The 71,574-nt window shown below is 44.1% G+C and overlaps 4 protein-coding genes across 8 annotated transcripts; 2 read left to right on the top strand and 2 right to left on the bottom strand.

Moving 5' to 3' along the window:
* Window positions 1–18,607: 18,607 nt before the first annotated feature.
* Window positions 18,608–28,809, bottom strand: slc26a2 (solute carrier family 26 member 2). 4 transcript variants are annotated; one of them, XM_060063198.1, is made up of 5 exons: window positions 28,587–28,809; window positions 26,592–27,132; window positions 25,798–26,088; window positions 24,829–25,277; window positions 18,608–23,121 (listed from the first exon to the last, which is right to left on the bottom strand). In XM_060063198.1, exons 2-5 carry the CDS (start codon window positions 26,964–26,966, stop codon window positions 22,221–22,223), a joined length of 2,016 nt encoding a protein of 671 aa, XP_059919181.1. In that variant the 5' UTR covers window positions 26,967–27,132; window positions 28,587–28,809; the 3' UTR covers window positions 18,608–22,220. The 4 variants fall into 4 exon arrangements, with proteins under 4 accessions (XP_059919181.1, XP_059919178.1, XP_059919177.1 ...); XM_060063195.1 differs by having other exon boundaries at window positions 26,592–27,210; window positions 28,615–28,803; XM_060063194.1 differs by having other exon boundaries at window positions 26,592–27,210; window positions 28,587–28,798.
* A 545-nt stretch (window positions 28,810–29,354) lies between these two features.
* pde6a (phosphodiesterase 6A, cGMP-specific, rod, alpha) lies at window positions 29,355–62,179 on the top strand. The gene is made up of 24 exons (XM_060063193.1): window positions 29,355–29,424; window positions 31,266–31,596; window positions 32,701–32,842; window positions 35,803–35,955; window positions 37,287–37,376; window positions 39,066–39,206; window positions 39,896–39,970; window positions 40,073–40,137; window positions 42,344–42,410; window positions 43,724–43,771; window positions 45,278–45,427; window positions 46,705–46,848; window positions 47,553–47,618; window positions 47,987–48,133; window positions 48,673–48,780; window positions 49,369–49,478; window positions 50,447–50,534; window positions 51,192–51,292; window positions 52,311–52,418; window positions 52,555–52,618; window positions 55,773–55,847; window positions 57,912–57,995; window positions 59,587–59,755; window positions 60,358–62,179. The coding sequence occupies exons 2-24, from the start codon at window positions 31,268–31,270 to the stop codon at window positions 60,402–60,404; spliced, it is 2,571 nt and encodes an 856-aa protein (XP_059919176.1). The 5' UTR covers window positions 29,355–29,424; window positions 31,266–31,267; the 3' UTR covers window positions 60,405–62,179.
* A 4,659-nt stretch (window positions 62,180–66,838) lies between these two features.
* Window positions 66,839–68,361, top strand: LOC132466156 (putative nuclease HARBI1). The gene is given in 5 exon segments (XM_060063216.1): window positions 66,839–67,054; window positions 67,056–67,396; window positions 67,478–67,590; window positions 67,671–67,782; window positions 67,893–68,361. Coding segments are annotated over 5 exon segments (942 nt in total). The 5' UTR covers window positions 66,839–67,004; the 3' UTR covers window positions 68,219–68,361.
* On the bottom strand, window positions 68,315–70,136 carry LOC132466157 (uncharacterized). 2 transcript variants are annotated; one of them, XM_060063218.1, is made up of 8 exons: window positions 69,721–70,136; window positions 69,557–69,627; window positions 69,246–69,422; window positions 68,938–68,993; window positions 68,798–68,860; window positions 68,645–68,707; window positions 68,424–68,555; window positions 68,315–68,340 (listed from the first exon to the last, which is right to left on the bottom strand). In XM_060063218.1, the coding sequence occupies exons 1-8, from the start codon at window positions 69,819–69,821 to the stop codon at window positions 68,320–68,322; spliced, it is 684 nt and encodes a 227-aa protein (XP_059919201.1). In that variant the 5' UTR covers window positions 69,822–70,136; the 3' UTR covers window positions 68,315–68,319. The 2 variants fall into 2 exon arrangements, with proteins under 2 accessions (XP_059919201.1, XP_059919200.1); XM_060063217.1 differs by having other exon boundaries at window positions 68,315–68,555.
* Window positions 70,137–71,574: the final 1,438 nt, after the last annotated feature.

The raw sequence follows: 71,574 nt of genomic DNA, 5'->3' as shown, positions 1-71,574 counted from the left end.
TGGGGGGAATTCACTTGAACTAAGTCATTTCATTTAACATAATGTAGGATACCCATCTCCGTTCAGTAGGACGCCCTCTTCACTTCTCCAGAAATAAACGTATCCCGTGCTGACTCGTATGCTGCGATCTTTATAGCTCCATGGCTGGCACGGGGTGGGTACCAGTGTAATTTGAGAAATGCATCCCTGCCGGTGATTTTCATTGGATTAGGAAATTATGGGCGGGACTATTTTGTCCCGCTCACGGACGCTCTGTCATCTACGGATACGAATACTTTTGCTACACATTTACCACCTAGGGGTGTTGCAAAACAACCTGCAAAAAACCCCACAGCTGAGACTTGCAGGAGCAGATTCGAGCAGTTGTAAAATGGTTTTGTGCTCGCTCATTAAAATGCTGAATTAACATAGCGTTCACAAATGTGCAATTTCTGATGCATTTGTTCAAATTTGGGTTTACGAATGCACACCTTTTGGGCATGTTCTCAGATTATGAAACACGGGTGTGCGAATGTGTTTTGCACCAACTGCGCTGCAATAATTGTAGCAAAAGGATTTGTGCACCTGTAACACAGATTAGCGTACTCGTAGACCCTATTTTGTGTTTACAATGGTATAAAAAATATTTAGATTTTTTTTACGACTACAAATGTACTGTTACACATTTGTGACTTTAGAGTACACATGCAAAATAAATATATACGACTTCAAATTTACTGTGACTTTAGTGTACGCATTCAAATTCTGCAGTTACAGGTGCTAAAGACTTTTGCTACAATAATACCTTCATACCTCTCTGCCCTATCCCTCTGTCGCTCTCTTCTGACCATGTCTCGTCTGAGATCTGCTCTAATTCTGAGCAGCGAGGCAAGGTTCTGTTACGTCACCGCCTGGAGACCCTCCCATTCTCCGTGTGACTCCAGCTCCTTGTACTTTCGAAAGACCAGAATAAAGCCAACTGACGACAATTTAGATAGTTTGATATATCTCCCCTTATTTTAACCCATTTGGATTTTGAGAAGAGACACAAAACATTGATTATTCCAGAAGACATTGGAGAATAACCGTTACAAAATACAAGATAACAATTTTAAATATGATTGGAAAACTCAAAAGTGGCAAGAGAGCCGATTACATTTTTTAAAGTTTCATTTTGAGATTAATTAGAGAGATTTCATACACAGTCAATATATTTCATAAACTATTATGGTGTTTAGGAGTTTGTGTCTGTCTGTCTGTCTGTCTGTGTCTGGAAAGAACACATTTGAAAATGGAATGAGATGGAAAAGGCAGCGAGGGTAGACATAATTAACCTCGACGCACCATATGGTTTGTTGCACAGAACCATCTGGGCAAGCCGTCCTTGGAAACTGTTTGGATAGGGACAGGCACTTAATAAAAAAATACCTGGCAGTTGATTGGAGGAACCATCTTTCCGTCATGTAGATTACGGGGTTCCTCATAGGATGCTGATTGGACCGCAAAGCATAACTCTGTTATAATTCTGGCAAGACGGATTCTTGCGGGATCGTAATCTCACGAATACAGCTGCCTCGCAAAGTTAAGTCATAATGTCATAGTAAAATAGATAAGTACAACAAAAATGGAAACGTATGATTTGAAAACTGAAAGAGAGATAAAGGTAAGTCATCCGTCTTTAATAAAGTACAAAATTCAATATAACATAAAAATTATCTATCCTTTTCAATATGCAGTATAAAGTATATTTTGTTGGGTTCACGGAGGACACTCGTTCAGAGATTAAACAATACGTATAGAGAAAGAGAGCGAGAGAGAAAGGGAGCGAGGGAGAGCGAGAGAGCGAGAGAGCGAGAGAGAGAGCGAGTGAGCGATGGAGAGAGTGCGACAGCGCTGAAAGTAGCCAAGAAGGAACCTGGTTGAAAGATCAGAAGGAAATTGAGACCGTAAGAGAAGTGGGGAGGAAAAACAGAAAATCAATGCCAGGCAGAATCAGAGTGACGGAGGGACCAAAAATACTATAAAACACTACACAGCGAGACATCGAAACAAAATGGTCTTGTTGATGTTTTTTGTTCTACCTCGCCACTGAAAAGGCAATTACCCGTCAGGCTCTGAAGGCTTATACAAGAATGCTCCCCCAGTTCTCCCCCTCTGTCTACCTCTCAGTGCAGGGACTACAGACAGGCCAAGCAGCAGACCATCATGATTCATTCATTCATTCATCATTTCAATAAGTTGATCTGGTACATCCCCCCACCCCAACCCTCAACATACACACCAGAAGTTAAACACACACACCGTTTTTCAAGTTTAGTGAGGCCATATGAAGATAAATAAGGCACGATGTCAGTGTTTAGGTATGCATTTGTGAATAGATTACTTATTGATGATGTATTTGACCACTGCTGCAGCAAGTAATAATATGTATTTATTTCATATACGTCCATAACAGACTGAGCAGTAGGACAGTATTAAGCACCTCATTGATTCTTTGTAGCTGATAACGTGCAGAAAATGGCTTCGCGGTTGTAGCTGGTTAACAACAAGATAAAGACCATGATCTGGTAGCCCTGGGTAGGAATCAGGATGTTGGTGTGGTTTATAATAATGAAATACACAAACATTGACGCAACCATGGCAGCCTAAACCCGCTCTCTCAGCAGGAAGGATTGGAGCAACACAAATCATCTCAAGAAAGTAAAAATACATCATTGCCTCCAGTGGCGGGGTAATGAAATTCACTAAATTAGCTTTCTGATTAGTTCCCACTGAGCTTGAATATCTCGTTTTACAGATTTGGTTGCCTTTGACTTTCTGTGGTTGCTCTTTTGTTCTAATCTGGTGGTGGTAAGCTTATAATATACAATTATATCATAATAAATCAATGAATTAAGAAAAGATATAAACCTAACCCTGTATTTAGTTTAAGTCTCACACCCTAACCCCTCTTAAGGACAAAGACAGTCGTTCATGGTGAGGAATACCGAAGACTCATTTAGAAGGAACACACAAGATCGAAAGATGTACAAGCACTCACACCAAACACAGCACAAGCACATCATGAATCACTTGGTTTCCTTAGAACAAAAAAAACCCAGATATAGTCAATAAAATGTGAAATTCATGGTTCTGAATCCCCTCTGGCTCTGTGATGGAGGGAGGGGTGTGTAGACGAGGGACAGCCCTCCACATCGAGGGAGAACGAGGGAGAACGAGGGAGAGAGAGGGAGAGAGAGAGAACGAGGGAGAGAGAGGAAGATAGAGGGAGATAGAGGGAGATAGAGGGAGAGAGAGCGGAGAGAGAGCGGAGACGAGGACACGGCACAATGCCCAATTCCTTCCATTCCTCTCTGGTTATTTGGGTTTCCGTCCGGTCAGTTTGTGGGCTAAGGGTTAAGGAGCACTGTCAAACTCCATTTAAACATGGCCTGTGATTCCGCTGGCTAACTGGGATAAAAAAAAACAACACATAAATGCAATGTGAGTTGACTGGAAGAGAGCTCTGTTTCTATGATGGCCGCTGCTCTGGCCTGCATCCCAGCCTGCATCCCAGCCTGTTGCTCTCTGCAGGAGTACAATAAACCTTAATGAAGGGCTAATTTATGATAGTAGACTTTGTTTCCATGTCGTCTTTATCATTCTCTTCTACGTATCTGCACACAGCGTGCCGCTTAAAATGTTGCACATGGTGGTTTAGGAATGATTCCTGGTAAATCAGTGTGTGTGTGTGTGTGTGTGTGTGTGTGTGTGTGTGTGTGTGTGTGTGTGTGTGAAAAACGACAGGGAGAAAGAAACCAGCCAGCCAACAGCACATTAACAGTCAGTGCACAGATGCTTCCAAGGTAAGACGGACAATCGGGGACAACAAACAATCAATATGTGAGCAGCGACAAAAGGGGGGGTTTTAGATATCTATTCTACAAAGCGTATCGAGCTGGTAGCGTCCCCCATCGGGGTGCCACGCATGAGGGACATCCGGTGAGAGCGGGAGAGACGAGTGCTGCCGGTGCAGAGGCACCCAAACCACCATCATTAAGGATTTATTTGATGTGGGCGGCTACAGGGAGCCAGACGGACACAAACAAATGCAAACAGCAAACGAATGGACTGTGAACTTGATTGATGCATCATAGTCCTCTCGCCTGGTCTCGCTGCGTGTGTTTTTAGGGAATTTCCAACCTCTTCTCCTCTCCTCTCCCCTCATCTTTTCCTCTGACCTCTCGGCTCAATGCACCCCCTCTGCCGTCCTCCCTCCCTCTTATTGTCGATCCTGTCCTCTCCTTCTCAACCTCCCCTTCCTCTCCATTGCGTTGATAATTACAAAGCATGAGTATAAATAAATAAATACTTGCATTTTTCTCTGCTATGAATATGCACACACACACACACACACACACACAAAAACACACAGACCTGCATGCACACACACACAGTCATATTAACATACAGACACACACAGTCATAACATAGACACACACATACATACATAACCTAACGCAGAGTCATTTGATTGTCCCAGTAAATCACTTTGCTGTGATTAGAAGGCTGATTCACACAGCATTTATAGGCATGCACATAACACATTATCTTTTCACCAATTCGATTTAAATGTTCCATTTTGACTCTACAATACTTTATCAGAGATTAATTGCGCTCTCAGCCTTGCAAGGTGATATAAGTTGTTGCAATGTATTTGTAAGGGTTTACTTTCTGTCGCTCGGCTCCAATTAACAAAGGATTACTGTGTGGATGTCTACGGGCTAACTGTTTATCCAGCTACCTGGATGACCGCAGGCTAACATCTAATCCAAACGGCTGAAAGTCGTCTTATTTTTCAAGGCTGGATGTTTCGACAACTCAGGCTGTGGTTTTCTGGAAAACCATAAATTTAGGTATATTGGCATTCTGCCATCAGACCACATTCCTCCTCCAAAACAACTCACCATGGCAATACGCATCGTTGCCCGTTAGGTATTCTGTTCTTCAGCTCATTGTATTCAAGCGTTCAGATACCATTTGTTTATGATTGACACATCTGAAAAAAGTTACAGAAGAGTACAGAAAGTGAGTACAGATGCAAAGATAGAGGAAGACACTGAAAAGAGAAAGGATGAGTCCTTGTAGAGAAATCACAGCAGAGGTAAATTAGTTGAGCAGATGACAGACTAAATAGACTAAATATAGATGCTCTCGTATATGAGCCTGAGCTGCCCACCTAAATTAAACCAATAATCACTGATCAAACCTCCATTCAAACTCCATCAGGCCATGGACACAATATCCAATCATTTTGATTATATTTTTATCCCACAATTACAGCACTGAAGGTGGGGTGAAAACCTCTTCAACCTCCGACAGGAAGTGGAAATCCATACTGAGGTTTTCCCAGGTTTCAACCAGTCCTGATCGGGTATTGGAATACAAATGAACTAAACTCTTAAAATATTCTTTGGTTGATAAATTAACATAATATTTATTGATCCCTGAGGAAATTTGTCTTTAACAATTTACCCATAATAATGGAGAAGCAGGGTAGTAAGCTGTTCTGTGATATATATATTCTGCCATATTTGACAGACACCCATGGATGTTGGCAGAAACCAAAATGAGAAAACACAGCATAGCTTTATAAAATGAGAAACAGTCAAAGTGATGAAACACAATACATGTTTAACCTTCTCTGTAGTTGTCCAGTCTTTCTTTTGGACGACAAATAATTTGACCTTTTTTATCAGGCATATGAGCAACTGTACTTTCAACAAGGATTTCATCTTTGATCTTCTTATCCTTTCAGGAGTCTCTGATCTACATACCTTTTCCTTACCCAGGCATCTGTCCGGCGCAGAAGTTGGGGAGAAGAAGAGGAGGAGGATGATATCAGGGTGCGTGGTGTATGTGTATGTGTGTGTGTGCGTGCGTGCGTGTGTGAAGGAATGGCCTATAATACAAACACTCACTGTTGTAAACACAAATACCCAATCAATTGCACATATATAAACACACACCACCACAGCACCCTGCGTTAACTTCTCCATGCACTGCAATGTGCATTTAATACGAAACACACTTAATCTCTAGGGCCCGGCAGTAGCCTAAATTAAGTCATAAATCTTCTCCCAAAACGTTCCCAATGTAGCATTACATTAAATCATCCTGTTATCACACTGAACGTCATCCTGCCTATCTGACTCAACTGTCAGACGATTTATAATGGTATGGTCGTTTTGTCAATCAGTTGCCCACGGAGGGGTAGGTTTAGGCAAGCTGAAACCCGCATCAATCAAACTTCCGTGCTCTGTGTAGTTAAATAAGGGATTAATTCATCCCTCTCTGAAATCCAAGATTTGAGAAACTTTAGCTCTATGTTATGGAACAGAAGTAAATATTGATAAACTAGGGTGGCACAATGTTAGCCTTTATCCTTGGGGGGGGGGGGGGGGGAAGAGAGAGAGACTTTATCCTTGGGGGGGGGGGGAAGAGAGAGAGAGAGAGAGAGAGAGAGAGAGAGAGAGAGAGAGAGAGAGAGAGAGAGAGAGAGAGAGAGAGAGAGAGAGAGAGAGAGAGAGAGAGATGCATGTTTATTGAATCTCAGATCAGAAATAATCACTCAATTGACGTGCATCCGCATGCAGTGGATGGACTGACGGAAATATGGATGGATGGAAAACCCATTGATGGAGAGAAGGATGCAGTGGATGGATGGTATATGAGGGGATGAGTGGAAAGAACAATTGACGGAGAGAGTGGTACTGGGCTTCTGGGATGGATGGATGATGAATGCGGGAAATAAACTGGGATAGATCGATGGATGAAATATACATGGTAAAGTAAAGATGACTTTCAGTCATCGATAGACAACGGCATAAGCACACATCACACTACAAGACGAATGTTGTATGAATTATATAAGGAGGGCAGAATCGTGAATCTGTCATCATTTTCTCTCCGAGTGGACCCAAGCCCTGGCCCTCAGGCACTGAACAATACAAATGAGCGATGTTGATCAATGAGTATTGAAGCGGGGTCAGCACACAGGGCAGACCCATTGATCCCGAGTCACATGATCTGTGTCTGTTCATACTGGTGGACAACTGGTAGATACACATGACCCCTAACTAACCCTGAACACGTTGGTACTACAGGCTAAATGCCATTTTATTGTCTTTTGCCCGTAACCTGACATGAGGGATTTTCACCCACTCACTGACTTAGTTGTGATAGTAACAATTCCACCTTCATATAGAACCTCTGTGTCTTCTTTGATCCGCCAAAGAAGCTGGCCCAGCTTGCCCAATCAGAGCAATGCTGTCTTTTGTGAACTCAATGCATAATTCATCCGTTGTCGTATGAATTATATTTTTACTCCCCGTTTAACAGTCAACCCACCTTTGCTCATCTGCATATGGTCCAAACACAGCTGCCCCGCTCTGAACACTCACACTGACTGCCAGTTTAGAATCTTTTTTAAATTAAATTAGCTGGCTCCTACTTAAATACTAAATCTTTTATAACCACATTTGGTATGTGAGGGCACTCCGATTATTTGGTCTTTTCTCCTATCTGTCACTCAGTCCAGACTGGTGACCAGGGGAGATAGACCCGTACTATCGGTCTGGTACGTTATGTTGCCCAATTTCACTATATCCGGATACAATTAGCTCTTGAGAAACTCCTGTCATGCAGCACTTGCATTTCTTGAGTGCGTCCAGAATAGATTATATGCTTCACCTAATCTCTGCTTTGTTTTGGGATTTTAATTCAGCATCCGACAGCCAAACTGCCAGAAGGCATCCTTTATCAATATTTCCAAACCGACCATCTGCTTCGTCATGGAACCTGCCACCAAAATTGACTTAGACACATGGTTTCTACATTAGAAGGTTAAGTACCATCAGAAACATAGGAAACATGATTGTGTTTCAGCTGTCCAGACCAATGCAAAAATTCATGGCAAGCTCACCACTTCGAACAAAAGGTTTGGCTTTTGGACGTACATATCTAAGACAGTATGCACATATCAGTACTAGCCAATCAGGTTCTTCCAACCCATGGATGACAGTAAGGAAATAAAATGTAAAACAAGAAAACATTTAGCTCTGAAAGCTGCCCAAATTGACATGAAAATGAAATGAATGTATCCTCAATTAATTTGTATTTAGCAAAAATGGTGAATAAAATGTGTTGCCTGTTCTTCTAATATACAACAAATCACACATGAGCCAAATTTTCTTTAGGCACCCAGCAGATAAATGTGCCGAAATAAAAGGAAAGCATATTGTCACGACCCCACTGGTATATATGGAAAACGGATCTCTGTCTAGGCGGGAGTCGAGACACGTATAAGGGGTAGCCAACCACAGCTGGCAGACGACGAGCTTCCGGCCACGTGAGCAGTGACTCACCTGGGTTCCTCCTGGCAAGCTCTGGTCCTTCTCTCTCTGGTAGGGGGGATAGCCCAAGCGTTTGGGGTGAACGGTAGCCGTCTCGTTCAGTTATTGTTTTGACATATAACACAGACAAACAAAGACGACAAAGGGGCGGTCCCGTTCCCCGTAGGAATCCTTAATTCCGGCGTGGTCCTGGTATGTGGGTGAACGGGCTTTACAAAGTCTTACGGTTTCAGAGTGTAACCACTGTCTATGCTGGGCACCATGCTGTCTGTCCAGACACCATCTGGCTTCTGTGTCGCCATCTTGGATCCCTCAGGTGACCCTAATCAAGGGAGCCACTCCCACAGTTACCATGACCACCAGTTACCCACCAGCCTAACATTACCCAACAGTAGGACTGTGACAATATGAATAAATAAAGATAGAAATATAACCAATGTTAAGGAACGTTAATGAGCTGTAAGTGAATTAACTGCTTCTTGCTTCAGATGAAAGCCTCTGCCTAATGAGCAATAAGTAAATATTGAGTTTCTGGAACAATTTTTCAGCTAGAAAATTGTCAAATTAAACCCTGTATTTTAAATGGCTCGTAAACCCACTCATTTAACATGTTTGGGGACTTTAATTAAGAATGCAGCTTCACTTTCTTTTTTTTTTCTTCTAAAGTTGTTTGGATGAAGCAATATTATTATTAATTAATTAATTGAGGAGACCCTTTTGACAAGGCCACAGAAGTGAGGATAAGGAGTGGGCATCTAAAGGATGCCCACAGGTTAGGCTGTGGATATAACTAGGGGATTGAACGTCTAATCCCCTAAATCTAAATCACTAAGCACTAGACTATCATTGTCAGCCCCCGATTTAGGAAGGTAGATGGCTGTCTGGGCGCCAGTGCTAAGGTTTATAGGTGGCCACCATCGGTTGGTGCCTAATGGGAGCCTTGTGACTGATTTTCTCCTCCGATAGATTTCCTCCTAAAAAAAAACTCCCCCCTGTGTGTTGTTCTTGAGAGCTCCCTTGTTGGACTTCTGTTAGCGAGATGGATTCGCTTCAACCTTTTCCCTGTTTTCAACCTCCTCTCTCTTTTCACCTTCCGTCTGTTGCCGCCTTGAGTTCTATTCAACTCATTCAACCCTTTTCTCCAGTTTTGTAGGCAGTTTTCAGATTTAATGGTGGGTACTTTGGCCAATTTTATGCCATTACAGCTCTTTAGATTTAAAGCTTTCATTTACTTGATTTGATTTTCTGTGTGGGTGGATGTTTTAGCCCCCGACTCTCTCTGACAAACATGACAATTATGGGACGTGATATAATAGCGTTATCATAGGAGCTAAATATTTAGGTCAGAGCTGGAGCGCTGATGAGAGACGGCCATGTTGTAACAGATGAAGCCCCTGCACTCGCTCCTTATTGCGACGGCAAACATTTCTCTGGTATCCCCTGTCACCCATGTTTAGCATGTCTGATAGCTTTGGCACGATCTCCTCAACATACACCTTTTCCCCTTCTGCTCAGAGTTGTTCCAGATTCCATCCAGGGGCAGTAGATTACGGGTTTATAGAAAACTAGCCTCAAGACATATACTTTTATCAAGCCCTACCGACCTGCCCTTAAATCCGAGTGCCGTTCTCAGTGGCAGCGGTGTTGACTAGTTCTTGTATGTGTCAAGTATAAACTTTAGAGCTCTAGTTGAAGCACAATGACCAGAACTACCAGTATGTCTGGGAATGTCCAAGGTTCAAGCTCGGTGTTCCTAATCCCGACATATATGTAAAACATTAAAATGTCCCGGGTTTTTCAACATCCACTTCCAATTGAAATAATACTTATGTTGCACAATTTTTTACCCGACCTATTCTTAACACATAAACAATACTCTACAGGTCATAATAAGAGATAGTCAGTAAGATCTCCAGTAGCCTTAGTCTTTTGTTTGTGCAGTAGCCGGCAGCGAAAATGCTGTGAGTTCTGCACACACTGCAAGAGTATATGCAAGAGAGAAGTGTGTGCAGAAGGGTGAACTTGTGTGTGTGTGCTAATGTGTGGGACACTACCGGGTACCAGCTTGGGGGTTTGGAGAATGTGGTCAATTTGCAGGGCAAAGGGTTCGGAGAAGGTTATTCGATCGTGTTCAGCAGGCAGCCGGTACATCTCTGTGTCCGGGGGGACATATTGCAACGTCTTCCAACCAGCTGGAGTAAGACGGCATGGCAGACTGAGTCAACGGCCCATCGCTAACCGAATGTATTGCAAAAACTTGACACAAAGCACATCCCCTATCAGCATTATTAACTTCAACAAAGCTTTGCCAAACAGCCAACGGCGGTTGAAGTGACTTTTTTATTCAACTTTACTCGATTTCTGATCCCCAACCCTGAGCGTGTGTATTACTCACAGGAATATAATAAGGTGTCCTCCTGTCACCAAAGGAGAACAAAGGAGATTGCAAATAAGATTTGCCTGGCATAAGCGGATATAAAATTGATGTTGTACACCAATACCCTGGTTGAGGGCTAGGAAATGTGTGCCGTAGCCAGCAGGAGCTAGTGTAGGGGACACGCACCAACGCCACCGCTGGACGCCATTCCCTCATGCTCAGCAACACACACACACACACACACACACACACACACACACACACACACACACACACACACACACACCATTAACCTTGGACAGCAATAGCAGCTCGCAAAGGGCGATGTGTTGGTTGCGTGCGTGAGTCACGGCTCACAGAACAAAGTAAGGTGTTAGAAGTTGCTAGATGGATAATAACGAACGACTAATGATGGAAAGTTGGTGACCTTTATGCAAATGGTGCAGCGCGTTCTGACGATTGATTGGACGAACAACATGTGTTCTGGTTGTTTTAAAACACCCACAAGCGGGCTCGGTAGGGGGTGTTTGTGACTGTGTAATGATAATATCATTTAAGAATTCAACTCGGCATGAAAACAGAGAAGAGGAACAGACACAAGGAGAATTGGAGCACAACTGTTACTCTCAAAAAAGTAAAGGCGCCAAAGAAAAGCATCATTGCGATAAAACATCTACTTTTTCTATCACTCACCTCGCACTCATCTCTTTCATCCCTATCTTTTACTTTTTCATTTCTACTTCCCTTTCTTATATGTCATATATCTCACCTATCTCCACCTCCTCCCTTGTCTGATGTCTTTTGTCTCATACCATTCCCCTTCCAACGGGGAAGGAGAAGATACGGTGGCATATGCTTGACTTCCAGGACGTATTCCCAGACGATGTCATCGTCTACGATCCCATCCAGTGGCCAAGTATCAAGCGATATGGATTCTTCATCGATTAATAATTTGTGTGTAGTTAATTACCCTGTAAAACTTTTTTTTTTAATTACAGGCGCGACCTGCATAGAGATTTTTAACTCTTCTTCTTGGTTACTATGGAAACATGGAGGTGCAACATGGCGGCCTCCATGGAAGAGGACCCAATCTCTATTTAGATATAAAGTGTTCATTCTGGGCAAAGAATACCCAACTATTCTTATTTTCTTTTGACTATACACTGAAACATAACATACTTATTAATATTATATCCAAATTATCCCAAGTCCATTCTGCTAGATACCAATCAAATTCAACACACTATTCCTTTAATCCCCACCAAAATGTCACACAACTGAAACCAGCCCAAGCCCGGTCTGAACCAGTGAGGCTGGGATCGTCGGGAAGGCCAGTTCAACGTTCTTCAGAGACTGCCTCTGCCAGCTGTCCATCAGACCGCAGACAGCACATCATTTAAACGGCTTTAATTAAACTCCGGCCCGGGTGGCCATGAAAAGAGAGAGTGAGAGACCGATTGACGGACAGTCCCAGTGGAATTCGTCTCCGTAATGGCGCTCTCTCCATAATGGCGTCCATGTGTGGTCAAAGGCAATCGAGAGAAGCTGTCACGGTTCCTTTATGTAACGAGAGCAGGCAATGTCTGTCTGTCTGTCTGTCTGTCAGTCTGTCAGTCTGTCAGTCTGTCAGTCTGTCTGTCTGTCTGTCTGTCTGTCTGTCTGTCTGTCTGTCTGTCTGTCTGTCTGTCTGTCTGTCTGTCAGTCTGTCAGTCTGTCAGTCTGTCTGTCTGTCTAAGTATTACTGCTGCTGATGTTGACACTTCTACTTAGCTCAACTGCCTTGGTTTGTATTGATTTTAATAACAAATTGGTCAAAATCCTGAACATTCCGGTCAACAACAGATGAGGAAGGACCTGAGCGTGAGGAACAAGGCTCTAGTGCAATACAGACAGCACCTAATTTGGGGCATAAGACTGGAGGGGAGGACTAACTTGAATCAATTAACTTCCTTGTAATGTCGCTGCCCTTGGTAATATTTTACCGGTTTAAGGTTAGGTCGTATGTGGGCAGCTGGGAACCTTTTCTGTAAAGAAATGCCATTAATAGGTCGTAGCTGACAGGTGAATTGCTGCGATGACGTTCTGAACGAGAGAGCATTATTAAGTGCATGGTCATTTGGAGGTATGAGCGGGATTCACATAATTGGCTCTCGGTGAAAAGGTGTTGAGCAACGCCTACGTAATGGTGCCTCACCATAATGCGACAATGCTAAACATATCTTAATTGTTTTCATTGTTTTTCTCTTTCTTTATATCTGAACGGAGGGAGACATATTGCTTTGTGATGATGGCCTATCGTCCATAATAGATCCCAGACAACTTTTTTTTCTGGTTCTCTTTATAGTGTGTATTTATATTGAGGCAATTCTATTTGGTTCATTCAACAGCTGTTTACGCAGAATTGGCTGGCTGAGCATAAAAAGTTTTCCTGAGTGGCCTAACAAGTTCATCTGGATGATAGTCAACTAGAATGTGAAGTTCCTTACCATGGTATTGTAACAAATATTGCTCTTTGTGGCTGTCATTGTTTCGTTTTTATAGATACACAAACAGTTCTGCCTATTTTGGGCTTTTAGAAGTTTCCATGGTAACGCAAAAGAGTATGCTGTTGCTGTAGACTACGTCAGAAGGAAAGCAATATACTGAAGTTGATACTGCAAGTTGTTACCGGGTCATCAAGGTTTGTGTCCTCATTACATTCAACGCACAAAACTAAAGAGAAAATAAACTACTTGCTTGCACAATTAACAAAAGGCAATATAACATTCAAATAAATCAACTGAGCATGTGACAGGTGCACCTACCTCAGGGTAATTTAACAGCGGACTGGGAAAGAACACTGGGGTTCGCCCCCCAAGTCTGTAAGGGGTTACGTTCTTCACGCAAAACAAATACCCATAATGAACAACTAAGAATGGTTCCACTTCTGTTGCAATACAAATGCAATTAGAAAAACAATAGGCTTCAGAAGAAATGCAAGAGGAATAATTATATGCAACACCATTGCATGTCAAGTGGGCTACCATATAAGGCCTCATGCCCAAACAGGCTAAGGACCTTTCCATGCTACAATACAAACTAATCCCCTCCTATGCTCAAGATGCTACGTGCCCTTATATTCTACTACCATAACATGCTATCTAACACACATATATTATGTGTGCAAGAAAGGATGCTTGCAACTGAGCTTCTGAGGCATCAAAGGCCATACCCGACGCCTACATATCCACAGGCAGTGTTGGTTTGTGGTGAGCTAGCTAAGTAGCTATGACTCGTCATAGCGCACCACATGGGTGACCTTGGTGGACACGACCAAAACATTGGCAAACATGATTATAGACATTATTGCAAAAGAGGGAGATCCACCTCAAATGAGTCCACTTCTCAAACTATGTAAGCATCTTAATGAATAGTCAAGTGAGAGTAGTTGAACAGAGATTTACTATACTATACTTAACTACAATACATCCATGTGTTTTCCTCATTTTTTAAAGACAGTTTTATTTAACAATTTAGCTTATTTGTCGCAAAGATAATAATAATGGGAAATTTAGTGAATTGGTGATAAAGTTTGTGCCATTCCAAGACATTTATCAACAGGAGTCTGAGGTTTAAATATTATTGAAATGTTCATAAAATGTATGGTCCGAGGCTGCCCATGCATCTTCTATGGAAATTTGAGAGGACAGATGAAGAAAAGACTCACATAAACCCCCCCGAAATCTCTTAACTTTAATTTTACTTTTGGTTTCTCTACATGTGACTATGCACTCTTTATCCATCTTATTAAAGCAGGTATGTTCTATGAATCATTCCAGCAGGGATGATAAAAAGGTTTTAAAGTGCACCGAGAGAGACATCGTCTGCCAGACTCCTTTCTGTCAAACACCTGCCCACACAAGCCCGTAGTCATGACTATTTGACCCCAGAATTGAGGCATGCTCAGAAGTTTGCGCGGTCCTCGTAACAAAAAAAGCCTTCTTTGTTTTATTAAGTCAACCGGCTAATCCTGTGAATCTGTTGCCACTAAGTGAACAAGCAGGCAGAGTTCACTCTTGGGAAATAGGGAGGATTCATTATTATGATTCATCATCATTATTTCACTTGTTATTCAACTCAACCTTTTTCATTTTCCTTCTTTCTCAACCGTGAAGACCCAGTATGGTCTCTCTATCCCCTTTTTATGACCCTCCTTCTTTTATTTCCACTTTTCTCTTCTCCTTTCCCCTCTGCTCTCATATTCTCCTCTTCTCTCCATCTCTCTTTCCTCCACTCCTCTTGGCTTCTCTAATTTTCTCTCTCATTGCTCCTTTATTTCCATCCTTTTCTCCTCTCCTTCCTCCTCCATCTTCAGCGTTCCTTTTTATTTGTTTAGATTAGTTTATTTAGATCACACCATGGAAACACATCGAAAACACTAGTTAAGGGATGCCTGGAATGCACCTTTTTTATTTATGTTTTATTGAAGTAGGATTGTGTGTGGTGGTGGCTGGTTTAAGCTGTCCACATTGATTACTCAAAAAAAAAAAAGAAAAGACAGATTTTGGAAATCCAGATGCTCCTACAGCAGGCTGGCTTGTATTGGGTCGGTACTGAGAGAACTAGACGGTCCTATAGCTTGGCAGGCACTTGGTCAGTACTGGGGGATCCAGACACTCACACTAGCAGGGGACAAAGGGGTTGACATGAGCTGTTGCTGATGGATATGGGGGCTGAGATGATCCAGGCTGACAGGTGCTTATTACTGCCCACAGGAGTGTGGGAGAGGGACCTTTCCTGCTGGGTGTTCATTAAACAGAGGTTGCTCTGATTCACCAGGGCACACGCACACACACACACACACACGCACACGCACACACACACACACAGTGCAGAACAACTCAAACAAACCCACCACCAATAACGCACATTCCCGGACATGTTCCTGAACATCATTATAAACAATAGTTATGTAGTATAGCATGTTCTGATGTGCGCAGTAGGAGACCAAATCTATCTATATTGCGTGTGTGTGTGTGTGTGTGTGTGTGTGTGTGTGTGTGTGTGTGTGTGTGTGTGTGTGTGTGTGTGTGTGTGTGTGTGTGTGTGTGTGTGTGTGTGTGTGCGTGCGCACACACTTGTTGGACTGCTGTACTGCCCCTCCCTCCTACCATCTGTTTGGCCCAGTAGAGAGTGTCCACTCCAGCCCCCTGCAGGGACCCTCCAGACTCACACAGTGAATACCAAGCGGCTTACTGTGAACCTCCAATGTGTCCAACCTCTATGAATAGCTTCAGTAATATCTAATGATGTTAATAACTGTAGAGGACTTAGAGGCCCTTCACTGATGGACAAACAGATTGATCCATCGACAGTGGAAGCACCTGGACTAAAGGCAGGCGTACCTTAAGACAACACAGGTATATGCACCACTGTCACGCTCATCTCTTTACTTGACCCAAAGTCAAATTAAAATCAAAGTTATACTCCCCTTTAGAAGAAGAAATATATATTGCACTCTATTCAGCCTTCTTATCAAGTTTAACGATAAAGGCACTTCATATATAATATGTTAGTACAAGTATCTAAAGTAAAAGTGCTGATCCGTCAGAAAAACCTAACATCCTTTATTCATACTTTTTAGGGTATGGTATCCATTGATGATTCACCCGGGGCTGTCTTGCCTTACTGTCGCCTTCAATCTGTGACGATGAACTGAAATTTCCTTCCAGTAAAACTCTCACTGAGTTTTCAAGATAAATTAAGTCAAAGTCTGAATACTTGTTTTGTAAAGAACTGCATTTAAAAAGTTCATTACAAACCCCTCTTTATTGCACTTGCTTTGAAGATAAATGGGAGACTTCTAGAACTGGATGAAATCCCTGTTTTTTGTTCTTTTTTTCTCCTTTTGCTTATAATTAAATGTATTAATCTCTCTCCTTCTCTTGCTCTCCCCATATCGTACATATTGCTGATATCCATTTGCTCCTACTTTGCGAAAAAAGTCAAAGTAGGACTTTTTTCACAAAGTTTTCTTTAAACAAGTCCCTGTAATCCCTGGAGAGAGAGAGAGAGAGAGAGAGAGAGAGAGAGAGAGAGAGAGAGAGAGAGAGAGAGAGAGAGAGAGAGAGAGAGAGAGAGAGGAAGGAGAGAGAGAGAGAGAATGAGAGAGAGAGAGAGAGAGAGAGAGAGAGAGAGAGAGAGAGAGAGAGAGAGAGAGGAAGGAGAGAGAGAGAGAATGAGAGAGAGAGAGAGAGAGAGAGAGAGAGAGAGAGAGAGAGAGAGAGAGAGAGAGAGAGAGAGAGAGAGAGAGAAGGAGAGAGAGAATGAGAGAGAGAGAGAGAGAGAGAGAGAGAGAGAGAGAGAGAGAGAGAGAGAGAGAGAGAGAGAGAGAGAGAGAGAGAGGAAGGAGAGAGAGAGAGAGAGAGAGAGAGAGAGAGAGAGAGAGAGAGAGAGAGAGAGAGAGAGAGAGAGACTGGAGCCCTGACAATTACCGGTAATGGCTCCCGTGATTGACGTGTGCCATTTGTTTCTCTCTCTCATCCACCATTATCTCGCTCTCTATTATCTCTCCCCCCCCTATCTCTCTCTCTGTCTCTTATCTCCGTCTGTAAATTCAAAGGGCTTTAATGGCAAGGGAAACATACGTTTAGGATCTCAGCCTCAGGGATAGGATCTCATAACTCAGACATAATTCCAGATTAGGTGTGCAATTAATATTCCATTTGCAGCAGCCCTATTAACCACACTCCCACAACTCTACCGTTGTGACAGCTTGGAGGGGCGGGTCTTAAACTCATATCCTCCACGGACTCTTTACCCAAGAGGAATAGAGTGGCGAAGTCACGCTTCACCCTGTAGAGCCCATGGGACCTGTGAGATCGAAAAATATGAATGGGTTTCAATGGAGAGAAAGTAATTATTCTCTGGTCCCAGTCTTTATATGCCCTGGCTTAAACATATGTTGTTTGTGGATTTAAATGATAATTTTTCATGCAAAGAAAGCTAAAAAAAATTCGCGAAGAAGTTTCATAATGTTAGGTGTTGTGTGTCATGTGGAGAGTTTCAGTTATGCCGATGGGGAGATTGTCGGTCTACGCCAGTCGCTGGGAGCGTGACGTCACATACGAGACGCGTAGTCTTTCTCATTGTGTTTTCTCTACAGCCTTTAACTGAACAATTGCGCAATAAACGGTAAAACTCTTGACATGAAAAATTATCATTTAAATCCACAAACAACATATGTGTAATCCGGGGCATATAAAGACTGGGACCAGGAGATAATTACTTTCTCTCCATTGAAACCCATTCATATGTTTCGATCTCATAGGTCCCATGGGCTGATCTGCATCTGGCAATTTTCTTCTCGGTCTATAACAGCTAATTAACATGTTCAATTAAGACAGGTGTAGGTTTTACAATTTACTTTTACGTTGCGACGTCCCGTCAACGACATGTCGAGTTCCTTTATGTTTAAATGATATTTCTGAATATTAAAATAACATCCGTAACCTCCGTATTTCAATGTTAAAATTGGGATGGGAAAATAACTGAAGGTTAATGGGGTTAAAATTACTCATGAATACATAATTTAGTTCTAACATAATTACATAAACGAAGTCTCTTCAGACTAATCATAATTTCTTAAGGAGTCTGTTACGGTGGAATTGTTGGAACACAGCCGTTGTTTGGGTCCCCCGCTAGTGCTCAAATCCTAGTGGGCATCGCCCCCTGGTGGTCATAGAATGTCACAGCCTGTACGCACGCACGCACGCACGCACGCACGCACACATACACCCGTAAAGCTATTACCAAAAATGTGTACGGTCGAGTGGTTAGAATGACCACTCGTGAAACAAACAATGCAGGAAACGTAATATTTAAGTAAATATATTTATTTGCAGATTGATCACTTCAAAGACAGATCCATATACACCACAAATACACACCCACATACATCAACACAAATAATGTCTGGTAGGACTATTTGACAACAGCTTATCAAGTTCCTCCAACACTTAAGATTATTAAATCCCATAGTTGATTGATTGCAAAATACATAATTCTGAGTAAAAAATGAATCAATACCAAAAAAGTACTAAATATAATTCCATAAAAAGATGAACAAACTGCAATTAACTATTGCAGATAGATTTTATGTTTACAAAATGGATGCGGCAGTCTAGTGTTAAAAGAGTTTGCTCTTCAGCCTGTGAATATTATTTTTTGTCTTAGCGCCATCTAAAAACGTGACACTAGGTAACTTGTGGTGGTGAAAACAAACAAAGAATACAAACAGCCAATGACACGTTCCGAACTGCACATATAACACATCCTAGATATGGATTCCAGCATTCACCGTCTGACTCTATGACTTTTAAAAAATAAAACATAGGAAAGGGTATTCCCTGATTAAATAATTACACTTAGAATTAAAAGTACAGTATTATGATTCTGCTTGCTTTGCATTAAATATTGCAGAGAAACACATACAGTGTGTGTGTGTGTGTGTGTGTGCGTGTGTGTGTGTGTGCATTAGTAATATTCAATCCGATCCAGTTTGTTATTTCATGACCTCTTTGTGATTTGACCCGAGCACCAAAAGACCAAACTCACTACCACTGTAAGGCCACTCCCTGTTTAGTGTTATCAGCTGTCAGTTATGGATGGTTTTTGATCAAACACACTCACACAGCATGTAATGTTTAACTTCACCTCAAACACTCATGTGTTTGGACAACCCACATGGACTTTGCGTTTCCATTCCATTTAAGTCGGACTGTACACACAAAGCCAACAATAGACAAAAAACACACTCACTTTAAAGCACTTGTACTTTGAAGCTGACTTGTTGATCCAATCAACTACACCTGAAGAGTACTTGCAGATTTAGACCGAGATCAGAATGTCTATAAATTAAAAGGCTATAAAGGAGACAACACACATTCACATGTACACACGCAGAAACACAAAAACACTCAAAAACACTTGTTTCTGGTTTCTGGTCGGTGAACCTTGGATATGCTCTACCAGGTCCAGGGGCCAGCCATCTTGGACCCGACATCAAAGACTGTTCCAGAAAGGATGATGATCAAAGGGCTGATTATGGTCCCGTGTTCACGCAACGCAAGGGGGTTAAGGGGGACCCCTTACGTCCTTCAAAACCCTCATCGAGTCCACCGCAAGGGCCAGACATGCGCCTCCCAAAAAACGTATCCTTCTGTCAAGGCGACCCAGCAGCAAAGGCTGTGATTGGTCCGCTTTCTAAACCCAGGCGCAGAACCATAAGGTTCACGACTGCATCGAAGCGTCTGCGTGGTCATTGCGTTGCGTGAACGTGGAACCATAATCAGCAAGTATGGACAGACTACAGGTCTGCATTGCCTTGTGGTACGTGTCTGCTTTGTACAATTCTAAAAGAATCGTTGAAAAAAAATACAAAACAGCAAAACAGAAAAAAGCTTGGTTTCTCACTCTAAAAGAGAGCATCCAATTATGTTTTTGGATAATAAACAACAGACTTTTGGTTGATAAAAGTGTTTACAATATATAATTACATAACAAAAGATTGTCCGAGCTTCAGTTTCTTGTTGCATGGATTTGGTATGCACATAAAACATATATTATTAAGTATTTAGCCAAACTGATTGAATTAAATAACTGGGCAAAGTACTGTCAAATAAAAGCAAAAAAGCTAAGATGATTAAAGCTACTCTACATACATTGAGATAATCAAGCAGAAAGCTGCCCCCTGAGGAATCATTTTCCCTCTCCTTCTGTCCTATGCCCATAGACATTTTAACTTCAGACCTGACCTTATAACTTAAGAGTTGACCATTTTAACTGTATATTCGACTGATTGAACTTAACAACTAAACTTCATTCAAAAGGCAAACGTATTCAGTAACATTTACAATTGTAAAGAGAATGTAACAAGGAAATACATTTAAATCAAGCTTAACCCGAATGAAAGAACAACTTCCATTTAGTTTGACTAGCGTGAAAGTGAGAGGAGGTAAAGGCACTAGTAGCAGAAGTGTGCTGCTAATTAATCTCATGTAGCTTGTACTGCTAATTTATCTCATGTAGCAATGAGTTCACAGAGACACCTCCTCACCCTAACGCATAGAGGGAGACGGGCTGTGTGGCTAGCTTTTGCAGCAGTACAGTCAAGTACAATAAAAGGCATATCAGTAACATTGTCACCCAGAGCAAACAGTATTAAGTAAACAAACTTGTGCTTGATTGAACCATGATGGCGACAGATTACCAGACCTCAGTAACAAGGGCCAAGGGCCTCACCCCAGATCTAGTCCTAGACACATAATCTGAAGATACCCTGACAGTTACAATACATTAATGAAACATATTTTTACCATAATTGAATTGCAGTTAATTCAGATAGAGCACTGCACTAGGTTGCACCAGCTATGCATTAGTTTGTTACAAATTAGCATCTTAAAATGTAGTTTTTGCACCTATTGCCACTACCAACTGCACCGACTGCCACAATTTACACTGATATTTAATAACTACTAACAACTTGTTTGTGTGGTGCAACCGATTTTGATTACCATTGTGTAAACCCAGACAAATCCGGCCGAAACCGGTTAAGAAGTAGCTAGGGATTAGGGCATCTTGACCACGGAACCCAGAACCATTTGACTGGGGAAAAATAACCCCTAATCCACTTGACTGTACCCCTCTGTGATCATGTAAAGCTTGGACTGACTGCAAGGGATTATGGGACAAAGCCAGGAAGCCCAGGTACAGAATGATGCTACATAGATGCCTTCCACCAAATTGCATAAAATATGTATTGGAGAGAATTCCTCCATTAAAGCTATATAGTCTAGCAGCATTCCCGTAAACGCAGAAGGAAAGAAACATTTGTAAGTCCCAAGCCGTGCAAGAACGTTAGTAGATATATCTCTCTCTCTCTCTCTCTCTCTCTCCATATATATATATATATATATAAATCTCTATAATCTGATTGGATTTTGCATTCTTCATTTTCTTCTGAGTAGGAAACATTTACAAAAAATATATTTAATGGCAGGGGTTTGGACAGACATACCCGGCATTAAAGCGTCAAACCTTTTAACCGCTCGGCCAACATAATAAGCAGCCATTTGGCTCCACGGTCATTACGTTCTTAAAGCTTCCCCATTGAGGTGCACCGTGCGAAGTGCAGCGCTGCAAAAACAGCATGATTTGGTTTCTGATTCATTCCTTGAATGATAAATGCTTCAAGTACCATTGGAGGGGGGTGGCATCTGATCTACGTTTTACGGTTACGTACTGGGGTCAGTTTGACCTGCCTCATGACGACGGCAGGAAAGGTACAGGGGGTTAACTTACAGCTGCCCATCTTCAAGGCACTTACTAAAAAAACTAGGCTGAGTCTTGGACATACTTGGCCAAAGCGGCGTCTATGTCTGGGAGACATAAGGCCCCTCAGAATGAAGGAGGCCGCTCCTCCAGAAGCTCTGCTAACAGTAGGTGTCACACTTATCTTCACCGCCGTTGGAGACATTCTGGGCGTAGCGGACGGCGTCCCCGATGGAGAAGAACACGGGCTCCTCTCGGTCCGTGTTCCGGGGGCTGTAGCCTCCTCTCGCCAGCGTGTCCAGGACCGAGGCGCTGCATCGGGCCAGCAGCAGTCGGACCCCGAGGTCCTGGTAATCCGTACGTACCTCCTTGAGGGCGTCGACGCCGGCGGTGTCCAGGAAGAGCACGGCGCTGCAGTCCAGAACCACGCTGTGGACGCCCCCGGCCGCCGCCGCCGTCTCCTCCTTTCGCTTCCCCGCGGGCATCAAGACCTTCGTCACGCCGGCGTCCGGCTCCCCCGCTCCCTCTTCACCCACGGCTCCGTTCTCCGCGTCGTCGGACCTCCGCAGGGCGGCGACGTCCGCGGCCGCCGCCGCCGCCGCCGCCTCTCCCGGGTTGCCCCCGTCCTTCTTCTTCTTCTTCTCCAGCTTGCGGCGGCGAGCCTTCTCCTCGACGGGGTCGAGGCCGGTGGCGCGGAACAGGCTGCTCTTGAAGAGGCTCTGGTTGGCGTAGTAGACGGGCGCCTGGTACCGGAACACCGCCACCCCGCCGGGGGGCGCCCGCAGACCCTCGTACGCCAGCGGGTCCTCGTACAGCTCGCGGCCCGACGGCGAGCGGCCCAGGGCGACCGCCTGCGCCCGCTGGGTGCGCCCCAGCACGCAGAACGCCGACACCAGCACGCCGACCGCCAGGCCCAGCTCGGTGTTGACCAGCGCCGAGGTCGCCATGGTGATGAGCCAGACGCACGCGTCGATGCGGTTGGCGAGCCACATGCGCGGGACGTCGGCGAACTTGCGCAGGGCGCCGCGGAGGTTGACCACGATGATGACGGCCAGGACGCACCTGGAGGGGGGGGAGGGGGGGGGACGACGACGACGACAAACAGCTGATGAGGGAAATGCTAAAAGCAAAACATCTGGATGAGGATACTCATGAAACTCTGGGGAAACGAGTTGTTATACTATGGGTTTAGCTTGTAGTTTATATGTGTGTTTTTTTAAACGTCTTTAGGATGAGACTTTAAATGCCTATCTCGACATTCAGATGGACTCCTTTGATCTTGAGTCCAATGCAAACTCTCTTATTCTTATTAGATTTTTTAGTGTTAATATCCATTAAAAAGATTAAATTATATTATTAATTATTATTATTATAAATATTATAACAGAATATAAGGATATCTCTGTGGCGTAGTGGATGTATTTTAATAACCATATGGTTAAAGTGTCTGTATAGGTGTCTTAAATATAAACTTTAAGATTGAGTTTGTAAGTGAAATATGAGAATTAGAAGACCTAGTTTTGCTCGAAGACTGGTAACACATGGAGCAAGAGGTGACAGTTGGTGGAGGGGCTAGCCATAACGCATGGCAGTGTTAGTGTGCAAGTCTGTCCTTGAAAATCTGTTTCCCTGGAACACAAGAATAAAGGTCGAGAGTCTAGTAATTGGAAGACCATATCAGTCCATCATACACCTCTCTTATGGCTTCAGAAACTTTTTGGTACCAATATGAGTGAAATTTGTAAAATTGCTGAAAAATCGTTGTTCTGCCGATTCTTCCTAAGTAAACATTTAAACAAGAGAACTTTGGTCTTTGTGATAAGACATTGTTGCGTAACAGACTGGTACAATACAATTGTTTTGACAAATTTTATCATAATGGACGTTTTCGTGAAGCCAGGAGAAACGGTTATGACAGTTTAATGAACCAGATCGGTATGGTCCCTTAAATAGCAAACCTGGGCTGGGTTGTCTTGTAAAATGTATCAAATACAAATGTCCCACAGTGTCTGAGAACCAGTGCCAAGCAAATAGCTTTCACCTTAGCAAGATTAGCATTTGACTTAATGAAGCCAATTAATGAGGCTAAGCTATGCCCGTTTACGATTTCCCTTAATGAAGCCAAGCTTCATTAACATTTAACTTAAATGGATCAACGTTTGACATCATTTTGAGTGTTACAGTGATATCCAATACAAATTGTAATCATCTAGGGCCTAGACTAATGTCTGCTCTACACCACATACTGCAATGTCAAGTGTCTTAAATTTGCATCTGTGTGTGTGTGTGTGTGTGTGTGTGTGTGTGTGTGTGTGTGTGTGTGTGTGTGTGTGTGTGTGTGTGTGTGTGTGTGTGTGTGTGTGTGTGTGTGTGTGTGTGTGTGTGTGTGTGTGTGTGTGTGCGTGTGTGTCTAAATAGCTGCAAAGCCATTAGTTGACATTCTTCCAAAAGGCTCAGCAGGTTCTGGGCTATAATTAAGCGTGGCTTTAATTAGAACTAAGCTATAGCTACGGCAAGCTATAGTTACGGCAAGCTTTAGCTTATCACTGCTAAACGCAGTCTTGTTGCTTAGCTAGCGATACAAATAATACCTTAACAATCATGAGTTTCACCTCACAAATCACAAAGTCTATCACGTGATCCCTCCTACCCACAGAAACTCCCGACGTGTATACACTAAGGGTGTGTTTGTGTGTGTATGTGTGTGTGTGTGTGTGTGTATCCAGGCCTGAGTGTGTGTGTCCGTGCGTGTGTATTTGCGCGCGTTACTTCTGCAGGGAGTAGAAGAACGGTGCGATGAACAGCAGCACCAGCAGCAGCACGAGGGCGGTGACCAGCCCGGAGACCTGGCTCTGGCAGCCCGTGGACTCCTTCACCAGCGTCTTGGTGAGCGCGGCGCTGGTGGTGAAGCAGCGGAAGAAGGAGGGCAGGACGTTGCAGAAGCCGATGGCGTACATCTCCTGGTTGGCGTCCACCGCGTAGCCGTGCTTCTTGGCGAACATCTCCGACAGCGACACGGTGATGGCGAAGCCCACCACGGCGATGGAGAAGGCGTCGAGCGCCACGCTGGGGATGAGCGACCAGTCCGGGAGCTGCGGCGGCAGGAAGCCCGTGGGGATGGCGCCGGCCACGCCCGAGCCGTACTCGGCGTGGAAGCGGCCGAAGTGCGAGGCGAGCGTGGCGAGGATGACCACAAAGAGCTCGAAGGGGATGGGCGCCTGGGTAGGGGGGGGGGGGGAGAGGCTGACGGTTACCCCAGAGCCAATCAGCTCTTTGGTTTACGTACCAGGTTTCTCGTCATACTCTGAGCGCAGACCTAGCTTGGTATGGTACACCTAGCTCGAGTTCACCATACCATTTCACATTAAGACCACCCTTAACTCTTAATCTGACGTGAAGATTAGAAAGGCAGAAGATAACTCATACACCCTAACCCTAAGATTAGAAAGCACCTGCCTTGAGCTGCCCCTGACCCTAACATCTGAGCCCCTACCCTAAACTAAGCCCTAACATCTGATCACCCCATCCTTGACCTAACCCCATACCCCTGAGATCTAACCCCTATCTTAACAAACCAATAATCCAAACCCTAAAATCTGAAGCCCCCTACCTTGACCTAGCCCCTAACCCTAACCCTAACATCTGAAGCCCCCTACCTTGAGCTTAACCCCCTAAACCTAACATCTGAAGCCCCCTAACTTGACCTAACCCCTAACCCTAACACCTGAACCCCCCTACCTTGAGCTTGGCCTTGAAGCGGTCGTTGAGCTCCTTGGACGGCACCAGCACCAGCAGACAGACCAGACTGGTGACCAGGTCGCACACGTTGGTGTCTGCCAGGTTGGTGAGCAGGGCGTACCAGGTCTTGATGAGGGTGAACCAGCCCTGCGGCCGCGGGATCCTCAGCCCCAGCAGGTACTTGAGCTGGGAGGTGAGGATGGTGAGGGAGGCCCCCGTGGCGAAGCCGCTCAGCAGGGAGTCGGACAGGTAGACGGACACGAAGCCCACCTGGAGGAGACCCATCAGCAGCTTGGAGGGAGGGAGGGGCGACACAGAGAGGGATGGATAAGGAAAGGTCACGCATATAGATGGTATGTAGTTAGCTTTGTCCATGCATCATTATCCAATGCTCAGTCACTGTGGCTGCAGAGTGTAGCGTGTAGAGTGTCAGGGGTTGGACGCCTAAATGAAAGGTAATGTTTTGATCACCAGCGGATAGGCAGAAGCTAAACTGTGAGAATCCTTGAGCATGACTGCCCTACCTGCTTCTTTGCATAGTAGTGCACTTTGCACTACTGTACAAAGTGGACATAGTAGTTCACTTTGCAAAGTAGTCTCTGCTTAAAAAACTAAAAAGAAAACTTTGTTCCTATGATCATATTCACAACTTCACATCACAGTTGTACTACCGACTACCAGAAATATTAATACCGGAATTAACTACTCTAATTGTTTTACCTAATCCTTCCCCAAATTTAAACTATGACTCAACAGATGAAAGGTCTGGTTTCCACATGCCCCTGAGATCTTACCTGGTAGACCCCAGCAGTGAAGGTAACCGTGGCACCCACCACGATGGCGTAGCAGCTTTTATCACATGCTCGCCCCAGGCTGCTATTCCCCTGAGCAACCAGCAGGGCGGCACTGGTGTTGTAACCACCACCGGCGACTAGGACAGTATCAGATGGGTATCCGGCCGCAGCCAGTTCCCTTTCCACGACCTGGCCGACCAGCAGACACAGGACCCCGAATATCCCCACCGAGATGTGCCGGGACGTACCCAGAAACGCATAGATGATGGCGGAGAAGAAGGAGGTGTAGAGGCCGTATATGGGTTCCTGCCCGGCCAATAGGGAGTAGGCTATGGACTGGGGGACCAATAGGATACCAACGATCACCCCCGACATGACGTCGCCCAGTATCCAGTCTCGGAGTTGGTAACGAGGCAGCCATTTTAGGATGGGGAAGAACCCGAGGAGTTTGGCCCGGGCTTTGTCCTTGGTGCACGAGCAGTGGCCGCGGATCTGGCGCGTTGCAGAGGTTCTCCAAGACACCTCCTCGTCTTTCTTGATCCTGTGCAGAACGAGAGGGTGGTGAGGATCCTCTGTGCCCGACGGTTCTTCGTCCAGAGTCATGGTCCGAGCCCTATACCTGGGGGCCATATTCATTACAAATTAGGTTCGACGCAAAATTATATGATAATATTGAATATTGAATATTGAAATATTTGTAAACTGCACTGGTATGGACCTTTTTGGACGCACAGAATTAAAGAAAATCTAGGCTTTTAAATAAGCCACACTTGATGTAAGGCTAAACCACTTTTGTTTTTTTTTAAAGAACTGTTTGCTAGAAACAAACTCACGGGTGAATGAATAATTCAGAATCTGTACAATTTAGAACACTGAAAGATTCAAAGAACTACTTCCCCAACCCGTTTAAATATTTGAACATTAAGGCTCAAAGATTACAATGAAAGGTGACATACAGCAAATACATGATATAAATGATCTGAGTTTGTGTGTGAGTGTGTTTGGGCGTGTGTAAGCATTTCTTACAAATGCTGGTATTTGGAAGAAATGCAGAACTTGGTGGGGGGGGGGGGGGGGGGAGAGAGAGGTTAAATGCACTTAAAATGACTCTTTTGTGGTTTTGTGTTGACCTTCCTGTGGCCCTTCCACAGACTCATACAGACAGGGGAATGAGACAGAGATAGATTGACAGAGACAGCGCAAGGGAGAGGGAGTGAAAAAGTATACATGGGCAACACGACTTAGTGCCACTTTGTGAGCTGGGGTCTAGCTATCAAATTTGCTGCCATGGCACCTTTTTAGAGATTACACTTGTCCATGTTAGTCATGCGTCTTCCAATACACATTGGGTTCTAGAAGTTACGTTTACGACACCTAATTATCATTATTACCATTATTATTAGTGGTATTATAAGCATCACAGCAACAAAATTACACAAGTTATATTATTATGACTTTCATACAGACCTTATCACTGAGGCAAATTGAAAAGTGTTTGATAAATTACTTTGAAATGAGCCAAAACATTGATCGCGAGTGTATATTTCTGTTTTTTTCACCACGTGAGGTTCATTTAAACACGTCTTTATTTAAAGCTCAAAAGTGATAGCCAGCATAAATACTAAATAAGGATATGCTAGATAACCTATACAGAGACTGAACCATCTAGGTTCAAGAAATACAGAACAAACTAGTTTTCCGAGTCAAAAAGTGCCTTGGTAATGCACTAATCCATTACTACTGGTAATGGTATGGAAACGTGTATAGGGTACGACAGATCCCCCCTTTTCAACCATGATTATATAGTAAAATAGGCTAGCATAAGTATATTTTCTAGGTGAATGGAAAGATCCCAGTGAGTCTCAAGAGACTGACTCTTGAAGGACTGAATGGGAGCCTTTGTAAACAAGTTGTCAACGTGTACCAAATGAGAGCAGGGCGAACAACTGTGAACTACTTAAATTAAAAAATAAACAAAATTATTAAGCAGTTTACCTTGTCCGAAGTTTTCAAATGTACTCACCCGAGCACTTACAGAAGTTTTAGCAGCAGTTAATCGTTGGAAACTCCTTTAAATTCCGCCTCGGATCTCTCTGGTCCTAATGTGTGCGTAACGACGCGTGACGCAAAGACACGCCTCCGTCATACGTGCCAACCCATGTATTACAACCAGATTATAACCGTACATAATAACTGGAAAACAACAAAAAATGCACATTCTTTGCAGTCATACATATTTAAACCTCATAAAATGTAAAGATGGTTTGAAAATAGAGATTGCAGCCTAACACCAGCAGGAACAAATTGACGTCAGTGTGTGATTTAGGACTTGGTTGTAGTAACTTGGATAAATCGCCAGAGGGCGCAGTAGGTGATCGTCCGTTGCTAGTGGGAAACTTCACGGGGGGTAAAACCACAACAGCCATATCCCTTACCCTGCTATTATAGCATTGGTAACTTAATTATACCCCGCGGCTGAGGGATGCTCTGTGTGGGAACGAGAGCTAATATGTGTTGTTTCAAGCAGAGATGGTGGAATACATTACACAGGAGTCTTCTAAATAACAAAACAAAATACACACGAGAATGAGAAGGAAAAGATAGAATGAGACGTATAGATAGATGAGGAGGGACGTGGACTGAGAGAGTGAATCCATGTGTTAATGCCATACCTGCATGAGTGAGTTGGCCTATAGCGGGCTAATCTCGTTTGTAATTGGATGCAAGCTTATGTCCACACAGGGACCTCTCTCTAATCCATATTCTCTCTCTCAGACACCCCCAAATCTTCTCACACACAGCAGGGATTACAAGACACAGCACACACCTGCAGGTAGGTCTGCACATTGAAGTATCTAATATCTATACATTCAGACTGTTAGACATGATGTAGGCCTACTTTCAAACTGAACTAAAATATTTGGATTCGATTTGGAAGTAAGGACAAGCCACTATAAAAGCAAAGCTATACAGTTTCTAAGCTGCAGGGTCAGGTTGAAACAGGTTTGTTTTGTTCTTTTATTTGGTTCGTGTTTTCCGTCCAGTCATGGTGGATGGGACGGCAACATTAGCAAAGTTGTAATTAAATATGAGGAAGTAGTAATGGTGAGTAGTGGTGGTCACAGCCACATCATCACTTGATAACCCAGGGTTATAGTGATGTTTCATATATTTGTGTATATAAATATTATTAGTAGGGGTCCTACGAAAAATGTGTAAACTCTATTGTATCCATTAGTATTATCATGTTCCTGACTTTTTGACTCCAAAAGTTATACAAATTGGCACCGAACCCGTAAAATGATAAGGCATCAAAAGATAGGCTAGAATTACACATAAGTTGCGCTGTAACAAGGCCTGGAAGTTCAGCATTTCAACAGGCTGCCATTGTCACTAGGAAGGTGCAATTTTCATGAAACTTGTTATGCATGCAACTTTTAAATTGCAACCCATACGGTCAGACCATTTGGGCATACAGCAATGGCTACAACTTGACCAAACACCCACACCCAACTGGTAAAAGCTGCAAGCTAGGCACACATGTACCAGGTGACTGAGACTATATGATGATGCATTCATAGCAATAAGGCCAAAAACGGCAGAGATATATATTTTGAAGTGAAATAGATGCATATCGCCGATGTTTAAAGAGCTCCATCATTGCGTCAAAGACACGTAGGCTGGCTATATGGCTGCAAAGAGTATATTCCATAGTTTAACACTGCCAAATTTCAAGTCTGTAGGTGGAAATAGAAATTTGATACATTTGTTTGAATCGGGGCCTCTCTCCAACGCAGGCTGGGCCTTAAAGCAGTACACACGTAATTTTGCAAATGTCAGTTTTGACAGTGGGCTTTGACACAGTATGCTTTAGAAACATAGTTGGTGATTGTTTTGATATGTTAACTTCCGGTAAACCAGTTTTGAAGGCATACCAATGCCAAATTTCCATACCGACCAAGCTCACCCCGAACGGAAGACTTCTATTTCACAAAATATACTCACATTTTCTAGTGGTATTGCGTCGGACACATGACCATGGGGTTGCTGGTTCAAATCCAACCAAAATCAACCAACCATTCTGTGAGACATGCCATGACATCAAATATGTTTGTGAGTCACTCAGATAAGTAATATTATCAACAAAATAATAGGTCTGCACATCCCCAATCTACAAGAACTAAACATCAAAGCCGTCACATGTATCACTCGTGCAATATCATAGGACATTACTCACCCACTCCAGTGCTACTTCTCACTCCTACCCTCCGGTCGAGGTGTAGAAGAATAAGATCCAGAAGCCTAATCCCCTCAGCCATCCCATTACTCAACAAAGCAAAACCCAACAGATAAAGTATATAACAATGTATGTAACAACGTATGGATTCCCCTGTACCCCAACCCCAACATTTGTCATCAATGTCAAATGTATAAATGTCTTTTATGTATGTTCTTTATGTGCCTATGACGAGAAATTAAGATGAGAAATGACGGAAGGAAACTGAAAAGAATTTCCCCAAGGGGACAACTAATGAAGTAAACTAAAACTAAAATGTTTACCATCAAGTATGCATTAGGCCCCCACCCTACTCGTCATACAGTAGGACCACGTCAGGGTTGCTTGCAAATATTAATTTTTTCATTTGTATTTGTTTCATACTTTCTTCTGCTCAGTCATGGTGGACGCGGCAAAGGCAGAGAAGTTTCTGGACGCCAACCCGGACTTTGCCAAACAGTACTACGACCAAAACTTCCGACCCAAGGTCATCTCCAACCTGCTGGACGGCGGTCGCCGCGTGGCGGTCGACCAGCAGCAGTACCACGCGCTCAGCACGGTGGAGGAGAGCGAGATCATGTTCGACCTGATGCGCGACATCCAGGACAACATCCAGATGGAGAAGTCTGTGTTCAACCTGATGAAACACCTTTGCTTCATGATGAGGGCCGACCGCATGAGTCTCTTCATGTACCGCCAACGGAACGGAGTCGCTGAGCTCGCCACACGGTAGAACCTCTGGAACACTTCAGGATGTTTAGAGACCCACCTCTTCGTTAAGCTCTGAAGTGTAGAGCATGAACAATCAGAGCCTGAATAATCTGGGTGATGGATGGTGACAGAGAATGTTCCGTCTTGAATATGCACGGCGTTCTAATGTCCTTCATCGTTGTTTAACAGGCTCATAGAAGGTTATTCATACTCTAAACGGCTAAAAGATAAGACAGAACAAGCACAGACTGCTTCTTCTTGATCCAAAATGTTGAGCTTTCAGCTTCTTCTTTCTCTAAACTTTCAGGATGTTAAGAAATGCTCTGAGCTTGTTATTTCCTCACCATACAGTTTAGTGTGACAGAAGATTCCATGAGCACCTTCAGTTTGAATACTTTCAGATGTTCACAGCAGGAAGCATGCTTGATATTGTTCTGTGGCTGAGCATTTCCTGTTGATCGGTATGAAACATTCAGAGCATGGAGGGGCACCCTTAGCTCGTTAGGTCTTGAACGCTTCAGGATGTTTAGACTCTAAAAATCCTAAAGTGCTTTAAAGTGCTCGTGCTGAAACCTAAATTTAGAGCATGAGCATAAAACATTTAGATCGGTCTTGATGGGAATATTGAAAGCTAGTCAGAATATTCAACCTTGTTTGGACCATGTAGAACCTCCATGCAAACATGTACATCTCTCTCACAAATACACATGTAGTCCCACACACACACACACACACACACACACACACACACACACACACACACACACACACACACTTTTTGTCTTTCTCCCTCTCACTCCTGTCACTAGGTTTCTCTCTCTATTGCTCTCCTTCCCTTCAAGTTTTCTCTATCTGTCTATATCTGGTACACATGTTTAAGGTCACCATGTGATACAAATATACATCAATTATTAAGTATAAAACACGTAAAAAGGTCAAACGTAAAATTAATCCAGTCAGTGCAAGATTAAGATTAGTCAAGCGCATCCACTAAACTCGACCAACACGTTTTCCAACGCCAATAACTTTACGGTGTAGCATCTCCTATATCAGTGGTTCAACTCATGTCACCATGATAACTGAGTCCTAATCTGAAGGTACTCCATGACTCTGTGCTGGCAGGTTGTTCAATGTGGGCAAGGACTCCACCCTGGAGGAGTGTCTGGTGCAGCCCGACAGCGAGATCGTCTACCCCCTGGACATCGGCATCGTGGGCCATGTCGCCACCACCAAGAAGATGACCAACATCCCAGACGTTACCCAGGTACGCACCACTGTGTGTGTGTGTGTGTGTGTGTGTGTGTGTGTGTGTGTGTGTGTGTGTGTGTGTGTGTGTGTGTGTGTGTGTGTGTGTGTGTGTGTGTGTGTGTGTTTCTGCACGTGTGTGTGTGTGTGTGTGTATGTGTGTGAGTGTGTGTGTGTTTGTGTTTCTGCACGTTTGTGTGTGTGTGTGTGTGTGTGTGTGTGTGTGTGTGTGTGTGTGTGTGTGTGTGTGCGTGCACTTTAAAGAGCTTTAGTAGCCTACTTTCTAGTATAAGTATGAATAAACAAGTAGGCCTACTGTATATATTAAGTACTGTGTACCAGTGCTAGCATTAATAATGTAGGCCCATGCAGTGATCGTCACTGTAGAAAATCTACTTAATCTATTATATGTATCTAGCCTGTATTAATAATGTATTGGTTTTACAGTACATTGCAGTATCAAGTAGCCTTTGATATTAGCCTATTCGGTAGTATAAGTACTTACATTTAAGAACATTTGGGTAATCCCCTGGATCAGCTGTGTGGTGTCAATACTTTAATAAATGATATACTAATGTAATCTGTGGACCGGGCGGGCTAGGCAGACGGTGTGCGGCCACCAGGAGGCAACATCGGACCAAAGATTGTAGCCTTCTCGGAGCAATCTCATTATCCCTAAATACCTTTGACATTTAGGAATTAAACGTGTCCACATCATACACCGCACATCTGTCATGCTCCGCGGGGTGTTCCCGTGAAGCGTTATAATTATGATTATGACCGCGTTCATGTTCATACTGGAGTATTTTACTGCAGGAGTGAGGATGGGTTTAGAAACGGTTCGGCATTTATTTCATCGCTTTGTTTTTGTGAGATTAGTCAACCACGAGCCACTGAAACAGAGTGCACAAACAAAAGAGTTCAGGATTAGAACACATATCATTCTGAAAGTCTAGTGCGAACTAATAAAAGCAGAAAGGGGGATGTGTCTTCTGGAAATGTCCAGTCTGCAGCAATGAGCAGGCTATCGTTCTTTATAATTGGTTGCCTTTATGATGCTTATGCAGTAAGTATAACTGTCACCAGTGCTGCACACACACACGCACCGAACAGAACGACCCACTATAAAGGCTACCATCATCAGTCAGCCGTGCTTGTGTGTGTGTGTGCGTGATTCTGCTGTCGCTGGGAGTTCGTGGGATTTGGGGATTACGCCATAGTGAGATTATTTCCTTTAGAATCACGCCTTTATAAATCGATGACGATGCCGATGATGAAGATGATGACATTGTGTATATGTTAATGAAACAGTCGGGGTGAGTCCTATAAAAGAGCAAGAGAAAGATAGAGCGAGAGGAATGTAACAAGAGAGAGGTAAAGATAGCCTAATAAAAAATGCAGGTAGAATGAAGTGGAGAGTGGCAAAAAGTGCTAGAAAGAAAGAGCAAGAGAGCGAGAAAGATAGCTATAGACAGAGCTAAAGAGAGTATAAAGGAATAGATTGACAGAGATACACAGGTAAGGAGAGAGGTAAAGATAAACAAATACGTAAACAGGTAGAGAGACAAACAGGTAAAGATAGTTAAAAAATATATAGCGAAATAAAAAACGGTAATAGGAGGGATATTATACATATAAAGAGATTAATTGATAGAGAAAAAGAAAGCAATGGATAAAAACACATAAACAGAGGTACAGAGTTACAATAAGAGAGCGAAACAGTTAAATAAGAAGAAATGAAGAGAGAGACAGAGAGATGGACCGAGTAAAAGAGGGAGAGATACATAGAGGTATAAATAATAAGGGATATATAAATACCATAATAAAAGATGAAGATACAGCCTATATATATATATAAAAATACATAATAAGAGATGAAGAGAGAGATACACAGTATTTACACATATATATATACATATATAATGAAGATGCAGACAGAGAGAGATATAACAAGTGATTAAGACAGTGAGCTATAAATGAGAGGAAGAGAGATGCATACATATAATAAGAGATTAACAAATAATAATAGAGGAAGAGGGAGATATGTTTAATAAAAGATGAGGAGAGCTATATAACAAGAGCTGAAGAGAGCGATAGAGGAATGAAGAGAGAGAAATACCAAGAGAGATACATAAGAATTCAGGAGAGAGAGATACATAATAAGAGCTGAGGAGAGGGAGAGATATGATCATAGATGAAGAGAGAGAGAGATACATCAAATAAGAGATGAAGAGAGAGGGAGATGTGTATTGTTATTCCCTTCTGGGGGCAGGGCAGATGAAGCTGCTTAATCCACTCTGAATTAGAGCGATGCTGGATTACCTACAGAGGTCACACCAAAACCATTCCTAGCGACTCAGCAAAACCATGCTGTCCTTATCGGGTACGCAACCGCAAGGCTAGTATCCCTAGTAGTCTATGGCCATGCCACACCCCCCCCCCCCCCCCCTCCCCGCCCCACCTACGCACGGTCACAGACAAGATGTGCACGATACAGACATGGCAGCGCTAAGCCCTGTACTGCTATGGCCAGATAGAGGATAAAGATTAGTTTGTCTTGTTTACTTGTTTAGACACAGGACGAATAGCAATTTCAGGACTCCTTCGTGATGTATATTTATGTTGACATTTGTGTATTTGTACATGGATGTGTATATATATATTAACATTTAAGTATATATTTAGGTGTGTACAATTGTGAAGTGTATATGAATGTGTACGTGTCATGTGTGTGTACATGTGTGTGTGTGTGTGGGGGGGGGGGGCTATATGTAGACTATGCTTTCACCCACACAACTACAGAATCAAACACCTTTATGTGTGATTCTTTGCACAGCCACTATTCCCGCATCACCTACACATCAGCAGAAGAAACAAAGATAAACACAATGTCGTCCCACTCACGGAACCACTAATGTCTGTGTTCCCTTTACAAGTATCGCCGTATGTTTCTCACATCTGTCTCCTCCTCCTCTTCAGAATCCCCACTACAGTGAGTTTGTGGATACACTGACAGAGTACCAGACACGCAACCTGCTGGCCATCCCAATCATGAACGGTAAAGACATGGTGGCCGTCATGATGGCTGTCAATAAGCTGGACGGCCCGCACTTCGACGCCAAGGACGAAGAGGTGATGTCATCCCTCAGGCACAACCTGGCGTCACTTTGCTTCTCTTTCGGTTCACGCTAGAGTCGAGCGATCAATCCCTATCTAAGTGGTTTCATTTTATTTTCAGGGTTAGGGTGAGACCCTGAGGTGATTCCTTATGTCTCGTCCGGTTTAGTTCATTTTAGTTGGTTGAGTTCAATATAATGAAGCAGCTGCTTCTGATTCTATTTGATATAGAAATTATAATAATCCATTGCATTTATACAGCACTTTTCAAAGCACTTTACATAGTGCGCGTTGGGGATACCACAACTCATTAAGTGCTATTAGCTTCAACAGCAACAATAATGCATTTTCCTCTTCTTGCTCCTCAGTGACTAATAGTTGTTTAAAAGGTTTTTAATAGTTAATTGATAATAATTGCCAGAAGCTTAAGTTCATTGCCAGTGGGTGTTGAGTTGATGTGTCTCAGCTGAAGTCCTACAGAGGTTCCTTCCCACAGTGATGTCGAGCAGGAAATGAAAGGTGAACAGGCAGGCTGCACTTGGAGAATAGATAAGAGGTAGCTGTAATCGGGGATGCTGTCTCAACATACTGCTACCTACTCTGCTCAGAAATCCCTCCACTTTGTTTCTTATTTTCCTTTTAATATTTAAAATATGTTTAACATGTCCCCGTAATGTTTTACTGAGTCCTCTTCATTCAAGACACTAGCCTGCATTTTCTCCCATCTCTGGCATTCCCCAAGTATTTTCAAGCTATTTGTTTTGAAGTCCAGGTTTTTCCCACAAATTTTCCTCAACACACTACGGTGTTAGTTCACAAAAAGATGAAAAAACTATTTTTTGACCCAAATACTAATTGAACAACAAGAAAGATTGCACATGTTTTACCCAAATACTTATTGACAACAAGATAGTGGAGACGAGATTCAGTGTGTGGGATAACCATTATTTAGATATTCTCCTGTCCCCCTTGTCTGAGTGTTGGTCATGCAGTGGCGAACACAGATCTCACAGCTACACAGATAGACAAAAGGCAATGTTTCCTTTCCCTAAACATAGATAAACATCTATAAAAGTTTGTATGCTCTGTATTGGCATTGACAGTATCAGTAAAGTGTGCTAAACCATCCTTCGTTGTCGTGTTGAATAATATAACACATGCACACAACATTCAACAACATGAGACAGAAACAAATCTGATTTAGACCAATTACTATTCAAATACCAAGCGAAACCTAAACTTAAATTAAGGCATTAACCAGTGTTGTGGACGTTCTTCACTATAGTGTGCATTTTGGATGAATCGACTTTGAAGTCATGTTAGACCTGTATCTCTTCCTCCTCCAGACCTTGAACAAGTACCTGAACTTTGCTAACCTGGTCCTCAGAGTGTTTCATCTCAGCTACCTGCACAACTGTGAGACCAGGAGAGGCCAGGTGAGGCTGCCTCTCGCCCTCTCTGCCCCCTTGTTTTTGTTTTTATTTCTATGACTGTCCTGTCCTGTACTTGTCCTGTCCTGCACCCAAATTGATATTGTATCACCATCATTCTCATACCAAAATGTAGTATAACTACGTTGGTTCCCAGTGTATAACTTCAGAGTTTTACCACAACAGCTCTACGTTTTTTCGGCCTATTCTTTCTAGAGGCTGGCGTCCACGTCATGTGACTGTAAACTTGCAGTCTGCAAAAACAAACACGGAGGAGCAAATGATCAGTGGTAAACTAATCAGGGCATTAGGGTCTGCTGAAAATAAATAAATTCGGGGGCTCCAGCCCCTAAAAGAAAGGCTCACACAGCATCATCAAATGCTCAATTGAAACTCATTGGAAACACAAGTTAGAAATGAATCTAGACTGAAGAAATAAAGAGATAGAAACTTGGCCATTAGACCTTCAACCAGGGGGCATCTTGGGGTCGCTAAGTGTAGATTGTGGGTCTCCTGAGAGCTGTCAATTAAATGGCGAGTGCATTGCCTGACCGGGCTACTCGTGTGGCTGTATCGTAAGTCTGACACACCAGTCTGTCAGTCTTATTGCACTCTTCCGCTGGGCAGCGTGGAGAAGAAGTCACATGCTCTGGACCCAGAGATGTCGAGGCTGCCATCTTCTGCTCAGCTGGAGGCATATCCCCCATTCCTGTCTCGGGAGCATGCTGCACCTCAGTCAGTCTCACGCCCCACTAAGGGCGTTCCACGCCTTCCTGAGCGTCTGATAAACAATCTCCACCCACAGGAAGAGAAACCGCTGGCTGGGACTGGGGGTTGCCTGCACAAACCCCTTTCAACTGACCAGGAGCAGAGTATTGAGCCCCAGTATTTTATCTGCACTCATCATCTTTTTTTTTATTGTATTTAACCTTTATTTAACCAGGAAAGTTTGTTGCTCAAACTTAATATCACTCTCCTCCTCCTTGAGCCTCCCCAAATGTCTTGCGATATTGATATCCCCCTTCCCTCCTGCGGACTGTTTTAGTTGTTTTATTTTTCTTATGTTTGGTGTGTATGCTATGTGTGACTGTAGGCTACTGCTGCCTGTCTTGGCCAAGACACTGGAAGAGATGTTTAATCTCAATGAGGATTATTATTTTCAACTAACCAATAGTGGTTACCTCGCACATTAAAATGTCAATGCACTTTTCATCCCTGAATAACAGTAAAAACTATTTATGAATTGATTTGCATGCATAGTATACAACACTTTCCATTGAACAATTTCCCCTGTTAATTACAACTAGAGGTTATTTCTTAAACAGAATATAGCCTACCCCGTTTCTAGTCCCTCAGAACCCCAAACAAGCATGAAAAAAAGCCCAGAGTAGTTGAACTACCTCATCGTATCCAATCACTGGATGAAGATTATGGCAATCAAAGGCACATTTGAAAAACACATTTTAAAACGTCTCTTTTGTTGTGAGAATGGGTTGCCTATCGTACCTCTTAAACCTAGCCATGGTTTACCTGGCTAACCTCAACAGGTTAACCATAATGTTGTCTACTCTATTCTACTCTACTCTGTTCTAGTCAAATATGTTCTACTCTACTCCAATCTACTATATTCTAATCTACTGTACTCAACTTGTCGACTCAGCTACCTGCATGCTGCTCTAATCGACTTTATTCCAGGTGTTGCTGTGGTCCGCCAGCAAGGTGTTTGAGGAGCTGACTGACATCGAGAGACAGTTCCACAAAGCCCTCTACACGGTCCGCGCCTTTCTCAACTGTGACCGCTACTCTGTAGGACTACTGGACATGACCAAGACCAAGGTACGAGACGCCCTCATCCACATTCATGACCTCATCCTCATCATCATTAAGAGTCACTGCTGTCGTTATTATTCTCATGTTTAATAATTGTACTATGTATTAAATAATTTACTAGTAAGTTATCGTTTATAAATTATTCATACTATTATTATATTGGTATTATGATGATGAGGAGGGGGAGGAGGAGGAGGAGGAGGAGGAGGAGGAGGAGGAGGAACATGGGCTTGTTGACTGTCTGTCTGTCAGCCACCCCTTTGTGTTGGGTCAGGGACAATATTGACAGGAGAAGCACCTCCTGCTCCTTTGAGCAGATGTTTCTCCTCAGCTCCGCCAGCTCCTCGCCAGTCTCTCCAGCTGGCTGGCTGATGACACATCACCCCTTCCCCCTCCCATAAACCACACTCACACACACACACACCCCGATACTCTATACACTGATACACGACAAACACTCATCATCACACTTTAGCCCCTATAGCACCACAAACACTGGCACGTGATCTATTACACCAGACAGACATCCTCTCTGTAAAACACAGAGTCGGATACCTTTGATTTACAAGCTGTTTACATGGCAGTTCACAAATCAGGCTCAAAGTTTCAGTTTAGTTGAGTGGTGTGCATGGAAATGCACTGAGAGGTCACGTGTGTGTGTGCGTGTGTGTGTGCGTGCGTGTGTGTGTGTGTAGGAGTTCTTTGACCTGTGGCCGGTCTTGATGGGCGAGGTTCCACCGTACGATGGACCCAAGACACCAGATGGCAGGGTGAGCACAGCGATTGTAGAACTAATACCACAAATACTTCCGCTACTACTACTAAGATTACAACTACTAATACTATTAGTACTATGATTGTTTTGTGACCAGGAAATTATCTTCTACAAAGTCATTGACTACATCCTCCACGGGAAAGAAGACATCAAAGTCATTCCGTGAGTTACACCAACGGGGCATCGGCTCGAAACCATGGCTAGCAACCACGCCTAGCAACCGTAACTAGTAACCATGTCAGGCAACTGGTGTCAATCAACCACGCCTTTAGCAATGCTGCATAGCAAACCTTCCTAGCCACTGTCAACCCTGTCCAGCAACCCATTCCAACTGGTTACATTTCTGGACAGTGGAAGGTTGTTCTAGGTCAGAACGGCTAATCAATTATATTCGGCGTCTGTCGCGCTCTCTCTTCGGCGGAACAGTACTCCCAGAAGATCACACAGATGCTTTCAGTAGTTTACTAGCCTCCCGTGTTGCCGCCTGCTCTGCCTTTTAGGCCCCAAGCACTCCTGCTCAACCATCCTCAGGCTTGCCTGTTTAAGAGAGGAAGTCCATGTAAGGCTTGGGGGTGGAGCCAGTGGGCTGCACGATATCTCACTTCAATAACCACACCCCACTGCCGTCCCTGCTGCCTGCCACACCCCCTCACCCCTCAGCTCCGACCAGGAAGAAGGGGCCGTCCAGCTCCTAGAGCATCCCTCCTAGGAAGGGCATCGGCATTCCCATTGGCTGCCCGTGACCTGTGAAAAACAGACTAGGCAAAGGGTGGCAGCGCTAGGAACCAGAGGGAGACACGGTTGTTGCTGTCCTTATTCAGCGACATACTAACCAGTGGTGCATGATCAGTGACCAGGGTGAAGTGGCGTCCCAGCAGATACTGCTTCAGGGTTTCTAGAGCCCACTTGATGGCGAGACATTCCTTTTCCCCCATAATATATATAAAGTATAGACACTTGATGTTCTTCACCTCTTTGCAGTTGTGACAAGCCCCCACACCTGTTTCAGAAGGGTCCGTCCTCTGCACCGCCATTGGTTTGGTGGAGTCTGGGATTTCCAGCACAGGTCCCAAACACAGTGCTCCCTTTAGGTCCTGGAAGGCTTCCTCTGTCTCCTCGGTCCAAGTCACTTGGGCGGGCTGAAGGTCCCTGGTCAAATCCGTCAGGGGGCCCGGCTAGGGATGCCAAATGGGGAATAAACCTCAGATAGATAAACCATCAACCTCTGGAGGGTGGGCCGTGACCCGTCCGAGCCAAATGGCAGCTTCTTGTAGTGGATCAGCCCACCAGGAGTGGCAGAAGTGGTTTCATCCCTCACCTCTGGAGCCAAAGGCACTTGCCAATAGCCCTCTCTCGGGTCGAGCGTTCTGATATATCAAGCGGTACCCTAGCCGTTCTATCAGTTAAACTATTAGAAGCACGGGGTAGGCGTCAAGCTTTGATAATAGATTTTGCCTTCTTAAATCATTAGAGAAGCGTATGGTGCCGTCAGGTTTCGGCACCAACACTATGGGGCTGCCCCACTCATTGTTCGATCCTCGATGACTGCCGCTTCCAACATAGTCTTTGCCTCGGTCCTGACGGCCTCTCTCCTGGCTTCTGGTAAAGGGTATGGTCTCAATTCCACCGTTTTGCCGGGCTCCGTGATGGTGTGGTGCTGTCCCAGATTGGTGTGGCCTGGTTCACTGGAGAACATGTCCTGGTTCCGGTTGACCGACTCAGTCAGCTCCTGCCTCTGTGCCGGCCTAGGGGCACCTCGGCTGGCCCCGATTCCTCTGGCAGCCTTCTTTGGAGGAATACAGTAGTACATCCCACCAGGATGTATTGGTGCCCTTGGCTGCTCTTGGGTAGTGGTCCCACCGGTTCGGTGGCGATCCTGCTAAAAAAGGAGGGGAACGGGTAGGGGAACTATGAGGCAGCGGAAATGTGGTTTTGGTCGCCACATTCCATCACATTCCATCGGGAATAGGTCACTTGCTTCACCTGCCTCCTGTCCTGCGTCCCCCTAGTCACTCTCTGAGAGATGATGGGTTGACCCCTGTGGCGCCACCTCATGTAAGCAATTCAGGCCACTTTCCTATCGGCCCTCCTCTACTCGGGCGTCCTCCGTCCTTCGGGTTCCCTCAGTTCCTCCCTTTAATAACCGTTCCCCTTACCCCTACCTGCCGTTTGCCACAATAAATAAATATCTACAGGAAAATACAAACATATACAAGTGGTTCACTTGAAGTCAGTTGGTTCTGGATCACATGACAACAGTGGATCAAATCATAATCAGACATTGGTCCACTACGAGCCAATCGAACGCCTCTTTCTAATGTTGTTTAATACCATGTAAGATGATCTTTGTTGTGATTGGCTGTTGCAGGACCCCCACACCAGACCACTGGGCCCTGATCAGCGGCCTGCCCACCTACGTAGCAGAGAACGGACTGGTCAGTCTCACACACAGACACACAAACACACTCACCCACATACACCAGTAATAGATGTGTGCTACAAGTCTGTTTATAGTACACATGTGTTGGGAGCGCACGTATGTGTGTCAATGCCAGCCATGCACGGGGATCCTAAAATGGCGTAAAAACCCTGGTAGAAGTCCTTCGGTTGGAGGTCAGGAGGACACTGGGCAGCTTGGTAATGGAGTTACCCAATGTTCAGCTCACAGCCTACAGGGGCTACAATACCTGTTAGCATCCCTCTCTCTGGCTCTCTCTTTAATGAACTGCCAACCCTGTACACTGCTCCAGGTATCTCCAGGTATCCTCTTTGTCTAATCAATTATCGTAATGATCATGAGCGGTTGATTTTTCACTCCTCTGCGGCAGGTTCCATCGCTTGCCGTTAATGATGTGTAACCACTTCAGCTAAAGAGACAGAGAAAAATCGACCTCAAGTCTTCATTAGGAATTCAAAGAAAATCCTGATTTTCTACACCTCAGCTCTCTCTCACCTCACCTCAGCAGGAGAGCAAAGAGGAGGGCTTGTGTATCGATGGGGAACATGGAGATAAAAGAGATTCAAATCAACCAACGAGAGCCCATTGGGCCCTCAACGATTCAGTTATTCATAATATAAACAACTTTTTATTCAAACCGAGAGTGGATACGAGAGGCAAATGGGTGCTTAAGAAGTTAAGGGATCAAAATGTCTGTTAGATTATAAGGGATTATTAGTGTTTATTAGGGAATAAACACTGGCAGCTGTTGAAATTGACTCTGATGAGCATTAAGTGAGTAGGTGGAATAGAACCAAATAAGATGTGCGTTTATCTCAGCATCCAAAATGTGTAGCAAATGAACAGAGAACTGAGATTGATTATTCATTTATAAATTATCTCTCAATCTTATTTTTGGAACATTTAAAACTGTGCTGTCTAACCAGACTGACATTAAGTGGCATCAGGGCACTGTATACCAGTGGTTCCTGACCTTGTCCAAAACATCTTGTGACCTCAATTGGCATCAGCTACCCTACACATTGTTTTCATGCTATTGGTCGGTCTGGCTATATATTGGCATATATTGCGGGTTTAGTATGCGGCTTTTACAGGAGCTCAAAAGATTTTAATTTCCTTTTTTTTCTAAATAAATGCAGAATCAAATATCTTAAACTTTCTTTGCGACCCCATATAGGTATCACTAGACCAAGTTCTCGAACTGATAGAAGACACCAACTCTTTCACTTCATCATTCTCTCTCCTCATCCTCCCCATCCCTCTCTCGTTCCCCTCTCTCTGCTCCTCCAGATCTGTAACATCATGAATGCGGGTCAAGATGATTTCTTCCAGTTCCAGGTGAGTGCTTGGTGTGAACAAATCAGAGCCACCCTAACCTCCTGCTGGTCCGTACACGGATGGGAGACACCTCATTCAGAGAGCGTCCATCAGCTCTCTCATGCTCATCTTTACAACGTAGAGACAGCACCACATATACTAGATACTCTCATTCCCACATCATGTCATTTATTCCGTTCAATATTTTATCTTTCGATTAAATTGTATTATTTTCATTTCGGGGGACAGGATAGTGTAGTGGCTAGGATGCCGAAAAGTACTGTGTTCCATCACCACAACCAAACCTTTTGGAATCCTTTAGCCTAACACAAATTACACCTACCTGCTCCTTAATGTTTTTATGTATCCTAATTCACTGTACGTCGCTTGGCATTAAGGCCGCACCTGAATGACTGCATAAGAATCTGGACAAAAATAGTATTAAACGTTAAATCAACCTTACTTCCTCCAGAGCTCTATGCTTTAAAAAGCCTGCACACATCTAACTCACATCTGCTAGCGTGCTTCCATCCAGCCCATTTCTCAGAATGTTCCAGTGACAATTGTCTATTTTCACTCGGAAACCAGATTACGGAAGTAAGACCCACTCTGAATGTCTCTTTATGTTGTCTTTAAGCTGGTTATATTTAACTCTCTCTCTATATCTATACACATCAACCTCCCACGACCAAAACGGTGAATAAACCACACGGTCGACAAGCCGACATTAAAGGCTGGAAACAGAGAGAACAACAAGCCGCCTTTAGCCTGAAGGAACGACGCTAGAGGACTATTATATATACATTTTAGTCTTACCCTGGTCCCTCTCCCTGGTTTCCCTCTCCTTCGTGCTCCCTGTTCTCTCTACTTGTCCATTGCCTGTTCCTTCACTCTGGTCTCTCTCCTGGTCCCTGTCCCAGTCTCTCTCCTGGTCCCTGTCCCAGTCTCTCTCCTGGTCCCTGTCCCAGTCTCTCTCCTGGTCCCTGTCCCAGTCTCTCTCCTGGTCCCTGTCCCAGTCTCTCCCCCTGATCTGACCCCCTTGTCTCTCTCTCCTGGTCTATCCCCTGGTGTATCTCCTGGTCTCTCCCCTTGGTCTCCTTAGGAATAAGAACAGTGCTAGGACTAGAGTAGAGAGTAGTCGACTCTACTAAACTCATACACGACTACGAGTGAGGAAAGACACTTTCGACCACAAAGGACTTTGCTCGACTGAACAACACAGCACCTTCAATGTCACTATGAGCTGTTGACCCTTCTCAAGCATCGTTTGGTGATTTCTAGTCATGCCCGGCCTCAATAGGGGATTAAGTGAATTTGTTTTGGTAATACGGTCGAAGTTAATGTTTCATTGAATCTTACCTCTCTCCTTCCATGTTGAGCTTCAGATCAGGTAATTTAACGTTGTCACCAAAGTAAATTGCATGTATGTTGGTGTGTGTGTGTGTGTGTGTGTGTGTGTGTGTGTGTGTGTGTGTGTGTGTGTGTGTGTGTGTGTGTGTGTGTGTGTGTGTGTGTGTGTGTGTGTAGAAAGAGCCCCTGGACGACTCCGGTTGGACCATTAAGAACGTCCTGTCTCTGCCAATCGTCAACAAGAAGGAGGAGATAGTGGGCGTGGCCACGTTCTACAACAGGAAGGACGGAAAACCGTTTGATGAACAGGATGAAACGCTCATGGAGGTGTGTTTGGTTCTGTGTGTGTGTCTGTGTGTGTGTCTGTGTGTCTGTGTGTCTGTGTGTCTGTGTGTCTGTGTGTCTGTGTGTCTGTCTGTCTGTCTGTCTGTCTGTCTCAGGTTTTTTTTTTGCCTCTCTTGTGTGAAAAAGGCGCAAAATATTGTATGTTTGCAGAAGCACAAACAAGTACGCATGCACGTTTGTGTTTATGTGTGTGTGTGTGTGTGTGTGTGTGTGTGTGTGTGTGTGTGTGTGTGTGTGTGTGTGTGTGTGTGTGTGTGTGTGTGTGTGTGTGTGTGTGTGTGTGTGTGTGCGTGTGTCTGTGCGTCTGTGTTTCAGTGTGTGCGAGTGTTGTACAGCTCTCTGAGTCATGCTCTATAAATAAAAAAGTATTCTACATTATTAATCGTTGGTCTTCAAGGTTTCACGAAAGCTCTTCTGTATTCCAACAACCCAGATGCACACACAGACACACACATAAACACAAAATACATACAAACCCCCACATAATACATACACATAGTATACATATACACGAACAAATACATACACATTCATACACACCCACACCCATACCCAGACACACACACACAAACACACACACACACATACAGACACTCAAGCAAAAGCATATACGGCTATCCCTAGCAGAGGCCTATTAGTATTGAATGCTAAATTCGATAGGAAACTGTATACTTTTTTTTTCTTCATGTACTTAGCATGTAAGATAAAAGAAGGCAACAATGGCCACATATGGTGCATAGTGATGGGCTTACATATTTTCAAAACAAACAAAATCAGGACAGCAGATAACAGGACGCCCCTGAGGCTGGTTAGAAACTACAGATAAGATGAACAAATGTAACGCTCTCTCTTTCCTCTGTATCCCTATCTCTCTCCATCTCTGCCTGCCACTAAACTTTTTCTCTCTTTCTCCCTCTCTCCATGTGTCTCTCTTCTCTACCTGTATTTCACTCTGTGTGTGTGTGCGCCTCTCTCTCTCTCTCTCTCTCTCTCTCTCTCTCTCTCTCTCTCTCTCTCTCTCTCTCTCTCTCTCTCTCTCTCTCTCTCTCTCTCTCTCTCTCTCTCTCTCTCTCTCTCTCTCTCTCTCTCTCTCTCTCTCTCTCTCTCTCTCTCTCTCTCTCTCTCTCTCTCTCTCCATGTATGTCCTCCTGCCTGTATTGTGTCATTCAATCACCTAGCGTTGTGTTGACCAGCGTTGCCATGCATGCGTCCCCTGGTTTTCCTTGAACGTGTCTCTCTATGTCCCTCTCCCCCTCCAGTCTCTGACCCAGTTCCTTGGCTGGTCGGTTCTGAACACCGATACGTATGACAAGATGAACAAGCTGGAGAACCGTAAGGACATCTTCGCGGACATGGTCATGTACCACATCAAGTGCCGCAAGGACGAGATCCAGAGAGTACTGGTTGGTATACTTGTGGCTAACCACTCACTGCATAGTGACTAACACCCACTAACCAACCACTAACTAAGCAGTATCCAGTCGCTAACTATTTACTCACTAATCAGTAACTACTCACTCAATCATCAGTAACTAGGCTTTAACCAGTCACTAACTATGCAGTAACAAGTCACTAACTTGTTAGGAACCACTCACTATCTAGTCACTGTCACTAACCACTTCGGGGAATATAACCCCTACCCCTGCCCAGTGTCTAGTTCTATTCCAATCAACTAGACAAGTAATAGAACAATGAAGCTGGTAAATGCCTTGCTCTAACTGTTGAAATACAATTGTCTTATTACTCCTCCACACAGGTAGCAGAGCTTTATTCATGAGTTCACACCAGTATTGCCCTCTTCCAGAATAAAAAAATAACAGAAGGCTGAAGGAAGAGAAAAAAACAAGCAGGGATGGATGATAAAGGACAATAGATTAAGATAATTGCATAGCCTGATCAGTAGAGAGAGGGAGAAGGGAGGGAGAGGGAGAGGGAGAGGGAGAGGGAGAGGGAGAGGGAGAGAGAGAGAGAGAGAGAGAGAGAGAGAGAGAGAGAGCCCATATGGTTAAGTGTTGACAACAGGTGATGGATGATGTGCTGAACTACCCAAGGTGAACACTGATGATCATGAGTGTGTGTGCGTGTGCGTGTGTGTGTGTGTGTCCAGAACACCAGGGAGAGATGGGGGAAGGAACCAGATGAATGTGAAGAAGAAGAGCTACAAGAAATTTTGGTAAGAAAAATCATAAAATTGCTATCAACAGGATAATCACCTCAATTAAAACATGTTAAACCATAACCAAACAAACCAGAGTTAAAGGGGCCCTAGTTTCCCACCAAGTGTGATGTTAATTAATCATTACATAAATGCAAAAATCTATCCACTAGTAACATCATAAATAGGAGTGTCACGTCAGATGTATGATGATAGATCAACCTGTATACCAGCCTACCCAGTGGACTGTACCAAATGGTGGGCTAATCCATCATCAAACATCATCCTATCTGGGATGTATGATGATAGATGATAGATTCACCGGTGACATGTGATGTCTCAAGGGTATCGATTTTTCCCTCACTCTGTCTTTTCTATCATCCTAGACTGAAATTTTGCCCAACACCAAGAAGTCTGAGATCCTGGAGTTCCATTTCTGTGACTTTGAGCACAGTGAGCTGGATTTGGTCAAGTGTGGCATCAAGATGTACTACGAACTCAAAGTGGTGGATAAGTTCCACGTCCCCCGAGAGGTGAGACACCAGATAGACATTTAGACGTTCTCTAGAAGGTTTATTCTAAGTGAGATTACCAGACACACATCGAGAAGTTTTCCAGAAGGTCTCTTCTAATTGAGTATACCAGACACACACCTAGAAGTTCTCTAGATGGTGTATAGAAGTGAGAATACTAGATACACATCAAGAAGTTCATTATCTCCATAGAGTTGAGCATACCAACGTTACATCCAGGAATTCTCTGGTAGATCCATATCTCTGGAGAGGAGATCGGGGACCAACTAGATTAGGCCCACAGAAGGTCCAGAGAAGTGAGGGATGGGTTGATCAGAGCGATAACTATTTTGATGTCATTTGATGTTATTTGTGAATAGATTGGTAGAGAGGTATTTATGTGTGTTCCAATTGTTCTTTATTTCTGCCCAATGAGTGGGGGTTAACTGTATTAATGTTAAAGCGTGTTTGTGTGTGTGTGCGTGTGCGCGTGTGTGTGCGTGTGCGTGTGCGTGTGCACGTGTGTGTGCGTGTGTGCGTGTGCACGTGTGTGTGTGTAGGTGCTGGTGCGCTTCATGTACTCCCTCAGTAAGGGATACCGGAGTATCACCTACCACAACTGGAGACACGGCTTCAACGTGGGACAGACCATGTTTACCCTGCTGATGGTGAGACAGACAGACAGACAGACAGACAGACAGACAGACAGACAGACAGACAGACAGACAGACAGACAGACAGACAGACAGACAGACAGAGTATTTTACCCTGCTAGTGGTGAGACGGACAGAAAGACAGACCACCATTTCTACACTGCTGATAGTGAGACTGATGTTTACCCAGTTGATGTGAGACAGGTATTCAGATCTGAGGAATTCCCTGACACAGTCCCTCTCTGATTATCTCATGGTGTTTTCATTTTTTCCCAATTCTAAAGATGATCCCTCCAATCCCCCTCCCCCCCACTCATTCTCCTCTTCCTCCTCTTCCTCATCGGTTCTGTAATCACCTCTCCTCACATCCATTAGTATGCTTCATTGGTTCTAATGATGCTCACACACGCACGCACGTATGCACACACACACAGTTAGTCTGTGATTGGTGGTATACATCGTATTATGTGTGTGCTTTACATTAATGTCTATGCTGTGGCTGTATCTGTCTGTGTGTCTTTGTGTGTGTGTGTCTTTGTGTGTGTGTGTGAGTGTGCGTGCGTGCGCGTGTGCGTGCGTGCGTGCGCGTCTGTTTGTGTTCAGACAGGAGACCTGAAGCGTTACTACACAGACCTTGAGTGCATGGCGATGGTGACTGCTGGCTTCTGCCACGACATTGACCACCGCGGAACAAACAACCTCTACCAGATGAAGTAAGTCTAGAATCAAACCTGTCCCGGATTAAGTTAGACTAGAACCCAACCTCTATCAGATGAAGTAAGACTAGAAATGTACTTCGATAGAAACATACCTCGATAGAACCGTACCCCTACCTGATGGATGAAGTAAGACTAGAATCTAACCTCTACCTGATGAACTAAGACTGGAATCTAACCTCTACCTGATGAACTAAGACAGGAATCTAACCTCTACCTGATGAAGTAAGACTGGAATCTAACCTCTACCTGATGAAGTAAGACTAGAACCAACTCCCTCTACTTGGTCAAAATAAGATAATAGCCTAACCTCTAACGGATGCAGTAAGACTAGACCTTAGTGCTACCAGATCAATTCAGACTCGACCATAACCTCTACCAGAAGTAAGACTAAAAACCAACCACCTCTACCAGACAAAGAACGAGCAACTGCCCTTTAAAGACGGAAACAACAACCTTTGTAAAGTAAGGAAATTATCACAATATCTTGATTGATTAAGTTAGAATGGAACAAACCCCTCCCATATGACGTGAACCTAGAGCCTAGAAGAAACATCCTCTGCCAGTCCTTCTTTGAACAGGGCCATCACAGGGCCTTCCACTTAAACGTGACCGTTGAACACGAGTTGATTGGTGGTGGAGGACCAGGCTTGTCTTGTATTATCCACAGGATACATGCAGCAGAGGTTCATATCCCGGTGTAAGGTATACTAACACGCTTGATGAGGTGGAGATTATCTGACCACACTGAGGGTTATTGATCGATCCTCCTCTGCGCTTCTACCTGTTGATTGATTGGATGATTGGATTCTACATTAGCTGAGGGCGGGGGAAGGCCACGCCCACCTGGGGATGACCTGCATGATTTATCTCCCTGTTGCTTCCCACTGTGTATGTGTGTCTGTGTCTGTGTGTCCGTGTCCGTGTCCGTGTCCGTGTGCGTGTGTGTGTGTGTGTTTTGAAAGGTCTGGCAACCCCCTCGCTAAGCTTCATGGAACTTCCATCTTGGAGAGACACCATCTGGACACTGGCAAGACCCTGCTGCGAGATGAAGTGAGTGTTCACACACACACACACACACACACACACACACACACACACACACACACACACACACACACACACACACACACACACACACACACACACACACACACACACACACACACACACACACACACACACACACACATTCGTTCAGAAACACATGAACACAGGCATACACACACACTAACAAAGTATGTAATTATCATTCCAGGGGGTGCTTTTAGTTATTGCTTTAGGTATAAGGTATGACATCAACCTGCTCAAAGACAATGGTAGAATATTCAGCATTTTTTAGGTCACGTACGTAGTGATTTAGTTCCCCATCAAAGAAAACAAAGAATCAAATAAATAAATGGTTATGGTATTTGGTTAGATAAGTTCAAGTTATGGTAAGGTTCGCTTGAATAAAGTCCATTTCCCCTTTTTCTGTTTAGTCAGTAATACTCAATTTCCAGTTCACATGTTTTAACTACCTCTTCACGGGTAGTTCAACTCCCTGTTTGTGATCGTTTCACCAAACAGTTTAGATCTGTTTCAACTTCCGATTTATCTTCCATTTCCGGCTTAGCTCTGATCAACATCCTGTATACATCTGTTTTCGACTGCTTGGTTGAGTCTGTTTTATCCTCCATCCGACTACGTGTTTCCTGTCGTGTGTTTCAGACTCTGAACATCTACCAGAACCTGAACCGCCGTCAGCACGACCTGGTCATCCACCTGATGGACATCGCCATCATCGCCACTGACCTGGCGCTCTACTTCAAGTCAGTGCCTCGCCACGCAAACTCACGTTTACTTTTACTTTTTTTTATTTATTTTTTTACTTTTAGCAGACCCTTTGATCAAAAAGCGACTTACAACGGTTAATACACGCATTGACACCCTGAAAGCGGAGTCAATCACGCAAGGTGACAACTAGCTCATCAGGAGCACTTAGGATTAGTGTCGTGCTCAGGGACACATCGACACGCTAGGAGAACCCTGGAATCAAACTAGCAACCTTCCGGTTACAAGTCAACCTCCTGAGCGAAGCCCACCCCAAACTCACGTTTCTACCCATCCAACAAGCTACTGTTAATCTGCTCCATCTGTTCATCAATATATCTATTAAATCAATAAACACCTAATGGAATGAGAAATCCTCTCACAACAAAATAGGAGCCCTTTTATTAATTGATACAAACAAATCCCTCATGAATAATTGCCATTATTGTTCAACACTTTTCTTAGGCTGATCAGTGTAATCATCTATTCATTAAATCTGTGCCATAATAAGGAATCCACTTGTCCTTGGATCACAATTTTCCTCGCTCCAAAGATTCCCTCACCTGATCCTTCAGGCAAATCCCGTCTGTCCCTTTCTCTCTCAATCCATCTATCACTAATACATCCATCACCATCGCTCCATCTTCCAGCTCTTTACGATCCATCCCTTAACCTGCTGCTGTTAGAAAAATCTACTGTTTACCCATCAGATAAAGTATCATGCCATAGAAACAACGGGTCAATTAGCAAACTGATAGGGAACTGAGAAAGAGCCGGAAACATAAATGTCAAGAAGAGCGTTTTGCTACAGGGAGCACTACTAGGAAATTGTTTGTGCTACAAGAAGTATGCTTGTACCAGGAAGTGTGTTTGTGTGGCAGGAAGTGCTTCCAAGAAGTGTGTTTTTGTTACAGGAAGTATGAGTAAGGGTTTTGTGCTACAGGAAATACTACGCGGAATGGCGTTTGTGTTACAGTACGTGCTATGAGGAAGTGTGTTTGTGTGTTTGCTGTGCAGGAAGAGGACTATGTTCCAGAAGATCGTGGATCAGTCCAAGACCTACGAGAGCTGGAACGACTGGACCAAGTACATGATGCTGGAGACCACACGCAAGGAGATTGTCATGTAAGATCACGCACACAGACACACACGCAGACACAGATGCAGACCAACACACACACACACACACAGACACACATTGTACAATCTACAGAAACCTACAAAAGGTCCTCAGACCCACTGTTCTGCTTCATCTCCCCAGGGCGATGATGATGACAGCGTGTGACTTGTCTGCCATCGCTAAACCCTGGGAGATCCAGAGCAAGGTACACCGTGATGAGGGGGGGGGTGAATACGGTGTGTCTGTCGTGTGTGAGTGTCTGTGTGTGCGTCTGTCTGTTTGTGTCTGTGTGAGTGCGTGTGCATATATGTGTGTGTGCGTGTGTGTCTTAGTGTGCTTTCACACCTGAGCCGTTTTTTCCATTTCATTCGTAACCTGGAGTGCTTCCCTCAATAGCAATGTTTGCTTGGGGAGGTGTGAATGCTCCTTCGAACTCTGGAGCAGACCAAACAAACAAACTCTGTTCTGCCTGAAAACAGGGCTAGAACCCAACTATAGGATGCTAACCAAAAAGTTATGGATTGTGGGTTGAATGTAGACATTTTCCCCAAACTGGACATAATAAACATAATAAACGCATGGTGGGACAACTAATATAAAGCAATTGCTTGTGGTCACTTAGAAAAACTATTTCTGGAATTTGTAACACCGAAGCAAAATGAAAATAACTCAGACCACACATAGTTGCTTTTGCTCCGTTATTATTGTCCGCAACAAGGAAATGCAATGAGTTTCCCTCTAATTATTAATTATTAATTAATTAATAATAATTAATTAATTATCTGTCCAATAGAACCCCGGTCAACAGCCTTACATGATACATTGTTTGGTTTGCTTGACCGTGTCCTGTGTGAGCGCTAACTTTACCAAATTCTGTTTATGTGTATGCATAAAGATGTTTGTATAAAGGTAATAAAAGACACACAAAACACAAACACACAGATTATCGTGTTGGGTCACACGCAAACACGCACACATGCACACAAAACACACAAACACGCATGTGTGTATTTGTTTGTGTTCTGTGTGTGTGTGTGGGTTGCGTATATTGGCTCCTTGTATACATCCCAACATGTTCCAACAACCCACTGTGATTTTCCTATTTCAAACACACACACACACACACACACACACACACACACACACTGCGTCATGTGATGTGCAAGGGCAAAATGGAGAGAATGACACTTTAGAGGCACTAGTCATTCTCCTGACTGCTTCTGCACAGCCTGTCCATCACAGCTACAAGCTCCTCACCCCCTCCTCCTCCTTTTCACTACCAATTCCTCTCAACAACCTACCATCATCTCCGCTCCATCACCTCCCAAGAGGGCACCCGCTCCCAACATCTCCTCTAAACCCTTAAACCTCCTCCCCACATCGCCTCCTAACATCTCCTCCCACCACGCCATCGCATACATCTCCCCCTCCACGCCCAATCGCCCTCCCGCAACCCCTCCCATCGCCATGGTCACCTCCGCTTCCTCCCAGCACGCCTCCCCGCATCGGCTACCAATACCCTGTCTTCCCACGGACTTCCCAATGTCCTCCATCACCTCCTCACCAAACCAGGTACACCATCTACTCATGATCCTCCCCATTACCAAACCCTACTGCCATCTCCTCCTCACCCCTCCGTCTCCATCCCATCGTCTCCTCCCCATTACCTCCCAGCAGCCACGAATCCCTTTCCATTCCCTCCCTCTCCTCTCCACGGTGGCCCCGCTGGAATAGGGAACATGTTGGACTGTTTGGCCAGCCCCCGCTATAATTCATATTTATGTCATTCCTTTATGCCCCTGTTTACCCAGAGAGGTGGCCCGAGTGTGTATACACGTGCACATCACTAACAGCCCTGCCCTCACACACACACACACACACACACACACACACACACACACACACACACACACACACACACACACACACACACACACACACACACACACACACACACACACACACACACACACACACACACACACTCTCATGGCCATGTAGAGGTTGTGTGTATGTGGTATTAAAGGTGGAACTGCCAGTGAAATGGATATTTTTCGTTTAGTCGATGAGGGACGGAATATGTATTTGCCGGAGCAGCATAGTGTTATAGAATACTAATAACCAGACTAAAATACAAATAACACAAAAAAAAAATGACTAGCATAAAAGTACAGAGTGTATATTTAGGACGATGTTACCCTTTCAATAAAAATGAAAGACAAATTGTTTAAAGTACTTAGGCCTATGTAACTGTAATGACAGCATTTTACTGGCAATGCATATCATCTTAGAAGAGCAACTATGACTCAGGCTGGTGACTACATGCTGTCAGGATAACCATCCTGCTGAGATAGTTCTTCTTAAAGTAAACTGTGACTTTATAGGCAACTTTTCAGCCCAAAGAACTCCGGCAGCCACTTTTGAACATTTCCATTTATTTACCCACAGAGAAGATCCTGAAAAACTGTGATGCCAATCCAATGTCCCGCCCCCACACGCAGAACACTGTGCATCAAAGTACAAGATGTGCCCACATTCCGACTGGAACCAGAGGATTTACGCGTCGCCACACACACACGTCACTCGCATCACGGCATCAGCCATATTTTAATCGTCTCCAGTGCGGGTGTCATTGGGAGACAGACTGTAGGAGGAGGCCACAGGAAGCGGTGAATCATCGTGCCAGCGGATGACTCAGGTGGTCGGCCCCTTCCTCCTCCTCCTCCTCATCCTCATAATCCGTCAACGCAGTCCCCCCACCCCAAAGGATCCAAGTGTCAAATACAACCTGGCTGACCAAAAAGGAGCCCTTACCAAACCGGCTAGACCCCCCCCCCCCCCCCCGCTGGGAAGATGGCTTTTACTGTATTATGGAGATTTTATGAATAGTTGGGATGCATTATTTATGTATCTGTATTCTTCACCCAAACTCCTATCAGGTTGTTCGTATCAGAGTATGACATTCAAGGACTACAAATGTAAAGTCTTACACACGCGGCCGGACTACTAATCTGTGATGTTAGAGATAGCGACGTACACAGGGAGCAGAGATGTTGTTGTATTTGGATTTCTTAATCTTCACTCGTATCCTGTCTTTCTTAACCTGTACCTGGGAAATGGTGTTGTGATAGTTCTGAATATTTATGCAACATATCGTATTTTGGAATTATTTTGGAAAATATTAATTGGTGCAACAATTGCACATAATTACGAGACAATGAAAATAAAAATAAAATCCCAAAATGCACGCAATATTGTTGATCGGAGGGCAAGCAAGTGTACATTCCCCGAGACATCACTGTCCAAAATGCACTTAACAAGTCTGTTTTTTCAACCGCTCTCCCACTCCCCCACTACAGGTGGCGCTGTCCGTGGCTGCAGAGTTCTGGGAGCAGGGAGATCTGGAGAGAACCGTTCTGGAACAGAATCCTATTGTAAGGCACAGACACAAACACAAACACACCTTCTGGAGAGAGAGAGAGAGAGAGAGAGAGAGAGAGAGAGAGAGAGAGAGAGAGAGAGAGAGAGAGAGAGAGAGAGAGAGAGAGAGAGAGAGAGAGAGAGAGAGAGAGAGAGAGAGAGAGAGAGAGAGAGAGAGAGAGTCTAATAAAGAGTGATAGGTTTAGAGAACAGCTTCTCCAGAGCAATAGAGAGGTGAAGATTGATTGACAGCGGGATGAGTGAATAGAGATAGGTAGAGTGATAGGAGAGATAGGGAGATAAGGATGTGGTGTAGAATGATGGATAAGGCGATAGAGCGCTGGAGAAGGGTGCCCAGAGAGAGATCGAGGTGTAAAATCCTCACCAGAACCAGAGAGGTGTAAGAGAAGGAGAGAGGGGTAGAATAAAAGGTGCATAGACAGATGGATAGAGAGATAGAGAGGAATGGAAAGAGATAAGATAAGCTTCAGTATGGGGGACAGAGCCAAAGAGGCATAGCAAGATTGATATAAAACGATTGATTTCATCGACACAAATGTGTCGATGAATCTGAAGTACTGCACCGAACGAGCAAACTCAACGCCTGAGTCCCACTGTGTGCCTGCGTGATTGTGTTTATGTGTGTGTGTGTGTGTGTGTGTGTGTGTGTGTGTGTGTGTGTGTGTGTGTGTGTGTGTGTGTGTGTGTGTGTGTGTGTGTGTGTGTGTGTGTGTGTGTGTGGGGGGGGGGGGGATAGATTCTTACAGGCCTTGAAGGAAATCAACAAAACGTGGTGCAAAAGGAGAAAGAGAGATTGGGAGATGGCTTAATAGAAATCATTGAGAGGGGGAATCATCAACGACCAAGACACAATAGGAGAAGGATCCAGAGGGGATGGGGGGATGAAGAGGTGAAAGAGGAGGAGGAGGAGGCGGAGGAAGAGGAGGAGGAGGCAGAGAGACTAAAGAGAGAAATGTGTGTGTTATGCTGGAAGTGCGTGATGGTGTGCACTGGTTCAGAAAGAACAAGCACAGTGGGCCAGGGGCCGAGCCACAATGTCCCTGCACACACACTCACTCACTCTCTTTCTCTCTCTGTCTCTTACCGGTTCTATGTTTCTCCTCCCTCACTCTAGCCCTTCCTCTCTCTCTCTTCCTCCCTCGCTTGGCCCCCCCGGGCCTCAGAGTCTATTTAGATTCATGTCCGCGATGAAAGGGACCAGTATATGGTCAAAGTAATGAATGACGTAAAGGGGGGGAAAACGGTGAAAAGAGTTTGCTTTGCACTACTGTCGTTTAGAATTGGGAGCAATTATCCTGCAACTGCATCCAATGTGAGTTGTCCAAATTCGCAAAGTTCAGGATGCATTCCCTTAAAGGCTGGCATGAGTCACCCATGAGTGTCTGTGTGTGTGCGCATGTGTTTGTGTGTGTGTTTAAGGGCATGTTTGTGTGTGTGAGAGAGCGAGAAAGTTAGAGAAAGAGGGAGAGATGTGCATGCAAGGGTGTGTGTGTGTGTGTGTGTATGAGGGGGGGGGGGGGAGGCTGTGTGTGTGTGTGTGTGTGTGTGTGTGTGTGTGTGTGTGTGTGTGTGTGTGTGTGTGTGTGTGTGTGTTAGTTGATATTTAATTGACGCGAGCAGTGCAACACTAATTGAAGGTTGGTTTATTCGTTGATGTTTTCCACCGGCATTTAATTGGCTATTCCAGTGACTTCAGAGGTCACAGGTCATAGGTCAAGGCCTAGCCGACAGCCTCTCTGAAGCAGTGGGGTGGACGGGTGAATGTTATCAGCATTAATTCAAGAATGAATGGGAATTTAACTAATTGACAGAGACTTCTGATTGGTAAAAAAAGTATATGGACACATGATGTGACATGCAATGGTTTATACCATCTGATGCTCTGCTGGCCACGGTTTTGTTCATAAAACAACATTTATAATGTCTTGTTATATAATCACTTTTAGTTCCTGGTTTCACTCTTTCACTCCTTTTTCTTTCCTTTCCTCTCTTCTCGTCTCTCCTTCCTTTCTCTCCCTTCTCCTTCGTTCCCCGTCTTCCTATCTCTCCCTTTCTAGCCCATGATGGACAGGACCAAGTCTGCAGATCTTCCTAAAATGCAGTGTGGTTTCATCGACTTTGTCTGTGCATTCGTCTACAAGGTGAGTCTCTGACAAAAACCACATCGACAACAATAACCCAACACCCCTGCTCTGCTCTCAACCCTTCCCCCTCACACCCCTACACACCACCAACACACCACCAACACAGGGGCCAGTGCTAGGACCGGTCGAATGGAAGAGCCTCAAACTGCTGTAGAATAGTATTTATTATTTAATGGGTTTCTCAGACCAGTGGGTAGATCAATCACCCCAAATGGAGTTGTAAATGTTCCACACTGGTGGTACAAGGAATCAATGGTCCCATCCTAGAACTAAATGTTCACATGCACTCATTGGTGTTCAGACTGAAACATCTGCATTTGAGAGCCAGCCTGAGATGAGACCATAAGGATATCATCAGAACTTGAAATACAGTACCACTCCAGCCACACTTACCATCAAGGAAGCTGACAAGCTAAATGTGGCAACGGAGGAGACATTCCCAGGGGAGCCTCTACAATAAATGTGGAGCATGTGAATTGGTGCAGAGTACTCAAGCACATCTACCACCTGAGTCTGAGTACTTAGAGGGTCGCTGTGCTGTGTACTTTGTTCCTTTACCAAAGAAGGTGTGCTGCTCTAGTGCCATCAAAGACAAAAAGACTAACCCAACTTGATGGAAGTCCCTTGAGAGACTTGGTTCTGGTACACTTAGTTCCCCTGGTTAAACCATCACTTGACCTCCGTTTGCCTAGCAGCCCAAGTGGATGATGCCATCATCTTCCTGCTTCACATAGACAGGCCGGGTAGCACTGTGAGAGTTATTTGATTTCTAAAGCGTGTTCAACCACATCTAGCCTGTCCTGCTAGCGAGCAAGCTAACAGCGACTCCAGCAGAATCTCCCCTGATGTCATGGATTGTGCACTACCTCAATGGTCAGCTACAGTATGTTCGGGTATGTGCGTGTCTGGCCCTATGGTGGCAACATAGGGTCCTGACACCTTTTCCGTTTACCCTGTTCAACTCGGATTATACTTACAACTCCATGTCCGGCTTCCTGCAAATTCTCAAGACTACTCTGCAATTGTGGGCTGCAGCAGAAAGGGACAGGATGAGTACAGAGGCGTTATGGACTCCTTTGTAGAGTGATGCTGACTGAACCACCTTCAGATGATTACCGTCAAGACCAAGGGCTTGCTGGCGGACTTCAGAAGGAGGGAAAACCCCTTACACCTGTCTCCATCCAGGGGATGGATGTGGCAGTCTGTGGTAGCCAGTGCAATTTTCTTTGCCATAGTGTAGAGAATAGTGTAGCAGAATCGATGAGCTCCGAGGGGAGGACGCATCGTGGACAATGACTCTCTCAACCTCATCACAATGCGCTGGGGGAGCGACTTCAGACACCTTCAGATACCCCGAAGACGTTCCACAGATCATCTACAGCTCTCTTTCGTGTGTGATACAGTAATAATGTCATGTTAATGTTAATAATGTACTGTTAATGCAACAGCCCACTGTGCAATAACAGGGAAATTACGTGAAATATCATGGACATAATCACTGAAGATATTATTTCTGAATCACTAAAAACACTTCTATAATTTGGAATCCTTTTGGACAAAACAAGCAATATCCCGTCTTATGTTTCAGGAGTTCAGCCGCTTCCACGTTGAGATCACTCCCATGCTGGAGCGCCTGCTGAACAACAGGAAGGAGTGGAACGCCCTGAAGGAGGTGCACGAGGCCAAGCTGGCCGTCATAGAGGAGGCCAATAAGGCCAAGGAGGAGGCGGCCCAGAAAGGTTCTGCCGCCAAGCAAGGTGGGTCATCTTTACGGCTGACTATGTAGGCATTCAGCACAACGTTTCATTAACCTTTTGGTCAAGTACTCATACTTCATCAACACCATCAAACCAGAAATGTTTACCTTTAACCTAATATTATTGTGAAAAAGAGTTTCCTCGACGATATACAGTACACTCCATCATAAAGACGTTCAGATAGAAATATGCAACTAATGTATCAATGTACCTTTTTTTATCGTCTTACTTTCTTTATCAGGTTTACTTCCTTTCTTTCCTCCTTTATTGTCATACATATTATTATCTTTCTTCAAATGTTTCTTTTATCATGTTTCTTGCTTATCATTTGTCTTGCTTTCTTCACAACGTTTCTTCCTTATCATGTTCTTTTCATTCTCATAGTGTGTTTGTATTCATTCTGTTGAGGTTCCTTTCTCTCTTTCTCATCATGATTCCTTGGCCCAATCCCATTTCTACCCCTTACCCTTACCCCTCCCCCTTGTTTTGAAGGGGTAAGGGGAAGGGGTAAGGGGGAGAAATGGGATTGGGCCCTTCTCTCTTATCATGTCCCTCTCTCTTTCTTCTAATGGTTTCATCTCTCCCTCTCTTTCTGTCCAAAGCCGGGGCTGCCGAGGGTTCACAATCCAAGACGTGCATCCTGAGCTAGAGAGAGAGGGAGAGATTCCTGACCTAGTCCTCCAGCCGGCGATCCACCCTGCTAAACACCTGCTAACAAGACCACCCCCCCCTCATCCATCTCCCTCTCTCATCTCAATATGAAGTTAGACACATCTATCCTTTCATCACGTGTTCTGCTAACTTAACTTTGTGGCAGCGTCCTCAGAACTCATTAGCCGGACTGCAGAAAGCCATCAATTCCACTCCACGTCGTGATCCTGTTCAACTTTACATTTCCCAGCCCTGGTTGGAGACAAAGTACTTGATGGGCTCTGGAATAGAATCTCTATCACGCTTCAAAGGCAACATGAAATGGAATTGAGACAATCTTGCTCTTTGTAAATAGTTGCATGGAAATACACTTTAGCCCAAAGAGCCTTCACCTGAGACTCAAACCACCTAAAGACTAGATTATGTAGGCCTATATAGGGGGACTAGAAATGTTGAAGGGATGAGATCATTCAGGTTTAAATTGGCAGGTGTGGGAGAACCTAGGGCTTAGTCTCACTCTAGAGCTGGCCCCATCAGTGTTGCGATTGGTTGAAATGTTCCATTCCAGTCGACTACTTTAGCTAACTTTGTTGGTGATGGAGTATGAGTAGATGATCAAGGGCAAGTTGTTTTCCATTTCATGTCATCTTTAAAGTCTCCCTTCACCCTGCATATAAATAACAATAAACATTAGGTCTATAAATAACGATAGATATCTATGAATAACTTCTACATATGTCTACACCGCTAGAAATATATCCTTGATCAGAAGGAGACACAGATTATGAACATGCAACACTGCAGGAAGTAAGTCTGTTTGATCGCTGTGATTTTTAATCCCATCTCCAAAACACCCGTTAGAAATCTGCAGGGTTTGGCTTGTTGAAAAAACACTGTCGCTTTCCAGATGCAACAAATCGGAGCGACTACGCCTGAATAACTAAATACAAATTGAATAAATTGAGCGCAAAGTTTCTCGTTCACAGTTGAGCGAGTCGCAGAATTCAACACAGTCTCGGGTGTTTCCAAGCCCTATAACTGTCACCGCTAATATGCGCTCTCGATGAAGGACTACGGTAATATTATGAGTTAGGATGCTGGAGTAATATGTATGATGCACAGGCTGTCTCTGTATTATTCTGGTGCATCGCTTAATGCTCTGGTTGTTACTAGGGAATAAGTCAACGCAGAATCAATTAATGAATTATTTTTTTTCCTTTTTGGTGTTTTTGGTGTTACCACATAGATTTCACTTGTGTGAGCAATAGGTCAGACCAGAAAGCTAAATTATACAGACTGAGTGTGTATTCATTATGTTTAATTGTTGTTTTACTTATTTTGTGGCATTTAGACTTAGATCTTACAGTAAACTGTCGTGAAGGCTTTTTAGAAAACACTGTTACATTGCATGTCAACATACAATGTGTTGCACTTTATCAGGTCCTGATATGAGTTTGCGCCCAAATGCACAAAGTAGTGACAAATGAGTTTGTTTCTCCGTACGTCGCGTCAGCCGGGTCTCATGTTGAGCCATTGCAATAGTAACATGGGAGTGTCCACTCAGATCTGATATTGACAGATCAACTCCAAGCTTAGCAGTTGTTACAATCCACCAGTAAATTCCTTCCAGCTGGTCAGAAACTCCCACCATGTGATTTCATAAAGGGATGGATTTCGGCTCGTCAACATGCCTACTGATGTTCACATCGCGGGGGGGCCCTCCAACATGTGGATGGAGGAGCATTTCTAGTGAATAAACGATAACATCTGTACCACCTCTAGTCTGCTGGAATCTTCTTAAAGAACCCCACTCAGCCGATAATAAAGGAGTATGTTGCATGCGCACGTGTCTGTCCTCAAGCAATGCATTTCAAAACAATACGACGTGTACAGATACGCCTATTCTTGCACCGTTTGCTCGGATGAAGCAGACTGTGCACTTTGTCGTACACCATGAATGTGATTAAAAGCCTGACGGGGGCGTAGCATGCCTATGTGATGCATGACATTATATAAAGCATGCGGAGGGTGTGCATGAAATGAGTGCATGCGCTTCGTGCACACAGACAAGAGACATACTGCAGCTCTCTCTGCACGTCATCGCATAACATTCACTGATTCAGAGCACGGCAAAGGTACTCTATACTCTAAGCACAGTACAACTACGGCTATCGAGTGTGTGTGTGCGCGCGTGTGTGTGTGTGGCTATGGATGCCATCGTGCTTTTTTACCCTTTTTATAGAATACTTCTTTGCATGCACACATGCAATTATTCATACCCATATCCTAAACTGGCGAAGATCAAATTGTTTCCATCTCACTATATGCCGCTAACATCACCACGTTACCGGACAAAAGTGTGCGTCTGTGATTGCGAGTGGATTGTTTGCATAAAACGGCATGCAATGGTTACACACTAATTGTGCGGGGCAGGGGGTGGGAGGGAACTGCTAGGTTATGAGGCTGAGAGGCATCACAGTATAGTACTCTACATCACTACTGCATGACGTAAGGCTTAGTGACGTCAGCAGAGAGAGACAGAGCGTGGGAGAGAGCGAGCAAAGGATTACCGTATACGGTAGCGATGATCTACTATGCTTGTGACGCACACCCTCCACCCAACTGCAGCAGAGAGAGAGAGAGAGAGAGAGAGAGAGAGAGAGAGAGAGAGAGAGAGAGAGAGAGAGAGAGAGAGAGAGAGAGAGAGAGAGAGAGAGAGAGACCTTGAGTCAGTATAGGGAGAGCGAGAGAGAGAGAGAGAGAGAGAGAGAGAGAGAGCGAGGGGGGGGGGTAAGGAAACAGCTGCAGAGAGAGAGAGAGAGGGGGGGGGGTAAGGAAACAGCTGCAGAGAGAGAGAGAGAGAGAGAGAGAGAGAGAGAGACCTTGAGTCAGTATAGGGAGAGCGAGAGAGAGAGAGAGAGAGAGAGAGAGAGAGAGAGAGAGAGCGAGGGGGGGGGTAAGGAAACAGCTGCAGAGAGAGAGAGAGAGGGGGGGGGGTAAGGAAACAGCTGCAGAGAGAGAGAGAGAGAGAGAGAGAGAGAGAGAGACCTTGAGTCAGTATAGGGAGAGCGAGAGAGAGAGAGAGAGAGAGAGAGAGCGAGGGGGAGAGACATTGAGTCAATGCAGGGCGAGAGAGCAGAGCGGTGGTAGTATAGTGCAGTGACTGCGTCAGATCAGCAGGTCGGTCCTAGCATTGGCGCTGGCAGGACAGAGTGTGAGTCGTGACTGCGGTGTTGCGCGGCTGCATGGGGTGCACCGGCCAGGGTGAGGGACTATTTATAGGAGCCCTGTGGAGGATCAGGTCTGGATTAGAGCTGCAGCGGATGTCATGTAGCAGCACAGAGACGCACTTACCGGCTCCTGTTCTGCCGCGTACCACTTACATAATACCACAGCATATTATTCACATTATATGTAAGGTATGTGTATTCATATTATATTTGGATGACAAAGTACAATCGCTACTTCCATAATCATCCATATCTATACACATACATGAAAATGTCATATTTTTTCTCAGTGTTTAAATGAAAATCAATGACCAACTTTATTCAATCATTATTTTCGGCCTTACGTTTTTTAATTACAACGGATATATTCTATATTGATTTTAAGATATAATAATATTTATATCTGATATAAACATAAAAGCAAAAGGGAGAATATATAAATGTTATGTTTTCTATTATGTTGGTTATCAATATCAGAATATGTATTTTATGAGTCACATGACTCCACATGCTGCAGTTCCCTCCATCACCTCCGTGATGTCACTCAGTATCTGCAGTAGGCGGACCAATAGGACGCCAGAACTGCTTCCATTAGGGTAGCAACAAGGAGGGGGAAACACGCACCAGAAGAACTACAGTTACACCGTTGTGTCACGTTGGGACCTTTCACCTTTGACCTGTGCTTAGTCTCTTTTGGTCATTGAGGTTAAATTAAAAGAAAGACTATTGATGTCAGACCACTGATATGTTCGTATTAGTGAAGGTCATAGGTCAAGGTAAAGCAGGTAAGGGATGTATTAGGGCACATGTGGGGCTGCCTGATTTGCATGTATTTATAAATTCGATTTTTGATGGTATTTGACGTTTGTTTTTGCTGTAAGAAAAGTTTGAAATGTTGGACCTTAATACACGAGAATGTAAACTACTTTGTGTGGCACGGTAGGTTTGATGTTCACTGGGACGGTCATTTTAACGGCAGGAGAGACTGATGAGGATGACTTAAAAATGGGGTCACAGAACAAAAAAAGGATGAATAAGGGCTTGGTGGGGTTACGATCATGGTCACAACCGGGGGGGGGGGGGGGGGGGGGGAGCAATGCATCATGGGAAAAACTAAAACAAAGCCTAAAGAATCCCTGCCCAAAGATTGAAACGTTCTTCTGAGTCATATTGCCGTGGGTTGCTACCCAGCTAACTCTCTTGCTTGCTTCTCCTCTCCCTCTCTCCCTCCATCTTCCCCTCGCACCATCTCTCTTCCTCCCTCCATCGCTCCCTCACTCCGTCTCTCTCTCCCTCCATTTTCCGCTTGCACTCTCTCTCTCTCTCTCTCCCTCCATCGCTCCCTGTCGTCCTACATCCATCCCCCTCTTCTTGTCCACCTCTTTCTTGTTCTGCCCCTCCATCAAGCCCTCTCTTGCCTCACATCTCTCGCCCATCTCTCTTGCTCCATCCATCCATCCCTCCCTCCCTCTCCCTCCCTCCCTCCCTCCCTCTCCCTCTATCTGGTTCCACTTCCATACCTTCTCACGTTCCCTCCATCTCTCCCTCCCTCCCCCTCTTCCGCAGTCACGACAGCCCCAGAGTCGGGCAAACAGAGGACAGCCGTAGTTCAATTAAAAGTGGACTGGGAAGAGGATCCAGCAAATTAGAATCCTCCTATTAGATCACTACCATGTCCTCCACTAAACGTCCACCCACTTCACAGCATCTTGGTGAGAACAAAAAGACATCAGCAGCTAATCAGCTCTTTCTTGAAATAATTCACCCTTGAAAGGTGAATATAAGCTTCGCCTCCTACGTGAACACATGCTCTAGAACAGGGGTCGGCAACCCTAGGCACAAAAAAACTATTTTTTTATTTTAATTTTATTATTATTATTAAAAAAATGCACAGCACAATGTGGCAGCATAATCATTACTACCGATTTTTTTTTTGCATTTATCTGTTTTGGGCATTTCCTCCCGGTGCAAATATGTTTAAATTAGTTACAGAAAGTATTGGTCTGAAATGGGACCAATTAATCGTTCTTAAACCTATGTTGTGAGTAATAGAGAAGAAAATATTTAAAATATTGTTGCAAGTGGCCTGTATGCATCGCCTTCACATGGTTTTGCAAAGATGTAGGCCGACATGTCAATGGCTGGTTCAGACTACACGATTCTCAGATATTCCTCCGAGATTTAACATGTCACACTATACGATCACAGAGCCAGGAAATCGGGCCTTGTCTCGTCGGAAGACTGGCCACACTACAAGATTCGAGGGTGCGTTGCTCTCTACTTTGTATCATTCACATTTGCAAGATATTTAGAAAATCTAAGGTTTAGAAGAACTGACATAAATGTGTTTTACTTTTTTGTCATAAAGGTTCCAGTTTTATATCTGCTCAATGCAGCAACTCGTCCTAGCTGCGTTGCGCGTGACGAGCGATACAAACTAAGTACCCGCAGCAGCAACGTAGCCTAGCAACAGAGCGTCAACAATGGATCCCGAGTGCCTAGCCTAGCACTAGGAATTATGCTGGCGGTTTGAGGTTTATGATAGGTTATGATAGCTATTAGCACGTCAACAGCTGTTGGCTCCAAACTTACCAGGTAGGTCAAGGGCGTCGGCTATTTCTTGCCTTGTCGAAAATACAGGGACGTTGCTTCCGCATTTCAACCAAAGTTGTCTCCATTATGTTGTTCCATTTTCTCTCGTTTTCTTCATTAGCATTCTTCTTCTTGCTATTGATCGTATTCATTTTTGTGACATGCCAAACTTATCGTCGTGGGGTTTTCGAACGTCGCAGACGAAAACATCGCAGATCGCAAGCATGTCACATTCGTCTCGTCGCCGACCTTTCAAAATCGTGTACGACTCGCAAATTTGTCTGCGACGAACGAATCGGGGCAAAATCGGGCTGAAATCGTGTAGTCTGAACCCCTATTGATTTGGATGGTTCCAGCATTCTCATATATTCTCGTTTTTTACATTTCTCACAGTGCAGTACAAATGTTTTTGAATGAGTTTCTGAAAATGGTGTTTTAAGATGGGACATATGTAATTATAATTTGTAAACCCTTGTTGCAAATATAACAACCAAAAAAATATTTAAAATGTTGATGCATGATTGTGGACTATATGGAAGTAGTACAATTCCAGGGGCCCGTTTCAGAAAGCAGGTTTAGTGAAAGCTCTGAGTTAGTCAACCCGAGGGAAACTCTGGTTTTTCAGTTTCACAAAGCCAGTTTAGCTTTACTCTGAGTCAGTTACCCTGGCAACATACTCCGTGAACCTAACCTGCTCACTGTCAGGTTTTCTTCAACTAACCCCGAGTTTCTCCTGCTCTTAAGTTGAAGCCTGCAGACTGAAGGCAGTGGCAGACATGGCGTGTCCTTTTATTGAAGAGCCAGTTGATGTCGAGGCGCAGATACTTGGATGTTTTATCATTCCCTGATGAGTACCTGTTTGAGCGTTTCCGTTTCTCTGCATCATCAATAATTTATATAAACAATATTCTCAGCCCTCACATCGCTCACATGACACATCGTGGACACGCTCTCAGTTCCGAGCAAATTCTTTGTATTGGACTTCGTTTTTTTGCCAACGGCAGTTTTTTGTATAACGTCGGTGATGCAGAGCATGTGTCCAAGGCAACTGTCTGTCGGGCTGTCCGAAATGTGACACTTGCACTGAAACGGCTACTATGCACGTTTGTAGTGTTCCCAAGTCACAGACCCACCAGACTTCTCAAAGAAGAGTTCCACAGAATTGCAGGTATCAGTCTAAGCAGTAATTCATTTATGTCATAAAGCTTTGAGACTTGAAGCACTAATCAGTCAATTTGATATATTTTAGGGTTTCCAGGTGTGATTGGCTGCATAGATGGCACTCACATTCCTATCATAGCTCCTTCAATAAATGAAGGAGATTATGTGAATAGGAGATCTGTCCACAGCATTAATGTACAGGTAGGCCTAAATAGTAGCCTTTAACATTTCAAATTAAATATACTTCACCATACAGCTAATTACTGTTCTCCACTGTGAAGATCATATGTGATGGAGCCCACATGATTAACAATGTGGAAGCGAAGTGGCCTGGGTCTGTGCATGACTCACGAATGTTTCGTGAGTCTACACTGAGTGCCAGATTTGCCCGTGGTGAGTTTATATATAGTTTATGTATCCAGTATATAGTTATATCCTATGATCAATATTTTGTTTCCTCCTATTACAACTGAAACAATAAAGTGTATCTTGTATTATCATAGGAGAGTTTGATGGTTATCTACTCGGAGACAGAGGGTACCCCTGCCAGCGCTATCTGCTGACCCCTTACCCTGACCCTGACCCTGGCCCTGGCCCACAGCAACACCACAACTTGGCTCACTGCAGGACACGAGCCAGAGTGGAGATGACCATCGGGATACTCAAGGCCCGGTTCCAGTGCCTTCGTAGGCTCAGGGTCACCCCAGAGAGAGCTTGTGACATTATAGTGGCATGTGTGGTTCTCCACAACATTGCCACTATTAGAGGAGAACAATGCCCTACTCTTTCCCCCTGTGATCCAGGTATTAATCCTGACCCCCCCTGCTGATGCACGAGATGGAAGAGCTGTTAGAGACATGATATGCGTCAATCATTTCTAACTGACCCATCACCTCCCCAGTGTTAAAGAACGACAATATGCATCTCATTTTATGAGGTCTTCTTTATTTCCTAGAAGGACACATTTTGTACAGTTGTTAATCCTTTGTTGTTGAAACAATTAAAAATCATCCATCTGTGGGCACGTCACCCACCTTTAACTGATGGTCCAGCATTTGTATTTCCATTTTTGTCTTTGTGATCTGCAGCCTTATATGGTCCATTTCCAGATGAAATTTGTTGATTTGTGCTTGCAAATATACCTTATAGAGTTGTTTCACAGGGAGCTATACGAACATAAATGACGTTGAATTTCCCATTCCATGTCTACTTAGCGTCATTGTAAGTTGTGGGTCAATGCTGAACAACATCTTACTGAGGTAAGCTGTTCTGTGGAGGTTGATGGACCTTCTTCCTCATTGTAATTTCCAGCATGGCTCTGTTAGAGAGAAAGAAGTCGCAAGTTGTATTGTGGAACAACACTATTAACTGAAGCCAAAGTTATTTAAAAAAAAAAAAAAGTGTATACTTCAACAGGCCTCTCTGCATCTTCCTTCTCTGTGGCAGCTGATAAGGTGTCTTCACCATCCTCCTGTAATGAAACAGAATGTTTGTGTTATATTCTACCAATTATGAAAAATCTGTGGAATATTAAGAGTACTTACTTACAGCATGGAGGTCTGTTATGGCAGAAGGCTCCACGAGACAGATTACACCATCAGTAACTGATAGATGAAGATTAGACAGTTGATGATTACCCAGAAAAGTCCCCCACCTAATTTAAACACAATTTTCAAACTCTGATTCACCTTAAAATAGATTATCTGAAAGCAAAAGCAGCCAATTGCAAAGAACTGTAGCCTACTGCTACAAGAAAAATCAGTGTGCCAAGTTGTGCCTAAGATGAATGGGTGGCCATTACTGAGCGAACACTAGAAAAAGGATTGACGTACATGCCATTCATTTGAATAACTTACCTTTTATGTAGGCCCCTGTGTCCTGGGGCGTGGCTGGGTCCGATGAGCTCCCCCCAGAGATGCCCTCAGCAATGGGTCGCCCACTGTTCTGACTGAGGGCCATCTCTTCAGCCTCTGTGAGAGGTGATGGTGGTGGACCGCCACCTGTTTTGCGGGCCTCAGCCTTTTTTCTGTTGGCTATAATGGAGGTCAAATTTAAATGCATACAGAAAACACAACTTTGGAGACTTGTATGTATAAAAGGCATTTAGGTGTTGCTTTCATAGAGACAATATTAAATACTGGCAGTGTTGGGATTTATTATACCTTACCTGTTTGAACCACATTTGTATATTTCATCTTTAGCTGCTGCCAAGTCCGTTTGGTGCCTGTTGGGTTGCACCTGTGCTCACAGACACACATATGGAATATAATTGTTGAATAAGTGGAACATTCAAGACAAAACATTTCTTTTTTTTCTCAAATTAACGCTCACGCATTGACTCGGTCAGCAATTTTCTGCCACGCAAGCTCCCGCTCTTTTGCTGCTGCCACAGTATTGCTTCTTTTTAAAAAATATATGCTCACTTTCTGCATACGCAGTCATTAATATTTCCAACTCCACTGGGGAGAAGTAGGAGGATCGAGGCTGTTTACCACTTGTTGCCATGGTGAATCATGTTATCTGTGCTCCATTGATGAGGGCTTTTTATATCCTCATGCACAAGCTTCACTCAGGGTTACCTTGACTCTGAGTTGATTGAACTAAGTGTTATCACCTGTTCTGAAACCGAAAACTTAGAGTTTGACAGCTCAGAGTTGGTCAACATAGAGTTAAGGTTTTAACTCAGAGTTTGTTGAACCTGCTTTCTGAAACGGGCCCCAGGTCTTCTGTAAATGTTTTCACCTTAATTTTTAATGTATTGTTGCTTAAGGCACACTCATTAACGGGAAAATGTCAAACTGGCACTGCATGTTCAAAAGGTTGCTGACCCCTGCTCTAGAAACATGCTTTTGGCTGCAGAACAGGAGGATCACAGGACATGCTGTACTGACATCTAGATTCACATTGAGTTCTTTAGTCAATTTGTTTATCAAAAGCTTCTAGCCAAGTGTCCTCTTGGCCTCCGTTTTAAATGAGGCTGAAAACAAGCAAAGTGTCCAAACAAAATCTGAGTAGCTAAACAAGATTTCCAACTGCTGCATGTCCAAGTTTCTAAAAAACGTAAGGGAGTGAAGAGTAAAGGAGTCACATAAATGTCTGTTCAAACAGAGTCCTGTTTGGACCTTCAACCATATCATCCTGTTGGATGAGATGGACCAGGATCTGACTCAAATTGACACTCATTTAGCAGATATCAGCAAATTTGTTTCCTTTATGGAAAGGTAACGCTTAAGAAATCTGATTTGACTTACAAAATAAATGCCACAAATGTTTAAATGTATAAACTGAGAATAGTTAAATTGAATTGCTGTGTTTTCTTTTACATTACAACTGATTGCAATTGCATTAATTACAAATGTCAGCATTTTACAGGCTCTGTACTCTCAGCTTAGTAACGGCCTAGATTCATGTAAATACAATATTATTAAATGTCCTGAACTGATTGATTGTAGCACTACCCAGGGCCGTTGCACCAAATCCTGGGCCCCTATACTATAGGTACTGATGGACCCCCCTGCGCTAAGTTGTTGACAGGGGGGGGGGGGGGGGGGGGGGTATGGAGCGATTGTTGACGGGGGGGGGGGGGGGGGGAGTATGGAGCGATTGTTGACGGGGGAGGGGGGGGGGACGTGGCCGATATGTAATTTTTTTTTTTTTTTTCATGGGCCCCCCCTCTGCCTTGGGTCCCCCCACAACTGTCCCCTTTGTCCCCGCAGTCCGTCGGCCCTGGCACTACCTAAAGGTTGCAATTCCACAACAAGCACAATATTTTGGTAGAAATCATGAAATATAAAGCATATATTGTGATGTGGTACCATATATAGCTAATACATATTATAATTTATAATAAATCATTTCTTTAGCTTCTCAGATGTTTTGTGGCAATCTGTTAGTGGTTTTAGTGGTCCTTATGGGATTGGGTCCTGGTTTCTATTGGACCCAGATGTAATTCACTGAGGGATTGTATAGTCAGATAACCCTTACTTTGATCCATCAGATGAATTCCAGGATTAAGTGATGGCATCCATCTACCATAACAACATCTGACCCGTTAAAGCTCTTCTCTGTTCTCGGTCTGACCGTAGCGGCACCCTATTTACATTGTTCATGTTAATATCATTTTGTTAAGCTGCTTTAGGTAAGAGTCGATAGCTGTGAAGAGAGAGAGCAGAACAGAGCAACAGA

The sequence above is a fragment of the Gadus macrocephalus genome, chromosome 10 (genome assembly GCF_031168955.1).
Source record: "Gadus macrocephalus chromosome 10, ASM3116895v1".
In the NCBI taxonomy this organism is placed as follows: domain Eukaryota; kingdom Metazoa; phylum Chordata; class Actinopteri; order Gadiformes; family Gadidae; genus Gadus; species Gadus macrocephalus.
This window is presented reverse-complemented; position numbering and strand designations above follow the sequence as displayed.

Excerpts from the sequence above, each read along its gene's own strand:
- slc26a2 (XM_060063195.1), bottom strand. The coding sequence starts at position 27,194 with ATGACTCTGGACGAAGAACCGTCGGGCACAGAGGATCCTCACCACCCT. Across the intron at positions 26,089-26,591 it reads TCACTGCTGGGGTCTACCAG|CTGCTGATGGGTCTCCTCCA; the intron begins GTAAGATCTCAG and ends CCTCCCTCCAAG. Across the intron at positions 23,122-24,828 it reads TTCTTCTACTCCCTGCAGAA|GTGCGTCCTGGCCGTCATCA; the intron begins GTAACGCGCGCA and ends CCCCCCCTCCAG.
- pde6a (XM_060063193.1), top strand. The coding sequence starts at position 31,268 with ATGGTGGACGCGGCAAAGGCAGAGAAGTTTCTGGACGCCAACCCGGAC. Across the intron at positions 46,849-47,552 it reads ACGAGATCCAGAGAGTACTG|AACACCAGGGAGAGATGGGG; the intron begins GTTGGTATACTT and ends GTGTGTGTCCAG. Across the intron at positions 49,479-50,446 it reads AACAACCTCTACCAGATGAA|GTCTGGCAACCCCCTCGCTA; the intron begins GTAAGTCTAGAA and ends GTGTTTTGAAAG.
- LOC132466157 (XM_060063217.1), bottom strand. The coding sequence starts at position 69,821 with ATGCAGAAAGTGAGCATATATTTTTTAAAAAGAAGCAATACTGTGGCA. Across the intron at positions 69,423-69,556 it reads TACAAATGTGGTTCAAACAG|CCAACAGAAAAAAGGCTGAG; the intron begins GTAAGGTATAAT and ends CCTCCATTATAG. Across the intron at positions 68,861-68,937 it reads CCATAACAGACCTCCATGCT|GAGGATGGTGAAGACACCTT; the intron begins GTAAGTAAGTAC and ends GTTTCATTACAG.